The 55909-nt window shown below is 43.4% G+C and overlaps 1 protein-coding gene across 2 annotated transcripts; it reads right to left on the bottom strand.

The window, feature by feature from the left end:
* Window positions 1-11289: 11289 nt before the first annotated feature.
* DIS3L (DIS3 like exosome 3'-5' exoribonuclease) lies at window positions 11290-48905 on the bottom strand. Of its 2 annotated transcripts, XR_012251329.1 has the most exons (18): window positions 48644-48905; window positions 47603-47756; window positions 40773-40901; window positions 38969-39104; window positions 37676-37852; window positions 37523-37601; window positions 35759-35935; window positions 35440-35609; window positions 35150-35311; window positions 34797-35041; window positions 33556-33648; window positions 32008-32535; window positions 31588-31742; window positions 27420-27586; window positions 27143-27288; window positions 20486-20654; window positions 12976-13229; window positions 12540-12668 (listed from the first exon to the last, which is right to left on the bottom strand). XR_012251329.1 is itself a non-coding variant. In XM_073653446.1 (17 exons), exons 1-17 carry the CDS (start codon window positions 48768-48770, stop codon window positions 12363-12365), a joined length of 3120 nt encoding a protein of 1039 aa, XP_073509547.1. In that variant the 5' UTR covers window positions 48771-48905; the 3' UTR covers window positions 11290-12362. The 2 variants fall into 2 exon arrangements, 1 of the variants encoding a protein (XP_073509547.1); XM_073653446.1 differs by lacking the exon at window positions 12976-13229 and having other exon boundaries at window positions 11290-12668.
* Window positions 48906-55909: the final 7004 nt, after the last annotated feature.

Here is a 55909-nt window from a genome sequence, read left to right as displayed (position 1 = left end):
GACAATGATTGATTCTGGCTATTTATGCTGTAGATGGAAGGACCCAGGTGAGGGGATCAGTGTCTCAAGACCATACACCCAATTGGAACAAGCTCTTTAAACTGTAGCATTTTTAGCCATTTTCTCCTTGACTGATCTCCATTGAGAAAGAAGAGTTTACATGACTGAAAAGGAGAATGCTATTTGGATTTTGTGCATTGGTAGAATCAATACCATTCTTAAAAGGAGTCTGTTCTCACAAATTCACTGTTCAAACCAAGTACAAGTGCTCGGGGCATTCTTTGTGTGGCCAAAGAGCTCAGTGCCCTGAAGTGTTTGGCCATATTAAATAGCAGAACAGAAAGAAATGAACTGGAATATAAGTTTGTATGTATACCATGTCTAAGGGCATGTTCACACTGGCCATTAAACAGACAAAATCTAAGGTAGAAACAATAAACATATATCCTGTTATAAGTAAGTGAAAAGCAATAGTGCATATAAATAACATAGGGTACTTAGTAAACATTTTTCGATTTAAAAAAAAAGTGTAAAAAGGCACCCCAAAAGCGCCAAGGTGTACCCAGTCGGGACTGTCGTTACCTCTAGTATTAAAACCTTACCATATGTCAAAAATGACCTCAATGTGAATAAGGGCTGAGCAGGACTGGGGCTCAACTGTCGACACCCAGCAGTGAGAAACTACACTGCTCAAAAAAAATAAAGGGAACACTCAAATAACACATCCTAGATCTGAATGAATGAAATTCTCATTGAATACTTTGTTCTGTACAAAGTTGAATGTGCTGACAACAAAATCACACAAAAATCATCAATGGAAATCTAATTTATTAACCAATGGAGGCCTGGATTTGGAGTCACCCACAAAATTAAAGTGGAAAAACACACTACAGGCTGATCCAACTTTGATGGAATGTCCTTAAAACAAGTCAAAATGAGGCTCAGTATTGTGTGTGGCCTCCACGTGCCTGTATGACCTCCCTACAACGCCTGGGCATGCTCCTGATGAGGTTGCGGATAATCTCCTGTGGGATCTCCTCCCAGACCTGGACTAAAGCATCCGCCAACTCCTGGACAGTCTGTGGTGCAACGTGACGTTGGTGGATGGAGCGAGACATGATGTTCCAGATGTGCTCAATCGGATTCAGGTCTGGGTAACGGGCGGGCCAGTCCATAGCCTCAATGCCTTCATCTTGCAGGAACTGCTGACACACTCCAGCCACATGAGGTCTGGCATTGTCCTGCATTAGGAGAAACCCAGACCCAACCGCACCAGCATATGGTCTCACAAGGGGTCTGAGGATCTCATCTCGGTACCTAATGGCAGTCAGGCTACCTCTGGCGAGCACATGGAGGGCTGTGCGGCTCTCCAAAGATATGCCACCCCACACCATTACTGACCCACTGCCAAACCGTTCATGCTGAAGGATGTTGCAGGCAGCAGATCGCTCTCCATGGCGTCTCCAGACTCTGTCACATCTGTCACATGTGCTCAGTGTGAACCTGCTTTCATCTGTGAAGAGCACAGGGCGCCAGTGGCGACTTTGCCAATCCTGGTGTTCTGTGGCAAATGCCAAGTGTCCTGCACGGTGTTGGGCTGTGAGCACAACCCCCATCTGTGGACGTTAGGCCCTCATACCACCCTCATGGAGTCGGTTTCTAACCGTTTGTGCAGACACATGCACATTTATGGCCTGCTGGAGGTCATTTTGCAGGGCTCTGGCAGTGCTACTCCTGTTCCTCCTTGCACAAAGGCGGAGGTAGCGTTCCTGCTGCTGGGTTGTTGCCGTCCTACGGCCCCCTCCACATCTCCTGGTGTACTGGCCTGTCTCCTGGTAGTGCCTCCAGCCTCTGGACACTACGCTGACAGACACAGCAAACCTTCTTGCCACAGCTTGTATTGATGTGCCATCCTGGATGAGCTGCACTACCTGAGCAACTTCTGTGGGTTGTAGAGTCCGTCTCATGCAACCACAAGTGTGAAAGCACGACCAACATTCAAAAGTGACCAAAACATCAGCCAGAAAGCATTGGTACTGAGATGTGGTCTGTGGTCCCCACCTGCAGAACCACTACTTTATTGAGGGTGTTGATAATTGCCAATAATTTCCATCTATTGCCTATTCCATTGGCACAACAGCATGTGATATTGATTGTCAATTAGTGTTGCTTTCTAAGTGGACAGTTTGATTTCACAGAAGTTTCATCTACTTGGAGTTATATTCTGTTGTTTAAGTGTTCCCTTTATTTTTTTGAGCAGTGTATATAAATGTAATGCCCAGATCAAAGAAAGAGAGACCATGCTCTTGTGTGCACGGAGTGCAAAAACCGAAAGAAATGAACTGAAATATAAGTTGGTATACATGCAATGTGTAGGAGCATGTTCACACTGGCCATGAAACAGACAAAACCTAAGATGGAAACAAAATGAACACATGCTCTGCTGCAAGTAAAAAATGCAATAGTGCGTACAAATAACATGGGGTACTTAGGAAACACTGGTTTTTGTTAAAAAAAAAAAAGCATAAAAGCCATCCCACCAGCGCCAAGGTGTAACCAGTCAGGCCGGTCCTAGCCTACATCTTGGCGCTGATTACCTTTTTGTTGCAGACTGAGATTCAACATTTAGCTTATCAGCCTGACAGGTTTATTGGAGGGTAGGGTGCTGTGGAGCTGCTGGAATAAACTATACAAATTGTCTTCAGTCTATCCTGAGAAAAATGTATGCTACACTGTATATGCTGTCAGATGCATTCTAGATGAGTACAAACTGTATACAGCTCCTGCTTTAGTCTGCATTCGCTCCTCTATTTGTCCTGTCAGATTCAGTGGAATGCTTGTGCACGATACCTGACAGGATGCTGCCCTCGCCCAACGTTTGTGTCGAGCAGACATCTTTACGCAGCCTGTCCTACAACCTCATGGCTGAAAGTTTGCCATTCGTCTCTTCCCCAACGTGAGGGGACTGCTTTAGGACGTCCCATGTTCCCTGTGTTGTCCAATGAAGCGCCCACAAAAAGATTTTTTTTGTACTTTCCATATAATAGCATATAGCAATTTCTGGTTTCATGAACACTTGTGGTATAACATTTAACCTGGAATGATCATAAGTATGGTCAGTACACATGCAAAATAATTAATATCACAGAATGGCAGATATTCTAGCTTTTTTCCTCATAAAAAATAAAATAGTGTAAATATAGATTTCTCTGGATCGTTATCGGGGCAGGGGGGATGCTTGTATTAGTTTGTTTAAATGGAAAAAATTGAATCCTTGGAAGATAACTTTATTGTATTTTATGTATAACAATAATATATAATGATACCATGTAACATTCAATATCTTTGTTCTACTGATCTTTCTTTGTAAAAACGTGTAATTTTCTTAATAAAAATGATCTGATTTAAAAAAAAAAAAAAATAAAGGACTAAAGAAGGGAGAGATAGTGTGAAGGAGTAAAAGTAGAAAAAAGAGAGGGAAGGGAAGAGAAAATAAAAAAGGACTCCACACTTTCAGAAACTTGTCAGTGGAGTTGTTAAATTCAACGGTTATATCTTCCATTTTGTGAACACAGGTCATCTCCTGGTACCATTTTGCCAAATTTGGAGATTGTCTCAATCTCCAATACCTAGGGATAATTGTGAGCTGTTAAGCAGATCTCAATAAATCTTTCTTCTGAGATTTGACAGACCATAGAAGAATGGACAATAAGGCCACTTACAGGGAATTGGTTATCCTGTTGCCACTTATGGCTTGATAGAAAAAAAAGGGCGTTCCCAAATGACTTAAATTGTTGAAACCCCACCAAATGTGTAACATGGTACCTTTTTCTCCACCACAACGCCAGCCTTTGAGACAGAGGCGAAAATGGCATGAAGAGTTGTAGGGCAACAATACCATCGGGTATTTTTTATTTTTCGCTTGTGCTGCACAAGCTAGAGAATTTGTGCAAGAATAAAAATGCCTTTTTCTAATCCGCGTCCCAGATGTTGACGCCCAGTTCCTCCATCCACTTCTCCGTATATTTAGGGCTATAAATTTCACCACTTTGTCTCTCTCCTTCCTGCTCTCTTGAATCAGAGTGTACGAGCAGCAACTTTTAAGAGGAAGAGCTTTTGAAAATAAGTAAGAGTAGAAGAAGGATTTTTGGTACTCACCGTAAAATATCTTACTTGGAGCCTTAATTGGGGGACACCGGTGCCCTTGGGTGTATGCTGCTGTTGCTAGGAGGCAAACACTAGGCAAAAATAAAACATTAGCTCCTCCTCAGCAGGGCACACCCACCGACTGCAACAAAGTTCGTCCCTTAATAAAAAAAAAAAAGCAGGCGAAGCAACAACGAAAAACTATATTCAGGCCCAACTGATGCCCTCAGGCCCAACATAGGCACAAGAAACAAGGATGGGTGCTGCGTCCCCAATGAAGGCTCCAAGAAAGATTTTACGGTATCAAAAATCCTTCTTTATCTCTTCATTGAGGGACAGAGGTAACCATGGTACGTCCTAAAGCAGGTCCAATGGGAGGGAACAGAGTATCATGCTCAAATCAAGTCAGACCACACGCAACCGCCACCGCATCCTACCTAGGCCAGCATCAGCCGAAGCGTAGGTATGTACCCTATAGAATCTTGCGAAAGTATGAAGGGATGACCAAGTAACGGCCCTGCAAATCTGGGTTACAGAGGCCTAGTGGTGAACAGCACAAGAGGCCTCCACTGCATGGGTGGAGTGAGCCCTCACTCTCAGAGGGGATGGGCTATCCTTAACTCGATAAGTCTCCAGTATAGCCAAACAGATCCAACAGGCGATAGTAGACGTGGAGGTTATGATGTAGATAATAGACGTGGACGTTATGATGACCCTCTGGAATGACAAACAAGGGATCCGAACGCCTGAAGGATGCAGTCCTTGAGAGGTAGTGACGTGAGGCTCTGACTAGGTCCAGCTTATGGAGACACCTTTCCAGGGCATGGACAAGGGACAGGCAGAAGGAAGGACAATATCCTCGATGTGGAAAGGGGAGGCTACCTTAGGAAGGAATGAAGGAACTGGACGTAAGACCACCTTGTTCTGGTGTAAGACAAGGAAAGTAGAGCGGCAAGAGAGGTGCTAATTCTGAGACCCGTCTGATCGAAGTGATTGCAACCAAAAAGGCCACCTTCCAGGAGAGAAGGGAAGATGCAATGTCCTGAGTGGGTCCCCGAAGAATGCTCAAAACTAGGTTAAGGTCACACGGGTCAACAGGAGGACAATATGGAGGTGCTAGATGGGCAACACTGAATAAAGGTCTAGACCTGGGGATGAGAGGCCAAATTCTGCTGAACCAGAATTGAGAGGGCGGATACCTGACCTTTGAGAGTTCTAAGGGACAAACCGGACTCTAGCCCTAATTGCAAGAACGCCAGGATGGAAAGAAGAGAAAAAGACAGCTGTGTAGCTGTCTTCACACCAGTGAAAGAAGGCCTTTCAGGTCCAAAGAAAAATGTGTGAGGACGAAGGGTTCCTTGCCCTGATCATGGTCTGTATGACCTGGGATGAGAAGCCTGACTCCTTCAGGACTGTGGCCTCAACGATAGAAGAAGGACCCTGAGAGGAACTAGTAGAAGAGGGGACCCTGAGTAGGTCTGGGCCTTTCCAAGGTACATCCACATGTAGGTTGACAAACTCTGCGTGCCAGGCTCTTCGGGGCCAGTCTGGAGCCATTAGGATGACTGGAACTCCTTCTGCTTTGATCTTCTTGACGAGTCTGTTGATCAGAGGAAGAGCTAGAAAAGGTACAGAAGTTGAAACTGAGAACAAGGAATGACCAGGGCATCGTAACCAACTGCGAGGGGGTCGCGAGACCTGGCCACGAAACGAGAGACCTTGTGATTCATCCGAGACGACATCAGATTGACGTCGGGAGCGGCCCACCTTTGACAGATATTAGAACACACAAGGGTTGAGGGATCACTTGCCCGAGGAGAGACCCTGACGGCTTAGGAAGTTGGTGGCCCAGTTGTCCACGCCTGGAATGGGCACTGCTGATATTGCTGGCACGTGTTGCTTGGTCCAAGTTAGAATCCGTGAGACCTCTAACATAATGGACTGGCTGCGTGTCTCAATGGTGGCTTATGTATTTCGGATTGAATGCGAACCAGTCGGTCTGCTAGAAGGTCCTACCAGTGAAGAAGAGAGAGGTAGATTGCTCTGATTTCCAGAAAGTTGATGGGGAGAGAGGATTCCTGAGAGTTCCAGCGAATCTGGACTGTGACAATGGAAGACCGCCCCCAATCCAAGGAGATTGGCATCCATCGTGATAACTTGCCAGTGGAGAGGGAGGAATAATGATGTCGAATGGAGGGGTAAAAACTGCACAATGACAGAAGTTGCCTCAGTCAGAGAGCTAGAAGTATGGGGCAATCCAGAGACGAGATCCTTTTGTTGCAGGCTGACAGGAGGGCCAGTTGGAGGGGCCGATATGGAACTGTGTGAAGGGAACTGCTTAAATCGCGGCAATCATCTTCCCTAGAACTCTCATCTAGAGTCAGAGAGAGTGTGGAGATGGGTGACTTAGAGAATGAATCCCCAGGCAGAGTGCCGAGATCTTTTCCTCCGGAAGAACTCTTGCACGAGCGGTATTGAACAGTATGCCTAGGAAATAGGGCGCTGGACCGGGATGAGAGACTATTTCGCTGTGTTGACTACCCACCCCAGATGGGTAGTCCAGGGTGACCTGAAGACTTTTGGAACAGCCTCGGAAGGACAGGCCCTTGATCAGGTCATCGAGGTGGAGGATGATTACTATACCATTGGAACGAAGAATGAGCATGACAGCCGTCATAGCCTTTGTGAACACTCTGGGAGCAGAGGTCAGCCCAAAGGGTAGAGCTGTGAATAGATAGTGCACCCCCTGGACCGCGAAGCGGAGAAACCTCTGATGCCCAAGCAAATCGGGATGTGGAGATTGGACATTCAGAATGCCTTCGAGCAGAGAAACTCCTCGGGTTCCATAGAGGCAATTACCGAGCAAAGGGATTCCATCCGGAAAAGATGGAAGCGCACTCGCTGGGTTAGTAGCTTGAGATTCAGGAACGGGCAGAGTGAGCCGTCCTTCTTTGGGACCACAAGGAGGTTGGAATAGAACCCGAGAAGCGTTATTGTGAGGGAACGGGTACGTTGACGTCTGCCTGGAGGAGAGAGTCAATGGCTTGAAAGAAACCGGGGACTTGGCTGGGACCCTTGGAGGACGGACATGAAAAAATGTCTGAATGGGAGAGAAGAAAATGTAATCTTGTAGCCTGTGGTAACGATCTCCCTGACCCAGGCGTCGTCGACTATGGAGAGACACGTAACCCGGTAAAGAAGACGGCCATCCACCCCTGAGAGAATTCCCAGGTGGGGGTGACCCGTCATGCAGAAGAGAATCTATTGGATCAGGACCCTCAGGGTTTGGCACAGCGGCCCTTAGAGCGCCATGTTGGGGCAGATTTGAAGGATGGCTTTATTCTCGCTCACTGGGCCGGAGACCAGTCTCGCTTAAGAGGAGGAGAAATGACGAAAGGGGCAAAACTGATGAGAATGTCACCGGGTGAATGGACATTTAGGCTTAGGCTGGGGGAAGAGAGGTAATCTTACCGCCGGTGGCGTCCGAGATGAGCTGATCCAGTTTAGACCCAAATAGTCGTGATCCTTGGAAGGGGAGATTGGCAAGGGACTTTTTGGATGGTACGCATTCCAGGCCTTGAGCTAGAGGATTCTGGGTATGGCTACAATATTGATTGTAACACGAGCGCAACAGCTGGTGGCATCAAGAGACGTGGCGAGTAAATATTTACCTGCATGGGCAAGCTGGTCCACAAGATCAGCAAATTCGTCCGGTGAGGCAGCTGATAAGATGCCCTGCCAAAGGAGTTTTGCACAGGCGGAAACCAACTTGGCTATCCATGTGGAACCAAAGACAGGACAGAGAGGCACCGGCAGTCTCAAAGGCGGACTTGGTTAAGGCTTCAACATGTCTGTCAGTGGAGTCCTTGAGGGAGAAGCAATCAGGGAGTGACAGAACAATTTTAGTGGATAGGCACGAGACTGGCAGGTCCACATGACCAAAAGGATAACATATCCAACTGCTTTCTATCTGGGAAGTGTTTTTTCTGGGTGTTCCCACTGTTCGGTAAAGATTCCCTCAAATTCCTTGTGATTGGAAAACACCCGGGGAGGGTGTCTTGCCTTTTTGAAAGAGACAGAGTGATCCGGAGTAGGACACTCCTCCTTAATATTGAGGGTCTGATTGACGGCAGATATAAGGCTGTCGACAGCCTTGGTTAGGTAAGTTACTGAATGAGAGATAGCAACAGCCCACTCCGAGGGGAACGTGTGTGCTGTCATCACTGGGCGGTGGGGGGCTCCTGTGAGGCTTGCATGGTGGAAGAGCTGCAATCTGGGCAGAAAGCAGAGGCCTGACCTAGGGGCACTTCTTTTTATAGAGGGCACATGCGTAGTGAATAATAGTAGGGGAGGGACAGGAGCGAGAATCCCTAGGTCTGGGCATATGTAGAGACCTGGGGTCAAGGGGGTCTGCTGAGAAGGGTTAAAGCCTAGGAGGGAAGGAAAAAACACAGTCTGGACAGAGCCTACCCAGTCCTGGATGCAGAGAACCTCGTCTGAGCCGGTTTGTTAACCTGTGAGAAGAGATAGGTCCTAAAGAAAAAAAACAATGCTGTGGAGGTGATGTAACACCATTGGAGCTGGAGGCAGAGTGAACGAGAAGGAAGGTGTGAGCCCAGGCGAGGCAGCCTGAAAGCCCACACTGAGAGAGCAGAAACAAGCGCACTGATTGACTGGTACGTACGAGGTGAGAAGGGGTGTGTGAAAAAAGTGGAGGCCTAGAAATTTAGAGTCTATATTGGCGCGTCTGAAATCACGCTCTGGAAGGAGGAGAGGGGCTAGGTTTTCCTCTATCTATACTGATGCCCCCTGCCGCCTTAAAGAGGGACTGTGGAGAAAGAGAGGGACTGTACATGCTGGTCGAGGTCCCGACTCCTCCTTCTCCATATCTTGAGGATGACGTCAAAAGCCTCCAGGTGAGGAGGGGTCACCGAAAAAAGGCGGCGTACTCCTCGCATCGTCGTGGTCCCAGACGGTGCAGAACACTGTGTCGACTCAGAGGGGGGAGGGCCCTTGGGAAGTGACAACAGTCTTCCTCTGGGCCCGCTCCGAGGAGAGGACTGGGGTGGGGAGCAGGCAAAGACCGGCCGCCACGAACAACCCTGACACACGCTTGAAGTGTCAGGGTAAGGTCCTGCCCCGCAGACAAGAGAGGGTACGATGTGGATGGCACCACACTGTTCTCTCGGTCGCTTATTTTTTCGAAAACAGGGTGAGATGTTACACCCTGAAGAGAGAAACCTGAAAGAGAGAGGGAAAAAATTAATAAAACACAACAAGGTGACCGAAGGAGAAAAAGGTCTGCCTCCTACTGACACTAAGCTAAAACTGTAGAGCCTTGTGCCAGTCGGTGGGAGTACCCTGCTGAGGAGGAGCTAACATTTTTTTTTGCATAGTGTCAGCCTACACCCATGGTTACCTGTGTCCCCCTATGAAGCGATAAAGAAATAGAGTTTTGCTCTACCGGAGGAGAGGAAATATTTTAACTGAAAATATTCCAACCATGGGGAGGGACCTCTCCCATCTGAGGTCGTCAGAGAAGTAAGAAGGGGTAGTGCAGAGCCTTTAAGAAAGTGACAGAGGAAGGTGTCTTGAGAGAAAATGTTCTGTATCCAACCCTGGGGGAAATTATGGTTGTAGAAGAAAGGTGTGGAGTGGTCCACAGCCGAGAGAGAGTACCTGCTAGTCTCAAGATCGCAGGACCTCATTGCAGCTTTTAGAAGGTCAGCCTCAGGGCTAATATGGCCTGTTTTTTTGACTAATACAAGGGAGGTTGCGAAGTTGTATGTTAGAGCTTTCTTGTTCTAGGTTCACCCATTGTTTGGAAGACCTATGATGATGCCAATCTAGCCCTTTCTGAATTTTTATGTCTACGTAAGGTAATAAGTCCAATCTGAGGTCTATTTTCCCCCCAAACGAATTTCAGTAGGGCCAATCGGTCTGGAAAAAAAAAAAAGACATAGGGGGATAACACCCCCTTTTATTAGAATAAGCTCTGGAGGCAGATCTGTGTCCGGCCCATAGATCTTAACAACTCATTTACGCGGATTTCTCTGGAATAAGATATCGAATCGTAGATATCAATGTATCATTTTATTTAGCTTCCTAAGACCTCCATGCCCATGTAAATTGCTTAGGAGGGTTGATCCTACCGACAGATTCCCTTCAAGTAGCCATTTTGATTATTCTCCTGCAGAACCAAAAAGGATTAAGAGATCTGTCAAAGTAATTTTGAGGCTGAAGACCATCTCCCAAAAAATGGTCTCTTATTGGAACCAGACATCATCTTAGACATTTATGCTGGGACCCACATCAATCTCAAGAGTGGGGGTCCTATGACACCTTTCCTACGAGGAGATGATGTCAGTAGCTGTGTACTAACTTCTATGGGGGTTCCGACAACAGCTAAGCCCAAGTTATACAATAAATTATATGTATCACAAAATAGTACTATTAATAAGTACAACTCGTCCCATAAAAAAACTTCCCATATACAGCCATGTTGATCATTAAAAAGGCTGAAATATAAAAAAGATGAAATATAACAATGAAATAATTAGAACAAAAAACGCTTAGTGATTAAAACTCAAAATAGACTGATCATTAAAGAATCTAAAGGAATTTCTAGAATATATCACACAATGTATAACACTGCAATTGGACTCTTCAGTTATGTTTGATGCCACAGCCTATTCCAGTTCAGACTATCTTCATCATGAATGGAGTATGGAAGACTTTGACCACATATACTGTGCTCTGATACTGGGTAGACATTGGAAAGTGCTGATGCTTTGCTCCCCCACCTGGTCTTCAGACCAGATCGTTGACGAAATGGGTTTTCAATTAGTAGTTGAAGATAACCAATTATTTGGGTAAATACAAAGGCACTCCACAGCACCACTGTTAAATACACTGCTCAAAAAAATAAAGGGAACACTGAAATAACACATCCTAGATCTGAATGAATGAAATATTCTCATTGAATACTTTGTTCTGTACAAAGTTGAATGTGCTGACAACAAAATCACACAAAAATCATCAATGGAAATCAAATTTATTAACCAATGGAGGCCTGGATTTGGAGTCACCCCCAAAATTAAAGTGGAAAAACACACTACAGGCTGATCCAACTTTGATGTAATGTCCTTAAAACAAGTCAAAATGAGGCTCAGTATTGTGTGTGGCCTCCACATGCCTGTATGGCCTCCCTACAACGCCTGGGCATGCTCCTGATGAGGTTGCAGATGGTCTTCTGTGGGATCTCCTCCCAGACCTGGACTAAAGCATCCGCCAACTCCTGGACAGTCTGTGGTGCAACGTGACGTTGGTGGATGGAGCGAGACATGATGTCCCAGATGTGCTCAATCGGATTCAGGTCTGGGGAACGGGCGGGCCAGTCCATAGCTTCAATGCCTTCCATTTTTCTACAGAATGTATCGACAAATATAATACAACTAAAATTCTTGAAGAGCAGCAATGGTCCTCCACACCATTCAGGGCAACAATGAGAAGAGCGAGGCAAAGTAAACAGCTTGCTGAAAATCTGAAGCATGAACTCCTTGCTTAAAGAAAGTACTGTAAATAAATTACAACCTCCTCACCTCCGCCATTTTGCTTTTAAATTTATGTGGATGAAAGCAGGAGAAAAATGGCCAGTCTGACACTACTAAATGAGCACACGTTTCACAATTGTTCCCTAAGGTTTTACAGGGAAAGTAATTGTTTATTGTAGATTTTTTTTACATAGAAAAATACTCTGTACTTTTAAAAAACAATAAAAAAATGTACATAGCAAATGTGCTAAAATTCCCCTTACGTTTGCAAATTTTACAGCCAATAATTTAGAACATAAGCTGTCAGACATAAATTAAAATCCTGAGTGTGTATGATGTAGGCAGCTAGTATTTCTTTTTAAATATAAATGATATATATATAATCATTTATATGTAAAAAAAATATATATACATATTATATGATATATATATATATACACATGATATATTCTCTTTTTCATAAAAAAATAGACACTCCTAAAACATGAAAGCTGCCGCCACATTAAGACTTCCCTAGCAAAGATACTAAAAATATTTGACCACGTTCTGATTAAATATGCTTTATGTTAGTAATATGCTGTGCTGTATTTGTTCTCATACATTCTGGCAGTGACAGAACAGAGGGCTGTGATGTCCCTCTATTTAACGGGATGATGAAAAAGATTACTGTTCAGATACATCAAGAAGTGCCAGTTCATGAACTTCCTGCAGCAGTGAATACAGACTGACTCCCTGTGTTTGTTGGTACTCCTGGTGTTGCTTGCCAGTTTTTTTCCTGCCAGCCTTTTCTTCCTTTGCCAGCTGAGCCTCCATTGCTGTACGAGTAACCTCCTTGACCAGATCATTCCTGGGGTGGTTAGTGCTTGCTATGGAGGGTTGCTCTTCTGGAGTGACATGGGCTTTGTTGCTTACTATCTCCAAGCGAATGCCGTCTGTGTGAAAGCGGTAAGTCTGTATCCGAATTCTTACCTAGTATGGATGTAAAGAGAAATAGCAAGAATTAGTGAGATCGAAAACTGATCACATATGTACAGAAAATCCTGGAAAGTAGGACAAAATGAACAGGAGTAAGGCCTCATTCAGAAGTTCGTGATTTAGCTGCGAGTTCTATCCATGTTTTTCACGGATAGAAAAGAAACCCATTAAAGTGTATGGGCATGTTCACATACCTGTGTTTTTCAGACTGATTGTTTGGAATAATAAACAAAAAAGCAAAACAAAATAAACAAAAACATGCAGCTGTCCATTTTTTATTTGATTTGCAGATCAAACTTACCATTCAAATGAATGAATCCGTGAAAAAAAATGGATAGCACTCAGATGCCATCCATGTATTAGAGTGCTGCCTGTATTTTACTGTTGAACCCCTTTAAGCCGCAGTCAATTTCCGTTTTTGCGTTTGTTTTTTTCCTCACCTTCTTCCCAGAGCCATAACTTTTTTACTTTTCTGTCCATATAGACATATAAAGGCTTGTTTTTGCAGGACGAGTTGTACTTTTAAATGACACCATTCATTTTACACAGAGTATACTGGAAAACGGGAAAAAATTTCAAGCGGGAAGAAATTGTGAAAAAACACAATTATGACATTGTTTTTGGGAATTGTTTTTACAGTGTACATTTTGTGTTAAAAATTACCTTGCAATATGATTTTGCTCATCAGTATAATTACTGTGATACCAAGCATGTTCAGCTTTTTATTATTTTAGTGGTTGAAATCAGAAATTTGTAAAAATATCTATCTATCTATCTATCTATCTATCTATATATCTTTTTGGGGCGTAGGAGGGGGTGGGCTGTGTCGCCATTTTCTGAGACCCGTAACTATTACATTTTTCAGTCGATGGAGCTTTGTGATGCAGCGAGACAACATTTATACTGATACCATTTTGGGATAGACATGATTTTACAGGTTAACAATTCCGGGTAGCACTTTGCAACAACCTTGATTATTAGAGGCAGGTACTGGCGGTAACACACAAACATTACCTGCCGAGTATAGGGCAAGTTAACCCCATGAGCCTACACCATACATCAGCTTGCGCCGCACAAGTACGGTGGATGTCGTGAAGCGGTTAATACGTAGGAGCATGGAAAATGTATATTTTTTTTAAAAAAAAAGCACGAAAAACTGATATACGGTACAGACCAAAAGTTTGGACACACCTTCTCATTTAAAGATTTTTCTGTATTTTCATGACTATGAAAATTGTACATTCACACTGAAGGCATCAAAACTATGAATTAACACATGTGGAATTATATACTTAACAAAAAAGTGTGAAACAACTGAAAATATGTCTTATATTCTAGGTTCTTCAAAGTAGCCACCTTTTGCTTTGATGACTGCTTTGCACACTCTCTGCATTCTCTTGATGAGCTTCAAGAGGTAGTCACCGGAAATGGTCTTCCAACAATCTTGAAGGAGTTCCCAGAGATGCTTAGCACTTGTTGGCCCTTTTGCCTTCACTCTGCGGTCCAGCTCACCCCAAACCATCTCGATTAGGTTCAGGTCTGGTGACTGTGGAGGCCAGGTCATCTGGCATAGCACCCCATCACTCTCCCTCTTGGTCAAATAGCCCTTACACAGCCTGGAGGTGTGTTTGGGGTCATTGTCCTGTTGAAAAATAAATGATGGTCCAACTAAACGCAAACCGGATGGAATAGCATGCCGCTGCAAGATGCTGTGGTAGCCATGCTGGTTCAGTATGCCTTCAATTTTGAATAAATCCCCAACAGTGTCACCAGCAAAGCACCCCCACACCATCACATCTCCTCCTCTTCCATGCTTCACGGTGGGAACCAGGCATGCAGAGTCCATCCGTTCACCTTTTCTGCATCGCACAAAGACACGGTGGTTGGAACCAAAGATCTCAAATTTGGACTCATCAGACCAAAGCACAGATTTCCACTGGTCTAATGTCCATTCCTTGTGTTCTTTAGCCCAAACAAGTCTCTTCTGCTTGTTGCCTGTCCTTAGCAGTGGTTTCCTATCAGCTATTTTACCATGAAGGCCTGTTGCACAAAGTCTCCTCTTAACAGTTGTTGAAGAGATGTGTCTGCTGCTAGAACTCTGTGTGGCATTGACCTGGTCTCTAATCTGAGCTGCTGTTAACCTGCGATTTCTGAGGCTGGTGACTCGGATAAACTTATCCTCAGAAGCAGAGGTGACTCTTGGTCTTCCTTCCTGGGGCGGTCCTCATGTGAGCCAGTTTCTTTGTAGCGCTTGATGGTTTTTGCAACTGCACTTGGGGACACTTTCAAAGTTTGCCCAATTTTTCGGACTGACTGACCTTCATTTCTTAAAGTAATGATGGCCACTCGTTTTTCTTTACTTAGCTGCTTTTTTCTTGCCATAATACAAATTCTAACAATCTATTCAGTAGGACTATCAGCTGTGTATCCACCTGACTTCTGCACAACACAACTGATGGTCCCAACCCCATTTAGAAGGCAAGAAATCCAACTTATTAAACCTGACAGGGCACACCTGTGATGTGAAAACCATTTCCGGTGACTACCTCTTGAAGCTCATGAAGAGAATGCCAAGAGTGTGCAAAGCAGTCATCAAAGCAAAAGGTGGCTACTTTGAAGAACCTAGAATATAAGACATATTTTCAGTTGTTTCACACTTTTTTGTTAAGTATATAATTCCACATGTGTTAATTCATAGTTTTATTGCCTTCAGTATGAATGTACAATTTTCATAGTCATGAAAATACAGAAAAATCTTTAAATGAGGTGTGTCCAAACTTTTGGTCTGTACTGTATACTCATGGTAAAAACAGACACATGGACAAAAGGATAAATGGAAATGGGACATAGCACTCCGATGACAAATGGCCCTATTTTTCTCTGATGCAATAAATGACTGAGGCCTTAAAGAGGTTTTCCAGGTTAAAAAAAAGGTGACATCTGCTTAAAAAGTAAGTAACAGAATCTAGTAATAAACTTGATTTCTAAAAGCTTCCCCAATCTTCAGCTACAAGCTCCGGCAGGTTCTTTTCTGGTTTATGTCTGACACAGGACAGAGTTTCCCATGTTGGTACGTGACCAAAGCTGTGTGTGAAAGTGCTTGCTCTCTTTAATAACTAAGACAGGCCCCTTTTCCATCTATAAATCAGCTTTAACAGAAGGCTGCAGGGCTTAGATATTGCAATTAGCAGTCAGCCAGCCCCCTTCACTCACAGTTCAGGTCAGATGTTGACACAAAAAAAAGTTATAATCACAGAGGTTCCAGAAACCGAGAGCTAGGTCACCGTCTACAGGATCATCAGAAATGGGGTCCAGGTTATGACAATTTCTGCTGCCAGCCCAGATTGTGTTACAGTTAATTCTAGTCACTGACACTATTAAGTTTAATGATCTGCAATTAAGTTCACATTACAACCTTTAACCGGTTCCCGACCGCCCACTGTAGATAAACGTCGGCGCTTGCCGGGCTCTGTGCAGCGCCGACGTTTAAAAACGGTGGGTGGTCTCGCAGTGCTCAGGACCCCCAGGGTCCTGCAAGCACTGCGATTCCGGTGCAGAGCGTTAGCTCTGACAGGGTACATCATCGGGACCTGATTAGATCAGGTCCCAGTGATGTTAACCCTTTGCTGTCTTCTATATGCTGTGATCTATAGTGATCACGGCATATAGGAGACAGCAGGAACAGAGGGGGTCGTCATACTTACCTCCGAAGACCTCCGTTTCCTTCCAGGACCTGGGGTTGCTATGGCAGCTGGAGGTCACATGACCGCCTCCAGCTCTGCCATATATGGTGTCCTTCCTGTCTGACTTCAGCCTGTATGTAGCTGATGCCAGACAGGAAACTGACTGAAACAGTCAGGGAAGATCTCATATAATGTAATATATGTGTATTACATTACATGAGATCAGTGATCAGAAAAATAAAAATTAATGTCCCATACAGGGACTAAGTAAAAATGTAAAAAAAAGTAAAAAAAAAGTTTTTAAACTATTAAAAAAAAAAATCACAAAATAAATAAAAATAAATAAATAAAATATTAAACCAATAAATCCGTAAATTATTACAAAACCAAAAAAAGTACACATATTTGGTATCGCCGCGTCCGAAACAACCCGAGCTATAAAACTGTCACACTAATTAACTCCTTCTGTGCACACCGTAATAAAAATAAATAAAAAACGAAGAAAAAAAATATGCTTTTTCCATCATATCGCCAAACAAAAAGTGGAAAAAAATGCAATCAAAAAGCAGAATAGAAATAAAAATGGTACCACTGAAAACGTCATCTTGTTCTGCAAAAAAAAGCCGCCATACAGCTCCATCAGCCAAAAAATAAAAAAGTTATAGCGCTCAGAATAAAGCAATGCAAAAAAAATATTTTTTATTCTATAAAATTGTTTTATTGTGTAAAAGCGCCAAAACATGAAAAAAATACAGTAAGTGTAGTATCGCTGTAAACGTACTGACCCGAAGAATAACGCTGCCTGATCACTTTTACCACACGCAGAACGGCATAAAAAAAACCTCAAAAAACAATTCCTGAAGTGTTTGTTTTTGTTAATTTTACCTCCCAAAAAACGGAATAGAAAGCGATCAAAAAATGTCACGTGCCCAAAAATGGTTCCAATAAAAATTTCAACTCGTCCCGCAAAAAACAAGCCATCACATGACTCTATCGGCCGAAATATGGAAAAATTATAGCTCTCAAAATATGGTGATGCAAAAACTAGATTTTGCAAAAAAAGCGTATTTTAGTGTGTGACAGCTGTCAGTCATAAAAACCCGATATAAATCTGGTATCTCTGTAATCACACCGACCCGAAGAATAAAGTAATCTAATCAGTTATATCACACTAGGAACGGCGTAAAAAATAAATAAAACCAATTCTTCACCTGCTACTGATTTGTTTATTATGTCTCCCAAAGATCCCAGTAAGGCTCTGCTCACATTTATCCTGCGCTCTGCGCTGAGCACTTACACCAGAGTTTCCGTGTAAATCTCTGAAATACGTGATTCAGCCAGAACCCATGACGGTAGATTCCCTGTAATGAGGCAGATATAGGCCACTGTGGATGCCGTCTAGCCTGGGATCCCACGGTGTCATTTGTTTTAGGCGTGCATAAAAGTGCGGTTGGCCACAGTTTTGTGCACTTCTGAAAAAAAGGACACCGCTAAACAGAGGCCAGACGGAGTCCAGAGTAACTCTGCTGCCTCATTACAGTGAATGGATCCTGCAGGGGTTTCATCTGAATTACATCACTTGGAAAATTAGATGGAAACCCCGATGTAAGTCCTCAGCCTAGAGCGCCGGATAAATGTTACGTAAAATGTTCCCAATAAAAGCTTCAACTCAGTCCTCAAAAAAAGCTAGTCCCCACTCAGGTCTGTCATCTGTTAAAAATATAAGGGACTTCCAAGTTACTGGTAGCAGAAAGGCTCTGGAAAAGCAAAATGGTCCTTGCCCCCCAAAAGAAATTCAGAAAATTTTGTGCTCCCAAAGCCAAATGCCTATTCTACAATAATTTGTTCTCCAATTGTCAAATAGCGCTCCTTCCCCCTCAAATCTCACCGTATGGCTAAGTGGTACGATACAGCCACATATGGGGTATTGACACTTTTAGAAGAAATTGTGTGACACATTTCGGCACCATTTTTACCCATTGCCCTGTGTGAAAATGTAAAATCTGAGGGTAAAACATTTTTTTGTGGTAAAAATATAATTATGCTTTTTTCACTGCCCAATGGTATAAATTTAAAAATTAAAAAATGCTCACTACTTCCCTAGATGAATTCCTTGAGAGGTGTAGTTTACAAAATGGGGTCACTTGTGGGGGTTTCTGCTATTTTGGCATGTCAGCGACTCTTCAAATGTGACATGGCGTCTGTGCCTATCCCAGCCAACATAGCGCTTCTTTCTCTTCCGAACCCTGCCGTACACCAAAGCAGTGATTTTCACCCACATATGGGGTATCGGCGTGTTCAGGAGAAATTGCACAACAAATTTCATGGTGCAATTTTTCCTGTTACCCTTATGATAATACAAAATTAGGGAATGAAAAACATTTTTTGAGGGAAAAATGTGAAAATTTTATTTTTACGGCTCAATATTATAAACTTCTGTGAAGTAGCTGGGGGTGCAAGGTGCTCACCACACATCTAGATAAGTTCCCTAAGGGGTCTAGTTTCCAAAATGGTGGCACTTGTGGGGGGTTTCCACTGTTTAGGCACATTAGGGGCTCCCCAAATGTGACACGGCGTCCGCTAATTATTCAAACAAATTTTACATTCAAAAAGTCAAATGGCGCTCCTTCCCTTTCAAACCCTGCCATGCGCCCAAACAGTAATTTGCCTCCACATATGGGGCATCGGCGTGTTCAGGAGAAATTGTACAACAAATTTCATGGTGCAATTTTTCCTGTTACCCTTATGATAATACAAAATTAGGGAATGAAAAACATTTTTTGAGGGAAAAAATGTGAAAATTTTATTTTTACGGCTCAATATTATAAACTTCTGTGAAGCAGCTGGGGGTGCAAGGTGCTCACCACACATCTAGATAAGTTCCCTAAGGGGTCTAGTTTCCAAAATGGTGGCACTTGTGGGGGGTTTCCACTGTTTAGGCACATCAGGAGCTCTCCAAACGCAACATGGCGTCCGCTAATTATTCAGACAAATTTTACATTCAAAAAGTCTAATGGCGCTCCTTCCCTTCCGAACCCTGCCGTGCGCCCAAACAGTGGTTTTCCCTCACATATGGGGTATCAGCACGATCAAGAGAAATTGCACAAAAAAATTTGGGGTCCATTTTTTCATGTTACCCCTGTGAAAATAAAAAAATTGGGTCTAAAGTAACATTTTTGTGAAAAAAGTTAAATGTTAATTTTTTTCTTCCACATTCCAAAAATTCCTGTGAATCACCTGAAGGGTTAATAAAGTTCTTGAATGTGGTTTTGAGCACCTTGAGGGGTGCAGTTTTTAGAATGGTGTCACTTTTGGGTATTTTCTGTCATAAAGACCCCTCAAAGTGACTTCAAATGTGATGTGGTCCCTAAAAAAATGGTTTTGTAAATTTTGTTGGAAAAATGAGAAATCGCTGGTCAACTTTTAACCCTTATAGCTCCCTAACAAAAAAAAATTTGGGTTCCAAAATTGTGCTGATGTAAAGTAGACATGTGGGAAATGTTATTTATTAACTATTTTGTGTGACATATCTCTCTGATTTAAGGGCATGAAAATTCAAAGTTTGAAAATTGCAAAATTTTCAAAATTTTCGCCAAATTTCCGATTTTTTCACAAATAAACGCAAGTGATATCGAAGAAATTTTACCACTATCATGAAGTACAATATGTCACGAAAAAACAATGTCTGAATCAGGGGAATACGTTGAAGCGTTCCAGGGTAATTACTTCATAAACTGGCAGTGGTCAGAATTGAAAAAATTGGCCCGGTCACGAAGGCAAAAACAGGCTCTGGCGCGAAGTGGTTAATGTGGAACTATAGCAAAAGAACCAAGATTTGCAACCTACTCTGCCGTACCCAGGTCCAGGCTAAAACAAATCCCTTCATAGAAGCTGAACACATTAGTACTACTCCCATGCTGACACCATGTTATAACGTCACTTTCATCAATATATTCCAGCAAAACCTCTCTTAAGAAACATTTTACCCTTGCTTGTGGTTAAGATTAGAAATATTTTCCAAGCTCATTTTCCCCCCCTGACTTACTGTAGACCTAGCATTCCACAAAAATGGATGTAGAAGTAATGAGTGTGTTAAGACGTGGAAAGGAGACAAGAGCAGTTACTCACAGTCACGTGGTCAAATAAACAGAACGAGGTTTCCTTTGCTCCTTCTATTACTGTGATTCGGTCAGGGTGACGCTGCAAGGATCCAGTCGTCCATTTACAACAATCATCAGCAAAAGATAATACAAGGCCGTCCGTGTTTTTAAGATATGCAGGTCCTTTAATGCCATACCTGTGTCAATACACAAAATTACACACTTAATAAATTATTCCTATCCTACTAGAATCCAGGGTTCTAGGACTGATCGCCTTTTCTCAGGGTCAAGAAGGAACTTTTCCCCTGTGACACAAATTGGCTGAATGTGTCCTGGGGTTTTTGCCTTCTTCTGGATCAACAGATTTAGGCATAGGGATTTTAGTAATACCATTATTGGAATCACAAGAGTAATACAAAATATAAAACAAATTAAAAAAATTCAATTATAAACCTAGTCCCAGTCAGTTAGTTAGCGCAATGTTAGTGTAGGGAGTACAATTGGAGGACAAGGGTTGAACTTGATGAACTGAGGTCTTTATTCAACCTACGTTACCATGTAGAATGAGCAGCGAGAACAAAGGGATCATCTACTGCATTGGTTTTTCTTAACATACATTTGGAACAGCTAGGAGTGGAATACATAGCACATAATTTGGGGCTTATGTTCCTACACCTCAAAGCTATGTTACTTGATGGTTTCCTAAAAACCACCACCAAAATATCTGCCCTTTTGGCAAAAATTATGTTCTGTCATTTACCATGCGTTTTAGAAGAGTTTTTCCTAAATAATTTTTTTTGTGGCCTTTTAATTCGACATTGCTTAATTTGCAGCAGATTCCATCAGGGGATGCTCAAAACAAGGGACATGCACTTTCTTTTCTCATCCTTTTTTTATAAAACCTGAAGCAGAAGGAACCTTCAAAATAACATATGAACTGTAAAGTTGCTTTACAATAGAAATGAATAGGAAGAGTCTTTCAAGCATTTGTGAAAGAGTTTTAAGGCTTTTTTATTTTCTTTTGAAGCAGAATCACACCAAGACTGCTTAAAAATTTAGTCTACCCATATCTTTAAAAGAAAAGCTGCCCACTTTTGATCATGTAACAGGTTATTTTATTCAAGCTGCTCCCCTGTGTATTCTGATTTTTCTTTTTTAAGTCCACCATACAGTTCCAGAGATATTAGCATTTTTATTTTGTATTACTTTTTATGGTCTTTACCAACAGGGCGGTGCTCACAGGGTAATAATGCAGAGCAATCTAAAGACACGCCCCCAGAAAAATGATGTGAGCCACGCCCCCTTGATAAAGGCTATAAAAATTAGTGGTAAAATAAAAAGCTCCCATTCTTCTGGAACCGTATGGCGGATTTAAAAAAATTAAATACTCAGAAGAGCAATGGGAATAAAATAAGAGCAAAACTGGACACCTGACCTGGTGACAGGCCGTATTTAACAAAATCCAAAACTGACTAACCAAAATTTAATGAGATTGATCACTCGCTATGTGCAACAGCAGATCTAGGTCTGCAAAAAAGGTGATCTGCCTAGTCGGAAAATCTTTGACTGCAGTCATCTGAAGCCACTTGTGTTCGGCCGATCTTTAGGTACTTTGTGTAATCCCACTCCGTTTGTAAACTGCCCACACTTTTCTCTCATGTTGTTGGTGGGATCATTTCTCCTAACTAAAAGATGAAAAATTTGCCTTCCATTCAAACATATCATGTCTTATGTGTTCCATAAATATCCCTCCCAATAGGAGCCTGTTTCCACACTACTGGACAGCCTCGGACTACGTAGACAGACCCCACTGACCAGGAGAATAGGAACCAGTTGTTAAGGTGTTCAAACATTTCCAGGAGGAATGAAAATATGCCCAAGCGTTGATATATCATAGGCATACAAAGAGAGCTGGCTGACCCAAGTATTATGTTAAAAATCAGGAAACATTAAAAAAAAAAGTCTGACTACAGAATCTGATGAGAATCTATAAATCACAAGGGAGCTGCGGTGATCTGTTCTTTTTTTGGTAATAAGCTCCCCCCCATATATTCAGGTAATATAGCTGGGGTTGCAGAAATGATACAGTCATCAATTTGTTTTTTTGGTGGGGTACCCACATTTACATACAGTATTTACACACAGTCTCTCCCCAAACAGTGGCATATCCCATCTCTAAGGCAATAAGTCTCACAAAGCTCTCAAGATAGTGATACACCGGAGAGTCCAACTTGACTGAAACCAATTCTCTTAACTCCTTCACGACCTTGGGATTTTTTGCTTGTGCGTTTGCGTTTTTTTTGCTCCCCTTCTTCCCAGAGCCATAACTTTTATAATTTTCGGTCAATATGGCCGTGTGAGGGCTTGATTTTTGCGGGACGAGTTGTACTTTTGAACGACACCATTGGTTTTACCATATAGTGTACTGGAAAAAAATCAAAGTGCGGGAAATTGCAAAAAAAAATGCACTTCCACAATTGTTTGTTTTTTTTACCACTAAATGCTAAAACTGACCTGCCATTATGATTCTCATACCAAATATGTATAGGTTCTTCTTTATTTAAGTGGTGAAAAAAACAGGGCTGTGGAGTCGGTAAGCCAAACCTGCGAATCCGACTCCTCAATTTCCCTTACACCGACTCCCACATATATTGCTTATATTTAAGTGAAAAATGTATTGTAGTACAATGTGAACATCAAACATTTAATCATTTTTATGATACAATAATCAAGATATTTAGATAGAACATAATATATATTTATTGGAATACAACTTTAGAACACAAAAAACTGTAATAAATTGTAAATATGTAATACACTACGTAATATTGATATATATATATATATATATATAATGACCAAAAGTTTGGACACACCTTCTCATTTAAAGATTTTTCTGTATTTTCATGACTATGAAAATTGTACATTCACACTGAAGGCATCAAAACTATGAATTAACACATGTGGAATTATATACTTAACAAAAAAGTGTGAAACAACTGAAAATATGTCTTATTTTCTAGGTTCTTCAAAGTAGCCACCTTTTGCTTTGCACACTCTTGGCATTCTCTTGATGAGCTTCAAGAGGTAGTCTTTAAATGAGGTGTGTCCAAACGTTTGGTCTGTACTGTATGTATGTAATAAACTATGTAAGTGGCAAAAAACAGTGTTCAACAAAAACATACTAAATAACATTTGTGCAGTCTATGAATTTGTTCTGATAAATAGTATCGCCTCCTTCATAGATGACCTCAAATCTGACCTAATAATTTTAAGGCTAGAGAACAGCCTCTCTACACTAACTTGGGTTGGAGGCAAAGCCGTAACCACATGGGCAACATCTCTAACAATTTCCGGGTATAAAGGAATTGCCTCATGCACAGTCAGTTTTGATGAACGGTTGCATTTTTCTATTTCTTTGAGAGCAAGTGAAAGATTTTGCTGAAATATGGTCAGTCTGCTTACTATAGGAGACGGAGTGAAATCTTTTTCCTTGCGGCAACACTTTGCCTGCTCCATGTCATCCAAATACTTGTCAAAGTCAAACTCCTCATCTGATGAGGATGAAGATATGGCAGCAGTAGCACTGTCAGGACCCCAGTCCTCTTGCGCCTGGCAGTCCTCCTGTAGGCCACTCATCCTAACTGCTACCTCAGTCAGAGCTTCTTTTCCCTTAGCAAGCTGTTGATCATCAAGAAGTATACGATGACTTGGGTCCACAAACAGCTGCCAGAAAAAAATTATTTTCCAATAGCTGTGTCTCTCTCCGTTTCATTGAAGCAGAAATGCCATCTGCGATTAAACCTCCTCTTTGGGACAGGAAAAATAGCAAGCTCTTCCAATACCAGGAGTTAAATCCTCAGCTTGTAATTTTTTAGTCACGGTAAATGGGTGATTAAGCAATTCCTTCAATTCAGCCACCTGTGTCCATTGACCTTCATTTAGGGTTACCTGAGGGTTCGCCATATCTATAAGAAACGGTTTTAGTTCAAGCAATCGCTCAATCATTAAATAAGTGCTTCCCCACCGAGTGGCTTGATCGACAATTGCCCCTTTCCCAGCAAGTCTCTTCAAGATGGAATCAATTTTAGGGGTTCTGGCAGCAATAACCAATTTCCTCACTTTTCCAATCAGATTTCCAGCATGTCCCTCTTGCAGACTATCTCTTATTGCCAGCTGCAGCGTGTGCACAACACAGCACATGTGAAGAATAGGAAAGTGTTTTGAAGTAGCTTCAACAAGATAATCTATTTCTAAAGTATAATTTTGCAGTTCTTCTGTTGTAATATCAGTTTGTTCCTCAGTTACATGAACAGCACTGTGGCCTTCCATCTCAAACATACTGAATCCTAAATTTTCTTCTAGCTGTTGTTCATTACTCTCGTTCGTCAGTTTAATTGTACTTATCAAGATAGATAGATAGATAGATACAGGGACGGATGGATAAATATATGGATAGATAGATGATAGATAGCTGGAGGGATAGCTGAAAGGATGGATAGATAGATATAGGGATGGAGGGATAGATGGAGGGATGGATGGACGGATAGATAGAGTGTGATAGACAGATGACAGCTACAGACAGCAAATAGTACATTGCACATATAGTTCACACATTGTACAGAGAGCACATAATAATTACCTACAATATTAGGATTAGTTACCTTCCTGTGACAGAGTTGAGCAGTAGTACTTTCACTTTCTCCAGCTCGGGGCCCAGGAATCGGATCCTGTGCAGGGCAGGCACCCCTCCCCCTCCTCTCTCTGGTGAAGACTAGTGTTGAGTGAGTATGTTCTATTAACCCTTCGGCGAGTATGCTCGGGCCGAGCTCCGAGTATTTATAGCTGCTCGGTGATATGGTTGAATCACTCCCATGTGCATTATTTGCAACTGTTTGACAGTTTTATTACATGTGAGGAATGTCTATTTCTTACTCATTACTCACATGTAATAAAGCTGTCAAACAGTTGCAAATCATACACCCGGGAGCGATTCAACCATATCACCGAGCAGCTGTAAATTCTCGGACAGAACATACTCGCTCAACCCTGGTGAAGACGGCAGAAGATGGGACAGAGGAGGGGAGATTGCCCCCTGCAGTCTGGAGCCAGTGCAGGACAGGAGCACTGCAGCATACAAGTGAGTTTTGATAGGAGCGTGCCCCTGCTTCTAGGGGGGCCCCTCGCTGGCTACGGCCATGATTCACACACAGCGTTTTTGTGGATCCGTTTTTTGCAGTAAAATGCAGTGACTCTGGGCATCCCAGCAAAGTCAATGGGTTTCAAGATATGACATTCAGACACATTGTTTTGTGAGGATCCATTTTTGGGCTCAAAAACGGATCCTCACAAAGAATGAGCATGTCAGTTTGTGCGGCTTTTTTCTAATCTGCTTTTGTTATTGAAAACATCATCTATGAGCTCAAAAACCTTTCAGGTGATGCGGTTTTTTAAAAAGCTGATCTGCTTTTGCAGCTGAAAAACGTATCCTCAAAAAACGCAGCAAAAACGCTGTGTGTGAATATAACCTTAGATCAGGAATAGAACAGCCATTTATAGGACATTTCATAACTTTACCAAATTCCTATGAAAAAAATATTCAGCACATTCAGCATTGAACTACTGTACCCAATTTATTATATATTTTAGGAGTCGGAGTCGGTCGATTTTATACCGACTCCACCAAAATTAGCTCCGACTCCACAGTCCTGGAAAAAAATTCAAGGCTTTGTAGTAATAATAAAAAAATTAAAAAAATGGTGCCATTTTCCGAGAATTGTAGCATTTGCCCGGGATCTAGGGCTGGGTGAGAACTTATTTTTTGTACACCGAGCTGACTTTTTATTGATACCATTTTGGGATAGATACAATGTTTTGATCGCGTGTTATTGCATTTTATTGCAATGTTGTGGCGACCAAAAAAAAACGTATTTCTGGCCTTTTGATTTTTTTCTCTCGTTACACAGTTTACTGATTGGGCGATTCTGAAAGCAACAATACCAAATAAGTATTTTTTTATTGTTTTATTTTGAATGGGGCAAAAGGGGGTGGATTTGAACTTTTATATATTTTTTAAAAACTTTATTTTTTTACACTATTTACTGATTGCATGTGCTACACATAACAGAGCTTCAGCCCTGCTAGGTGTACCAGAAATGCTCATCTGCTATGAGCGCTGGCCACTGGACGGCACTCATAACAGATCGGCTATGACAACCACAGGGGTCTTCTGCAGACCCCAGGTTGTCATGCCAACCTATTAGCGCCCCATGATCATGTGACAGGGGTGCCAATTGGAGGGTTTTTGATGTGCTTCTAGAGCGGCCATGTTAAATGCTGCTGTCAGAGATTGACAGCGGCATTTAACGTGTTAACAGCAGTGGGTGGATCACAATTCCACCCGCGGCTCTTAGGGGCACATGTCAGCTGATCAGATCAGCAGTCATGTGCCAGAAAACATGCAGGCTCAGCGCCGGAGCCTGCATGGAGTGCAGGGACACGACCTATGACGCACCTAATAAGTCATAGGTCGTGAAGGGATTAAAGGGCCAGAGGTTTTATTACCAAATTACTGAGAATATTTTTTAATTATTAATATTTGAGAAGACTTATATTGTGGTCTCCTTTTATCTTATGATGTTTCCCCGTAGGTGATAGGTATTCTCTAAGCTGGAAAGACATTTACCTGGGTATAAACAGTAAGACTCCATTGGTGCGGATGGAGTATATTATGGCATCACAAATGCAGCGCTGGTCACGCTCTGGGTCTTTGTCTCTGAAGAACATGCACTGGAAGAGCTCTGTAGACTGTTTCTGGCAATGCTGGGCAGCCTGTAATGTAAAAAGACTGGCGAGTTCAGCTGCTGCTTTTTGATTAGGTAGATTAAAAATTGGATGAATTATTGTGAACAGCAGCTAAACTAGGTGCAGTGTGTAACTATATAATACATAGTGTTACTTACCCGATTGCGACTATTGATATGACGACACAGCTCTTCCAAGTCTTTATTCCCAAGAAGATGTTCTCTTGAACCATCGTTAATAGCAGCCAGGAGAAGTCTATGCACTATTATATCCGCATAGCGACGGATCGGGGAAGTGAAGTGCGTGTATTTGTCAAGGGCCAATCCTAAAAAAGTGACAAACATATGTTAAACAATCCCTTTAGGGATAAACCATTCTAACAAATTAGCCAAATGGGAAAACAAACCCAATGTTAAGGATTGTGGATAAAACTTGACTTTTATTTATTTTAATTAATATAGCCAAGTCTAAAATATTTAATGACACAAATGTGGTCTTATATTGGAATATTTCCATATTATAATGGTGCCCTATATTTTAGAGATCCTATCTGCCACTAATGCTAAAATAGCAGAGTTAAATTATTGAGGATGCAGTATCCTATCTATATCATGGCTGCAATCCAAGAACTGGTATAAAGCTATAAGGGTGAGTATATTTAACAAAGGATACAAGGCCACACAAGCTATTAAAAATAGCTCATAGCCTACCCAACATGTTTCGCCTAGATAGGCGTCATCAAGGGACTGACTCTATAATAAAAAAAATAGCCAAACTCAATACCAAATGAAGTGCAAACCTATCGAAGCATAAAAATGCTAAGTCGGGCCAAAGAAAACCCAGTCAGCCGAAGCAGTTTCGTGTGAACACAGCGTGGGATTTCACCTGCCCGACATAGCATTTTTATGTTTTAATAGGTTAGCAGTTCATGTGGTACTTCGTGCCGCAATTTTTTTCTGACTCGGATTACAATATAGATCTTACTATGAGCTGAGAACCGCTACCTGTGCTTCCTCTTTTCTCCTGCCTTGAATACTTAGATGGGAGTTTCCCTTGCCGTCCTACTAAGTAGCTGTTATGTGGAGCTTGCAGTGCCAGTGAGCATTACTTTCTTTTTTACAAAAAAAGTTTTTTTTATGGTGTTCATTATCCAGTAATAGTAACCTGGCAGTATGATTATCCAGGTCAGTACGATTACAGAGATACCTAACATGTATAGTTTTTTACATTTTAGTGGCAAACAATTATTTTGGCTTTGTTGCTATTTTCTGAGACAAGCTTTTTGGAGATGGAAATTTCATTCTCCAGCAGGACTTGGCACCTGTCCACACTGCCAGAAGTACCAATACCTGGTTTAAAAACAACAGTATCACTGTGCTTGATTGGCCAGCAAACTCACCTGACCTTAACCCCATAGAGAATCTATGGAGTATTGTCAAGAGGAAGATGAGAGACACCAGACCCAACAATGCAGACGAGGTGAAGGCTTCTATCAAAGCAACCTGGGCTTCCATAACACCTCAGCAGTGCCACAGGCTGATCGCCTCCATGCCACGCCGCATTGATGCAGTAACTGATGCAAAAGGACCCCTGACCAAGTATTGAGTGCATTTACTGAACATAAATTTCAGTAGGACAACATTTCAGATTTTAAAAACATTTTTCAAGCTGTTGTTATAAAGTATTCTAATTTACTGAGATAATGACTTTTGTGTTTTCATTGGCTGTAAGCCATAATCATCAACATTATCAGAAATAAACACTTGAAATAGATCACTCTGTGTGTAATGACTCTATATAATATATGAGTTTCACTTTTTGTATTGAAGAACTGAAACAAATTAACTTTTTGATGATATTCTAATTTAGTGAGATGCACCTGTATTTTTAATGTAACTTGAAACTTCGTTAGTTGGATCGCTTCTACTATATACTACAATATCACAGTATTGCAGTATAGTTTAGATCGCAATCTATTTAACCCCTTCATGACATGGCATTTTTCCTTCCTTTTTATTTCAAGAGCCAAAACCTTTTTATTTTTCTGTCCACATAGCTGTATAAGGGCTTGTTTTTTGTGGGAGGAGTTGTACCTTTAAAGGACACCATTCATTCTACCACACTGTACAGGAAAATGGCAATAAAAATTTCAAGTGCGTTGAAATGGCAAAACAAAGTTCAATTCCACAATTTTTTTATTTTTATTTACAATGCTTACTATATGGTAAAACGGACCGGGCAATATGGTTTCCCAGATCAGTACGAGTATGCAGATACCAAACATGTTTAGTTGCTTTTTTATTTAAGTAAAAAAAAAAACGGAAATGTGTTTTTCTTCTGTCACCATTTTTCTAGACCCATACCATTTTCATTATTGGGGATATGGGGCTGTGAGGGCTTATTTCTGAGCACTGAGCTCACATTTTTACTGATACCATTTCGGAGTAGACAATGTTTTGATCACCTCTTATTGCATTTTATTGCAATGTTGTGGCCAAAAAAACGTAATTCTGGCGATTTGATTTTTTCCTCATTATGCAGTTTACCAATTTAATTAATTTACTTTATATTTTTATAGACTGGACTGTTTAGAACACAGCAACACCAGATATGCATATTTTTTTTATTCTTAATGGGGGTGATTTGAACTCTTTTTTTTTTTTTTTTTTTTTTAACTCTTTACTATACTTAATAGTTCCCTTAGGGGACTTGAAGCTGCGACTGGCTGACAGCTTGAGCTTACATGGCTCCACTCCACCTGCAGCTGTTAGAAGGCACATGATGGCTGATTAAAACAGCCATCATCTGTCGAGGAAGATGCAGGCTCCGAGTGCGAGCCCACATCAAAGGCAGGGAAACGACATATGATGTGCATGTATGTCATATGTCGTGAAGGAGTGAAAGTTGGGACTGTGGCAGAGCTTCAGAAGAGTATTAAAAGTATTTATCGGGCCCCGGCTACCCCGATAACCCATCTCTACCTCGCAGCAAGCATGTGAAACAGGAGTCTCCCTATTTAAATGCCACTGTCAGAACTCACTCCATATATGCGCATCAAGACTGGGATGTACAGTTATATCATGGTGCAGAAAGGTATTAATGAGTCCAATAGGTGCTGAAACGACCACACCAGGCAAATCGGGCCATTTAAATGTCGTTGTCAGAAAATAAACAGCAGGAATCGGAGCTAAGTCGTCACCGCATATGTATACCACAGCCGGCACCAGCCCAATATGAAGCAGGCTTAGCTTCTGAGCCTGCTCTATGAACCCACATCCGCAATGTGATGTACATGTGCGTCACATGTCTGGAAGGGATTAAATGTTTCCAGCTATTTCAGTCAGATATTGAGATTTCCAGTTTATGTATTAATGAATAGTCAATAGTTTATTAATCAATACACATTTGCTACAATTTTACATCTATATTTCTTAATGTACAATAAATCTAAATATCAACCAATCGGAGTAAATTTGCGGTGCATGGTCATGGGGCTTAAGTCTTACAGCATTGTGAATTTTAAAGCGTGAGACAAAAGATTTTGCAATTTAGCATAAACAATCACTACTTTTCAAGGTCAATGGAAGTATCGGCACTGAGTTCTCATTTAGCTGGCAATCACATGAAGTGTCTGCCAGGCCCAGCAGGCCAAGCTCAGCTTTGCCAGTCAATTGGGTCTCTACAAAGGGCTATTTATTCCTGCAACTGGGCTTCTACGGATGCCTCAGTTACAGTGAGCATGGATCGGCAATAACTTTCCACAAAGGGAAAAACCCTTTAAGACTGCCAACATGTGGATTGGCAGAAAAAAAAATAAAAGAATATTGTCTGGTAATAAAAGTAATTTAGGTCCCAGTCAAGAGTTAATGAGAGGGGGAAAACTGTGAAAAGGCAGACTCCCTATTTTTTAGTATGCATATCTTTCGGCAAGGTCCTGAAATATACAGAGAAATCGTAATTCATCTCTTCCCGATGCCCTCCATGTTGGACTGGTAGGACACAAGAGAATTCCTATTTATCATCACTTATAAAAAGAGAATATATTTTTGCTTTATTATCCTTTTGCATTTCACATATAACCTACATAAGAGGTAACTTTGTGAATACATTGCATTACTTACCCTGCATTACTGAACAGGGTGTAATAAAAGACTACATTTCTCAGAAAGGAAGTCACTGGAGCAAGCTCTTTACAGATTGAACAAGCAGGGGATGATCAGCTCAGTAGCCCGCAGATGTGCCGCGCTCTTCTACAACTCATGAATTAGAAAAGATAAGTTGTGGTGTATAGCTTCTGACAAGTGGCACTCACACCACAACACTCACCGTAGTGATAGAAAAGATCCTCCGTGTACGAGCCTGTAGAGAAATACTGAGCATTGGACATGGCCTGTGTCGCCATCGCCCGCAATAACCGGTTCACCAAAGGGTCAGACGGGTCGTTCGCTTTATCCAAAGAATCAGCCAAAGCCTTGTTGGTGCTTAAAAAGTGAATAGAATAAGTGTAATTTCACACATTGGATGCATGGGTGACCACAACAGATAAAAGAAAAATATCTCACTTTCTATCTACAAGTCAATATTGCTGTGCAGGAGTATGGCCTGACTGTACCCCGCATGTATGCAGGCTCACATGTTGCCAAGCGGTCAGAATACTACGTGGAAAATCATGTCTAGCAGAGGTGGCCCGAGAGAAAAGTGCTGATAAAGGCCATTGGTAACATAATAGACAAGTATTGAACTCACCGCGTATCAATGGAAAACCCTTTGGCCTGAGCGCTCTCCTTCAGCTCCTTAAAAAACTCCTGTCGTGGAGGTGGGTGAAGTCGGAGTAATGCTTGCTGAGGGTAGCTCTCCCAAATCTTTTTGGCCACCCAGTGATTTGCTAGAATCATGCATTCTGCAATAGTCTCATGAACCTGCAAAGGTTGCTTGGGAACCAGGTCATCAATGCTGTGTTCCTCCCCCAATTGAACCCGTACTTCCACTCCTTCCAACTCCAGTGCTCCATGCATGTCTCTCCTTGACCTGACGGCTTGAGCGACCTCAGTCAGTTTACATATTGCCCATAACAGACGATCCAGTTGAACAGAGTCCTGTGAAAGTGACTTCAGCTCAGGCTCAGTGCCAAGTGGCTCGAGATTGCCGTCCAGCAGCTGCTGCACCACCTCATAACTAAGCTTGTAGGACGATCGGATGATGGTCCGTCCATACCACACTCTGCGGATCTCATATGTTACACTGTCCAACTCCCACATTACACTCACTGCGTACCTGGAGGGAAGCATAAGGTTATTTCACACACACAAATGTAGACTGATTGGAGAAAAATAAACATAAAGGAAATACATGAAATGCTCTTTTCTGGTCTAATAAACACAGACATCAATAGTTGGGCACATACAATACATTTGCTAGCTCAAACAGCGCAACCGTGGGTTTAAAATTTCCAGTGTTTTGGCCAAAAATCCGCCATGAAATCCACAAAGTTCAACTGCGTATTTTTATTGCACACCAGTTTCTCCACTGAAGTCAATGGAGAACATCTGTAGAATGTCTGTGACAAAAAGGACATGCCAAAGACGCTCTGCAAGTACTTATCCGCTGACGGTTTGTTTTTTTTTTTTCTTAGTAACATCTGAATAAGTTTAGTTAAGTTATAATAATATTTTATGGCAATTAAGACAGCTGCAGAAATACACAGTATGAAAGACATGGCGTTTTTTGTTATTTTATACAGGTCACAGTTAACATTTCTGCCTCTAGGTGGTGCTGTGGATATTGGCAGGAAATGCGTTTTGTCCTGCTATTATACCAAAATCAGTAAAATTACTGCTCCATTACCATAACCATAAATGTAAACTGGAAAAGACTATGCCCGGGTTTATAGCTTGCTACAGTCATTTAGATAATTTGGGTAAAATGACTGTAGACAAAAATTTGTGACTGTAATTACTCCATTCTACCAAAATAACTATTTCCAACCTATTTGAACAAATTAGAATATTTGTGCTCATATTTTATGCTTTGCAGATAATAAAAAAAAAATGCTACCTGTTGTAGTTGTTACTATTTCCTATATATCGTAGCTGGGATTTTTTTTTGCTGGAAAGCGGCTACTATTTCAGGAGGTTAGTACGAAAATGTTAGTGAACTTCAGAAAAAAAAAGTCTGAATAAACCAATGTAACAGCACAACAGACAAAGAGTAACTGGAGAATCCATCACTGTCTTCCACCACAGAACCAAGGTCTGAGCGTTGTAGGTACTCACGGGGATTAATATGATTACTTACCTGTCAACTCCCCCAAGCAAGGAGCACAGGTCTGCACTGAGAATAGGAGGCAGCATGTCAAAACGGCGGTCAGCAAGGTAGTAAGTGGTAGCCCTGTGGAAATATTAAAAATGTGTACAGAAAAAGATACAGATGTCGGGATGTTAGGAGGGATGGTGAATACGATTTGGTGCTAATAAGAAATATATAAATGCAGTAAGAGGAAAAAATTATAGCTGATATGAAAGTCAGGCGAGCCTCCAGCCCAAACGCAAAAATTGACAATACATGAATAGTCAACATGCCAGATACACTCATAATGAATGGCTACTGACCAAGTATTCTGGTAGCCCTTTTTCATTTTTATAAAGTGAACACTGCTGTGTTTGACTTCTCTATGGAGAGCGTTCTTAGAGGTCACAGACACATCTCCTCCACCATAGTTTTGGTGCTGTGTCCATCTAGTTTGCTTGTTCTGCTTTATAATTGGATTTGTGAGGTGCCGAGATCTGTGCATGCGCCGCCCACGGCGGCCATTTTCTTAAGAGTCCGCCGCATTGTATACCATGTAGCTGCAGGTGCTCCGGACTTTCACAAAATGTGTGCGGAGCCCCCGCGCCTCCAAACACCCCCTCCACCCAGCCTGAGGCCCACAGCATTGCCCCACTCCTGCCATGCCCAGCTTCCTGCAGCAGTCACCCTGGGACCCCGCTCCACCGCACCCCTGGTAAGCAATAAGACGTACTGACTATAAGACGCACCACAATTTTATTAAAAAGTTTTTCTTCCCATTTTTCTTCGAAAATTTGGGGTGAGTCTTATAATCCAGTGGGTCTTATGAGCCGCAAAATACGGTACTTACAATTGCTCATTTTGCCTATCTTTTCTCTGCTCTATTTAGAAACGGGAAGTCTCCTGTCCCTACATGAATCATCCTCCTCTTCACCTCCTGACCCAGCTGCTCACCCCCCCCCAGCCACAGACTTTTGTAACGACTCATGATTTGTGCAGAGAAAATTGACCTCCTGTTTCTACAGAGCTTAGAAGGATTCACCTAGTCAGTTTTTAATCATGTGATGTAATAGACCTACCAGAAAATAGAAGAATTATCTGGGTAGAAAGACAAAATGAGCAATTGTAAGTACATAGTGCTGTATAATATGATGATTGCAATATAGTAAGAAGATAAAACTGATGGGAATGCTTAAGACATTCGACAACAGAGCAGATGGTGTGACCGCGTGTGCTGGGATATCACTGACCTTGCTTTCGCCTCCATGTCTGTGTAAGAGTTTGGCTGTACAAAGTGTGTAACGTCTGCAATGTGAACACCAAGCTCTAGATGCCCACTTTGTAAAGCACGAATGGACAGGGCATCGTCCACATCCTCACAGCCTATAGGGTCTATACTGAATACCAAGTGAGTCTCTCGTAGGTCTCGTCGGTCACATTCTTCTGGAGCCACCCGCCATGGGTTTTCTGGACTATTAGATGGCATTTCTGCAAGCTAATAAGAGGCAAACATAATAGTCCTCAATAAGACAATGGGAATCACACATTTCCATATAGTATATAACTGAACAGTGCCATTTAGTTAATTGGGAGAAAAACTGACCTGGGCTTCTGAGAAAGGGTTCATACTAACACTGTTTTCCACTAAAATAGTTGCAATTTCTGCTTCCAAGTCACCAATACGTCCTAGAGTTCGCACAAAGTGTCCATTTGGATAGAGAGAGCTGGATTCCCAGGAATCTATCCTCACCACCACCCTAAAATCCTGATCACAAAGAATATACATAAGGAATACAAAATCATTACATATGGTCACAGTCATGACTGTACATAAAGCAGGGGAGTTCTGCTACAATCTGGGTCTGGAAACATATATATGTATATTTATTGTACCTGCAAAGCCTCTGCTTGCTGGGTGCTGATCCGGATTTTGGGGATTCTATAGTCCCATGGCGTTACAAGAACCTTCTGGGCGTTTTTTCCCTGAGTTTGTGTTTCTTCCTTAGATGGAAAAGTAGCCACAAAGTCCCTCCAATTCCTTTGGAGCACTCCTACAATACGACCTGAGGATACACAAGACAAATGGTAGCAAAGGTTCCTGTCCAGCCTGTGCTCTGAGCAAAGACCAATTACCTATGCTCCATGTACAAAATACACATGCTTAGCGCTATATTCCCCTAATGTTCTCTAATAATATAACAACCCCACTCACCAGTCATCATAACCTCGCTCTGTGTATCCACAGCTCTCTCATCAGCCTCGCGCTCACACAGCGCTCCAAATCTCCCCTTCCAGTCACATTTAGGAAGGATTTCCACAGCCACCACGTCCCCATGGATTGCTCTGTTCCTTGCCTTGTTACCATGGATCAGAACATCACTTTGTAGGTCTATAATATGAAAAGCCCAATTACACTTTGATGATGGAGCAAAACACAATGCAAGCTCAATAAACCTCACACATGATGTGATAACCTCGAATGTTGGAAATGAAGGCAGTAGGTAGGGAGAAGTATAAAAGTAAAAAAAAAAAAAGAAGAGTTACAGTGCTGATCCAATTTCGACCTTTAAAAATTATAAAAGTATTATTCAAGTTCTTAAATGGGTAAAATTGCAAAGGGATTGTAAAGTAATCAAGTTTGCATTTTATCTCTCATTAAAATCCCTCCCTATTCCGAGGAAGAGAAGGATTTTTAATTCTATAGTTTAGTGCTCAATGCATAGGCTACCAGCCACTTCTGCAGTATATTAGTGGTGGCTGGTTTCCTAGGCAAGGAGTGCAGCACTTACAAGTTCTTTGCTATAGTACCCCATGTTATTTTCATGTACTATTACTATTTACTACATGGTATATGCTGATTTTGTTTTTTCTTGGGTTTTGTCTGTGAAATTGCCACAGTGTGAACGTGCCCCTACACAATGCAGGTATGCCAACTTATGCTCTGGCTCATTTCTTTGGTTTTGCTGTAGTTTCTTGTACTTTGTACAAACAGGGGTGTGGCTCCCCTGTTGGAGATAGGCATTTCATTGATATAGCTTCCCATGGGGAGCTAACTGAACAGTCGGACCTAGGACCTGCTCTGCTCTTATCTATACTGAGATCAGCAGGCACAAGGTGATGTTTTAATACTAGAGATAGGACCAACTGATTAGGTACACCTTGTCGCAGTGGGAAGGCTTTTATGCTCTTGATCAAAATAGTGTCAACTAAGTATCCTACGTTATTTACATGTACTATTACTGTTTATGTACTTACTACAGAGTATATGCTCATTTTGTGTTTTTTTTTTTCCTTGGGTACTTTCTTTACTATAGCGCCTGCAAGTGCTTCTCTGAAACTGACTGGCTTGCTTCTGCCAGCTTTAGTTCCCCCTATGCTTTTCTGATGGTGCGGAGATAAAGCTACTTCTCCTTGCAGCTCTAAGGAGCTGGAGAATGCACAGTTCAGAACAGCAGTGCACCTATGCTATTGGCCCACACTGTCAATCATTCAGGAACGCATGACACATGGCAAAGCAGGAAGCCTGGATGCTGGGGAGGGGTTGTTCTCTTGAAAACCTAACTTGAGATAACCCCTTTAACATGGAAATATAGTTATGTGAGTGCCACAACTTCTTTCCTTGATCCGGCATACTAAAGGCTGCATTCACACAGCTGTCTTAAGTGTCATTATGCTGCCCAATTTATTGGAGAGTATACACAACATGTTCAATTGTGAACAGAGTTTCAGGATCTGAATAGCACAGACTCAATGGGCCGGAGTTTCACTAGTCTTATTCCTGGATTTGTCATTTTAATCAAAGTCTGAATAGATATATTTAACTCAATTTGTTCATGCTGTCCAAAAAAAAATAAAAAATCGGGAGGCACTTGTACATTGCACATGGAAGTGAGAATGCAGCCTTAGATGTACTTTTCCCATGTGTTACTGAACATCTGCTTGCAGAACAGTGCTGATCTATTTCTTTTTCAGTTACCTGAATCTTTTCCAGCCAAGCCTTGGAGTCGTACAAATGCTTCCATCTGGGAGCGGTGCTTGTTCACACTGAGCACACCCTGCAGAGCGAGATTCATGTTAGCTCACAACAATGCCTCAGCTCCATACTCTCTGACCAGCGGCTCTGACTCACCTGCTTATATCTTCCGGACTTGATGCCGGCTTCCAGAACTTCTAGTGGAAGATGTTCCTGGTACTCCTTACCATTACTCTCCCGACTATCAGCCTCACGTTCACAGAGGGCCTGCTGAACAGACTCGTAGAGTTCCTTAGCTGCCTTCAGATCTGGCCAGAAGGTTTCCAAATAATTCTGTTAAAAAAAAAATAAGCAAAACATTTGCTTGTAAGCAAGAAACTGAAGGCTTGGTCATGGTGCTGTACTTAGTTCACTCTTTTGCACTGTAATTGAAGGGGAGAGCTGAAAAATGACAACAGGCCACGATGCAAAAATCAGTAAAAGTGCACCTCCATAGCTCAGGATCTACTACTCTTGCTGCCCACAAGGTCCACTGCCATGTACGATTAAAGCTGTATATAGCATTTATGGATATTAATAACTCCTATATAACTGCTATGTACAGCGTTGTATTTAGTATGAGTGGTAAAATCTAGTGGTATGGCAGCAAAAGCCACCAGGGATTAGAGGAAGGTGTTATGGGCAAGCGGCCACTCTCCCAGTAAGAGCAGGGGTGCCAGCGTGCACTTCTGCGACTGATACTCTTCAAACCAGGCTACCTTACAAGTATGGAGGTAGGTACACAATACTGGAGTGGTGAAATTCACAAGTAATGCTGATCTGCATATAGGCTTATCATAAAAAAAAAAATGTACCTATTATTCTCATACTGCAATGCACACCTCACTTTATACATTTTTTGCCAGTCATCTCTGCGGCCCTCCCCTTCAATACTGTAGGTATGAACATATGAAAAAGACAGAACCAATGTATTGTTCTCTTTTCCTATCCCCTCTGCTCTGTAATGTAAAAAAAAAACATCCATGCAAACAAAATGTCATGATCAGTAGTTTTACTGATGTGACCTTTATTTAATACAACAGACATATTAGTAACATGGCTGTATTCTGGCACACTATCTAGAAAGGTCAGGATACTGGGACTGCTTATGTGTAAATGCACATCAAGCCTACGTACTTTTTATGGGACCCTACTGTATCTAGGAGCGGATGCCTCCAATTTCATACGGAGGATTTTTCTTTTTAGAATAGGATTAGTCAATGGATCTCATTCCTACGGGTCTAGATTATGATGTGCGGGTTGATTGCACAGAGTACAAGGAACATAAACTAGAAGAACATTAATAAATATCTAGATCAAGTGTGTAAGAAATGCTGAATATGCGTCATGTGCCTGCGGTGATGTAAATTGTGGAGATTTTTCTCTTTCGCCTGAGCTGCACACACTGACCTTAAATGATAACACATAAACACCCTCGGTTTCATTGCTGTATCTCCGGATGATCTCTTCCCTCTCTGTCACCATGATGACAGGAACCATAGCATGACAGTGCTGATAGTACCAGACACAAGAGTTGTAGATACATCTGCAGAAGGTAGAAAGAAAAATCCTAATTTAGTAATAATTTGATATCATAAAAGGGACATTCAACAGTTAAAGGAATATTAATATCGCAATGATATGCAGTAGCTTTCTGATCAGTAGGGGTTTGACCACTGGGGCTTATGTCCAAACTCCCAACCCCCCTCCTCCCACAAAATGGGATTCGGGTGTAAGCGTCAACGGGGCCATAGACTATAACGGTGCCGACAGAGTAAAAATGCGCTCAGCCATGCATAATTTTCGAGTATATATGCCTATGTGAGGTGGACACTCAGATGTAGTAGACTGTGTCTGAGTGTCCGCCTCCAGTAGGTGCATAAGTCCAAATCCCGTTTCATGGGGTGTTTGGACATAAGCCCCAATGGGACCATCGAACGGGTGGCAAAAAGCAGTGTGAAAGCACCCGTTGGCCGGTTTCACATATCCGACATTCACAGGTCGGAGTAGAGAGCACAATGTCTGGACCAGCCACGGGTATACTGAACCAAACCTCATAAGCATATACCAGGTTGTTGAGTTCGGGAGGTCAGGTGACCCATGACTAGTCTGGATATTAACCCCTTAAAAAAAACTGATTTTTTTGAGCTTTCAATTTTTCGTCCCCTTCTTTCACATGACTTTTTCTGATTATTTTTTTTCCTGGCGAAATAGCTATATGAGATATTGCTTTTTGGTTGATTTTTGATCGCCAAAGTGTACTTTTGAAGGACATCATCCATTTTATCATGCTATGTCTTGGAAAACAGGTAACAAATTCCATGTGTGGTGAAATTGTGAAAAAAGCCCCTGCAATTGTTTCTTTCTTTTTTTTTGGGTGGGGTGGGGGGAGGGATTGTCTTTATGGCCTTCATTGTGCAGTAAAAATTACTTGGCAATATGATTCTCCAGGTGAGTAGGATTACAGCAATAGCAAACTTGCATATTTCTTTTTATTTAAGTAATGAAAAAAAAAAAAAAAATCAGAAAATCGTTAAAAAAAAAAAAAGTTTGCTTCTGTTGCTATTTTCCAAGACCTGTTTCTATTTTTCAGTTGATGGAACTTTGTGATGACTTGTTTTTTAACATGATTAAAATGTTTCTGTTTTTTTGTTTTTAAGTCTTTTTGGGGAACTTGAACCTGCGATCACCCGATCTCTTAAACTATATACTGCAATAAATCTGTATTGTATATAGTAAAAATCAGGATAATCTATGAAAGCCACACACAGGCTGGTCTTCATAGGAGCACCGTCATGTCAAGGGGTCTTCAGCAGCCGGCTGTAGTGGCAATCAACCCATTGACAGCCCATAAAAATCGTGTTGTGGTAGGGTGGCAATGGGTGTGTGGAACACCCCCGGGCCACGAGCTGTGAATGCTGCTCTTGGAAAATGACAGCAGCATTTAATAGGCTAACAGCAGCAGGCAGTGTCCACTCCACCAGCGGTTATTAGAGGTAGATGATGGCTGAACAACATCTCCTGAGCTCGCTCTATACACCAGCACCCGACAATCACCTTTTGTGTATGGCACTTTTCATTAAAGGGTTAAAGTTCATACTCAAACCATTAATGTCAGACATGTAAAACCATCCTTAATGTTAAGTGTGGGGTTTTCCTTTAAGAAACAGGTGACCCAACAGGATAAGTCAAGCTGACATTGAAGGCACAGTACCTTGTCTGCCAATCTTCCACAGACTCTCCAATCTCCCGAGGCAGATAGGCGTAATGCTGGAACTCGTTTGGGAAAAAGACACAGTCATGTCGGGTGTCAGAAAGCAAGGAGCGCAGCTTTTTATACTGCCTGGAGATACAAAACGTTGCATTTACTGATTTGATATAGGATGAAGATACAGGTTGCCTGTATCTTTACAATTTATCATGATGCATCTGATCTTCTAATCTAATACTTTAAGCATCCAACACCTCATGTAATCTCTAAGAAAGCTGAAAACATGGTGGTCAGTGAGGTATCACCTTCCGATATTATACTCTGTGTAAAAAGCATTTTACTTGGTTTGAAATGAATTTAAAAATGTGCTAAAAATATTACAAAATCAAGTAAAAGGAAGCCCGGCTCAATAACAGTTAGGTAGTTAAGTTCGCCGGAGCACGTCTCTCACACTGGATGCCGTCCATTAAGCGTCATAAAATGGGAAAGCTGTGAGGTTCACCGATAGCCATATCTAACGGAAATCGTTACACAAATCAAATTTGTTACCGAGATAAAGTGCATATTTATCATTTCTATGGCCACTCTGGATAAAAACCTGTCAGAGGAATATATAATGGATGTTAATTGTGTTTGTACGTTTCTGGCCCAGCATGGGAAATGTTTAAGTGGGTGCAATACTGGAGAAACGAATTTGGCTTTCAATAGAAGAGTGAACCTGAACGGTGACATAGCAAACACAACATTGTACGTCAAAATAATCCAATGTGAGGATAAAAAAAAAAGTATCTTAGTGAGGAACGGGAAAAGAGGACACCAAGATGTCCTTTATGCTTCCACTTAGATGCAACTTAATCTAATGCCATGTTCACATAAGGGCACATAATTATACAGAATTACAACGCTTAGATTTTATCTTCAAGTACTAAAGGCCTCAGACACCTGAAGTGAAAGTAATCTAAAACCATCTAACATATATGGTGAATCCCAACTCTCCAGATATACATGGGGGGAAAGAAGGATTGGACACCCGGATCGCTTCGTTCTCTAGCTCGATAAGCTGCAGCGCTTGCTCTGCTCTCGCTTTAGAGAAGAGGGAGTCGGAGGAGCTAGCGGTCAGCTGGATAAGCAAGGTCTTACGGACACTTTATGAGAAAAGTGGTTTGTGACTGAATTGTACAGAAGAGCAATTCTTGCTCACAAAAATTTTCCTCTTAATAAGCATATTGGTTGCAAATAAAGGCCATACATATAGGATTAAAACTTTAATGAACCTACAGACTATTTTATAAGAGCATGTTCTAACGAGCAAATAAAGTGTCCGTGTGCTGTCCACAGGCAAAATGAGTAGCATACAGACAGCACACTGACCAATGCAAGTCAATGTGAAAGTCCACTGGAATGTTTTTACACAAAAAACAATGTTCCATGTCTGTGTGTGTATGCAATATATATATATATATATATATATATATATATATATATATATATATATATATATATATATATATATATATATATATATATATATATATATATATATAAAAGCACTGCTTTACTGTGTTTCTTAGATTTTTAGATCCAACTCACCCATGCACAAAACACAATCACATACAGTTTCCCGACCGTATGTCATGCTTTTCTCGTGAATCCATCTTGATTGTTAAAGATAGGAAGCTATATTTCATCTTTTATAATATTTTAATAATGTTGATGTATAAAACAGATGCAATACAGAAATCACATGCAAGTAAAAAAAAAACTGATATATGGATGAAAAAATCTAGTGGGTTTTTTTTGTTGTTTTTTTTTTTTTTTTTATGAAAAATGGACAATTTTGCATGCGTTTATGTGAACCCAGCCTATCAGTGTGCCGCCTCTGACCTGATGGCAGATGTCAGAAAGATTGTGCTTGTTGGATAACAAAACACCGGAGCCCTTGCTATTAAAGGAGATGTCGACTACTAGGACAACTTCTTCTTATTCCCCATGTTTGGCACAGATACTTACCTCCCGTTCCAATGGAGTCAGCACTCGCATTGTTATGACATGTGAGCCCAGTGCTTAATCAGCACTGGCATCACTGTTTCCTCCTTAGGACGTATAAGTAATGTTGACTTCTTTAAATTTACTACATGACCCCCCCCCCCGCCCCATCCTTCCTTTCAGTCTGGGTTCGGATGAAATTATTAATTTTTCATCCAGAAAAAGATAACTATTTTTCACTTGTAATGTTCTCCAAATTCCATCTGTTTGTCCATTCTTTCCATCCATTAACATCCAGTTTTACATAACCAGTAAAAAAATTATACAAGGCCAAATCCAATTTCTTATGTTAATATCTCCAAAAGATCAATTAAAATAGATGCAATAAGGATCGCCTCCTTTTGGCATCCATATATATTTTTTTATGTACTCAATCAGTTTAATGGGGTCAGTCCGATTCAAAAATCGGATCAGAATAGTGCATGCAGCAATATATATATATATATATTTTTTAACACTTGGCCCATTGATCTATGTGTAAAAATATTACTATGCACTAGCCTGTTATTATGAACTAACCCTTTCACTTGCCTTGGTCCAGTTGCAGTCCTTTTGGCATATGGACCAAAAATTTGTACGAGTGAATGAGTGCAAACACATGGATTTTGAAGACAGTGATTGGTCATAGATATCAAGTTACAGGGTCTTTTACCACATCAGTACATGGACATTGGTGACATTACAAGCCATAGAAATCAAAACAATAACCTAATCCTTGTGTTCTCCGTCTTCCAAAAAGAAACATAATTTAAAAAAAAAACAAAAAAAAACAAACGGATCCACCCACATTTGCATTCTATTAGTTTCCGGAATAAATGACTTGAGTTTTCAGGTAAACGTTTCTTAGTTGATTGACTTTTAAGTACCTGCCATTAATCAACATGAAAAGCAATTGATTTTTCAAAAGAAAATTCTGCTTGTCCCTCAGACCACACTAAGAAATGAATACGCCCCGAGGCAGGATGTAGCATCCATTTCTTGGTCATTTAAATGGTCAACTTCATTTCTGTCATTTTAATATCTCCAGTCTCTTATCTACACTTAAGCCATGTTAAATGCCTCCATCGCTTATCTCCTTCCATCCTTTGAGGAAGCTCCTATTTAATTCTACAGTCACATTTGATTCCCAGTATTGATTTCTTCGGTTCTCATTGACTGAAGGGATAAGCAGATAGACTGAGCCTTTTTATATACAATTAAAGGCGAACTAAATACAAAAAAATAAAAATATCCTCATTTAAGCTCCTTCTCTGAGTCTATTTTATCTCATTACAATTAAAACTGAAAAATCTCCCTTATGTGTCCCAGGAACTCGGCCAAGAACCCTGGAATGTTTCCCACTGTTCTGTGTCCGGCTGCAGCAGGAGCCTCCCCCCCTCTGCCTTTTCTGCAGTTTCAAGAAAAAAATCAAGGAGTGTGTTACTCCCAAAATACATATTATAAAGTGCTATAGGGGATTTAGCCCCTATAAAAATCATACTAGCACTGTACCTGCTTGAGAAAATAACTTCATTCCTATGAAAATGTAGGTGTTTTGGTGCCCCACTGACATGGCCAAAAGCTCGGTACACCACTATGCACCCTCATTTCGCAATTTCCCCTGATTCTGAACAATGTGCCGTGTGTGTGCATGCGTATTAATAATAGCTATGCTGGCCGCGAGCGCGCTCAGTTCATTGCAGATGGGCCCATAGTGGCCAGGCGCGTTCCCTTTCCTGGCTCCTCTCTGTGCTGGTAAACCCAAAAACTCTAGTAAAGCTCTATAAAATATATATGTATATATTATATATTTTATGTGTATAAGTCCAAGTACTGTCTGCTTTTCACTGAGCAGTTGACAGAAAAACATCTTTTTTTTTTTTTTTCCATGAGAAAATCGTATGACGTGATTTGTAAAAATGAACTCATTAACCAAAGATGCATAAGCACACTGAGAAAAGGTCAGGTTTTCACATATAAGAAGCTCACTCACATTGATTTTGGATCACTTGTAATACTTATTTCTAGGGCTCAGTAAGGGTTTATGTAGATGATATTCAATGCAGGAATACATACAGGAAAGTAGGAGACCTCTGAGCAATCCATACCCGCATGTCCAAGGTGAACACAACGATCTGGCTCATGGATTCAGGCACCCAAAATGTGAATAATAGGCAATTATTTGTAAACTTCATTAATGTGCAAAAAGTGGCCATTTATTTATTGATCGGCGCTTTATTTCAGTCAGTCTGACTTTCCTTCCACATCAGATATAGACTGCATTAGGGTTATTAAATAGAAATTAGCCTGGGAAACTAATCACTGGATGCATTTAATTCAACAGTAACAAAACAATCCAAACTGAAGCCTGGAAAGGTTACGTGCGCCTGCAAAATCCTCTGACGTCATTGAACAATTCTGTGTTGTGAGCCCCCCACAATCACTGGAACAAAGGGGCTCTGTCACTCTATTGCGCCTGTCTGCAGATTATCTCCAGAGAAAACAATAGGACTGAGTGTTAAAAATCAACATGTCTGATCCTCCTTTTTCCCCCACACCATCTGTTGGGGAGAGTCAGGAGGACCCCAGGTACATAACATGGTCGGTCAGCCCCTCCATATATTGACGGTGGAGTTGGAATAAAATGGACCAACTCCAAAAATTTATAATACATTGGGTACAGTAGTACAATGCAGGAAGAATTCTTTCGTAAGAATTTGGGAAACATGAAATGTCCTATAAATGTCTGTTCTGTTCCTGATGTAAGGATCTCAGCATTTAGTTGAGATGAATCTGTGCTGCACTTTATGTACACGCTCAGTAGTGAGGCTGCGCTGTGGAGTCGGAGTCAGGGAAACTGAGGAGTCGGAGGTTTGGCTTACCAAGTCCACAGCCCCCCCTCACACTCTACAACCTCCCCGCCCCCGGGCTCCTCACACTCTACAACCTCCCCGCCCCCGGGCTCCTCACACTCCACAACCTCCCCCCCCCCCGGCTCCTCACACTCCACAACCTCCCCCCCCCCCCCGGCTCCTCACACTCCACAACCCCCCCCCCCCCCGGCTCCTCGCACTCCACAACTCCCTCGACCTCCTGACACTCTACAACCTCCCCGCAAGGCTCCTCACACTCTACAACCTCCCCTTCCCCCCCTCCCCCAGGCTCCTCACACGCTACAACCTCCCCGCAAGGCTCCTCACACTCTACAACCTCCCCTTCCCCCCCTCCCCCAGGCTCCTCACACGCTACAACTCCCTCGCCCTCCTGACACTCTACAACCTCCCCACAAGGCTTCTCACATGCTACAACCTCCCCTCCCCCAGGCTCCTCACACTCTACAACCCGCCCGCAAGGCTCCTCACACTCTACAACCCGCCCGCAAGGCTCCTCACACTCTACAACCCGCCCGCAAGGCTCCTCACACTCTACAACCCGCCCGCAAGGCTCCTCACACTCTACAACCCGCCCGCAAGGCTCCTCACACTCTACAACCCGCCCGCAAGGCTCCTCACACTCTACAACCCGCCCGCAAGGCTCCTCACACTCTATAACCCCCTTGCCCCCCCCAAGGCTCCTGACACTCTATAACCCCCTTGCCCCCCCCAAGGCTCCTGACACTCTATAACCCCCTTGCCCCCCCCAAGGCTCCTGACACTCTATAACCCCCTTGCCCCCCCCAAGGCTCCTGACACTCTATAACCCCCTTGCCCCCCCCCCAAGGCTCCTGACACTCTATAACCCCCTTGCCCCCCCCAAGGCTCCTGACACTCTATAACCCCCTTGCCCCCCCCAAGGCTCCTGACACTCTATAACCCCCTTGCCCCCCCCCCAAGGCTCCTGACACTCTATAACCCCCTTGCCCCCCCCCAAGGCTCCTGACACTCTATAACCCCCTTGCCCCCCCCCAAGGCTCCTGACACTCTATAACCCCCTTGCCCCCCCCAAGGCTCCTGACACTCTATAACCCCCTTGCCCCCCCCCCCAAGGCTCCTGACACTCTATAACCCCCTTGCCCCCCCCCCCAAGGCTCCTGACACTCTATAACCCCCTTGCCCCCCCCAAGGCTCCTGACACTCTATAACCCCCTCCCCCAGGCTCCTGACACTCTATAACCCCCTCCCCGCCCCCCCCCCCAGGCTCCTGACACTCTATAACCCCCTCGCCCCCCCCCCCCGGGCTCCTGACACTCTATAACCCCCTTGCCCCCCCCCCCAGGCTCCTGACACTCTATAACCCCCTTGCCCCCCCCCCAGGCTCCTGGCACTCTATAACCCCCTTGCCCCCCCCAGGCTTCTGACACTCTATAACCCCCTTGCCCCCCCCAGGCTCCTGGCACTCTATAACCCCCTTGCCCCCCCCCAGGCTCCTGACACTCTATAACCCCCTGCCCCCCCCCCCCGGGCTCACGGCACTCTATAACCGAATTGCCCCCCCCCCCCCAGACTCCTGACACTCTATAACCCCCTCCCCGGGCTTCTGACACTCTATAACCCCCTTGCCCCTCCGGGCTCCTAGTCATAATATAGCAGCAGATACATATTCTCTCTTTTCTACAAGGAAAATTAGGAATCGATGTATGTGTTAACAGAAGCTTTAGGGAAAAGACAGTGTTACTCTCCTAGAGTCCTACAGTCGGATCTAGATATCGCACCAGCAGTGCATACATGGATGGTCCAAGGCTTCTCACATGACCATTCACAAACATTTTAGATTGAAACGTCGTCACTTGCTCTACATTTATATTTGCTGCTAAGAGAAACGGTCCTTTCTTGTTCACAAACCTAAAGAAACTGGGATTTAGCACTTACCTGCGTCCTCGCTGATGCTGTACAGCCTGGCACGCCGTCTGCATAAAGACGATGCCCCGTAACTCTGTAAACTCCAGCACTTCCTGATAGTCTTGGAGAACTTGACAGTCGGGGACCACATAATGAGTAAGATCTTCAGACAACAGCTTCCCATCTTAGAGAATATAAGATGCAAAGAAGAAAAAAGCCAGAGATAAATAACAGACTATAATATGTGTAATGGCTGAATACAATCACGGGTATAAATCCGCAGGGTGTACAAGCTTAGGTTTCCCCAATGTGCCTGTATATATACACGACAGGGCAGGGAGCACAGAGAATGGAGACCTGGGTCTACAGATAACAGAAATATATTTAGGACCTGATCACATCTGTGCTATAGGTGTAAAACATTGGCCACCATGGGCCATAAAGGTTGCCAGTATTTTGATGGTAACAGTACAGTTTATGACCAGCTTCAGCCCGATGTGCAGACTGGGAGAAAGCACTGAAGGGGCTTGTGCCCAGGACCATGCCCTACGTGCAATGAGCGGGGTCCATATCAGCGCCCTGCAGCCATCGCCATGTATCACTTCTCGCTGTGCACAGTACTGGGTCTGACAAGGTGGTGGATTATGATTACTGGTGAGTTGAATCTATTGGTCTGGTACATCCATGGGAAATGCCATAAATGTCCCCCAGGTGCAGGAGCATAAGACATCGCCCTATAGACATCAATGGCGAGAGCCCCATCTCAGACAGGTGCGGACACCAGAAGTGGGACCCCCGCCGCACCCTGAGGATGGACCATACACCCCCCAAGATGCCACCCCGCATTCCAAGTATATAGAGAAGTGGACAGGAAGGAAGCACGGTCCAGGGAAGGTGGGGAGACAACACGGCCACCCATCACCCGGGAGCAGGTAAGGGCAGGGGCACTACTACTCCCAGAAGAGCGGAGCACAGAGTCTCCACAGGATGAGGCCTCATAGTGAAGGCTGCTCCTGAGATGGAGGGGGCACAGATATACACAGCCCCGGTCGGTGCACGGGCAGCTCTCACCCCTGGCACAGGTCTGGCACCGCGGACTCCCGCAGCAGACGTCCTCCCTCAGGTAATGCTCCCGCACCGCCCGCAGCGTCCTGCCCCGCTGTGTCTTCAGGTGGAGGATCCGCTCGGTCTTCAGCATAGTTACGGCCTAGTGCAGCCCGAGCCGGGGCCTTTCCTGCCTCTCCAAGCCCGGGAAAGTGTGGCCTCCCTCCAGCAACTGCGTGGGGAGACACGCCCACCAGACACGCCCACATACTACATGTTGTGAAACCTTAGACGCCCCAGTGCTGTGTATGTCACGTGCAAGTCGTGTAACCATGGCAACAACAAGCATTACATCTTACACGTCCCATAAACAGAGAGGTCTCTCACTCTGTCTCTCTCTTTGGCCTCGCGCTGTCTCTTCTCTCTTTGAACTGGTGCTGCCTCTCCTCTCTCTCTGGTCTCTTTCTTCTCACTCTGTGTCTCTCTCCTCTTTCTTTCGCTCTTTCTCTTCACTCAGTCTCTCTCTCTCTTTGGTCTCGCGCTGTCTCCTCTCTCTCTTTGGTCTCGTGCTGTCTCCTCTCTCTCTTTGGTCTCGCGTTGTCTCTCTTCTCTCTGTTTGGTCTCGCGCTGTCTCCTCTCTCTCTTTGGTCTCGCGTTGTCTCTCTTCTCTCTCTTTGGTCTCGTGCTGTCTCCTCTCTCTCTTTGGTCTCGTGCTGTCTCCTCTCTCTCTTTGGTCTCGCTCTGTCTCTTCTATCTCTCTTTGGTCTCGCGGTGTCTCTTCTCTCTGTCTCTGGTCTCGCGCTGTCTCTTCTCTCTGTCTCTTGTCTCGCGGTGTCTCTTCTCTCTGTCTCTTGTCTCGCGCTCTCTCTTCTCTCTGTCTCTTGTCTCGCGCTCTCTCTTCTCTCTGTCTCTGGTCTCGCGCTGTCTCTTCTCTCTGTCTCTTGTCTCGCGCTCTCTCTTCTCTCTGTCTCTGGTCTCGCGCTTTCTTCTCTCTGTCTCTGGTCTCGCGCTGTCTCCTCTCTGTCTCTGGTCTCGCGCTCTCTCTTCTCTCTGTCTCTGGTCTCGCGCTTTCTTCTCTCTGTCTCTGGTCTCGCGCTGTCTCCTCTCTGTCTCTTGTCTCGCGCTCTCTCTTCTCTCTGTCTCTGGTCTCGCGCTTTCTTCTCTCTGTCTCTGGTCTCGCGCTGTCTCCTCTCTGTCTCTGGTCTCGCACTTTCTTCTCTCGGTCTTTGGTCTCGCGCTCTATCTTCTCTCTGTTTCTGGTCTTGCGCTGTCTCTTCTCTCTGTCTCTGGTCTCGCGCTGTCTCTTCTCTCTGTCTCTGGTCTCGCGCTGTCTCTTCTCTCTGTCTCTGGTCTCGCGCTGTCTCTTCTCTCTGTCTCTTGTCTCGCGCTCTCTCTTCTCTCTGTCTCTGGTCTCGCGCTCTCTCTTCTCTCTGTCTCTGGTCTCGCGCTGTCTCCTCTCTGTCTCTGGTCTCGCGCTCTCTCTTCTCTCGGTCTTTGGTCTCGTGCTCTATCTTCTCTCTGTTTCTGGTCTCGCGCTGTCTCTTCTCTCTGTCTCTGGTCTCTTGCTGTCTCCTCTCTCTCTTTGGTCTCGCGCTGTCCCCTCTCTCTCTCTTTGGTCTCGCGCTGTCTCTTGGGTCTCTCTCTGTCTCTCTTCTCACTCTGTCCTCTCTCTCTGGTCTTTCTCCCTCTTGCCTCCCTCTGTCTTTCTCTCATCTATCTAATGTACAGTACAATGTTACTTTAAAGTTTGTGAACCCTTCAGAATTTTCTGTCTCCATAAATTTGACCTATTTTTTTAAATTTACTTGATTTGTCACTTTTTTTTGTCCTTTGGTATTTGCTTATGTTTTTTGTGCCAAGTTACTAAAAATAGCGCACATGGTTCATACATTTGGAACAGAAAAAAAGTTACAAAATCTTTTAAAATGTTGCACCTTTAGTCTTCAGGTGCATCAAAATAAAAAAATCCTCCAGGAACCATCTTTCAGGCAGGGACTGGAGTGAGATGCGCCCAAAAATTGCAATATTTGAAAACCTTGCACTTTAGGAATCTAAAAATTCTGGTGAGTGAAGCTGTTGAGGACATATGAAATAAGACTTATACAACTTAAAACACTGTCCCAAAACGTATCAACAATAAAGCACAAATATGAAGGCCAAAAATAAAGAGCAAATTACTCCAGAGAACTAGAGAAACTATGCTGAGTCCGGGCCAAAGTTTTGGACTGGCCAAATCAAAGTCCTGACCTTAAAGGGGTGGTCCGGAACCTAAAATGTATTTTCTAAATATCTATCCTTACACCCTAATTACTTTTGTTATTTGCCTAATTATACAACACTCTACACTTCTCCCTTTCTATCTAATCCCTAAACGTGTTTTTTTTTAACTTCCTATGACATTTTGTTTGAGAGGAGTCTCAAATGTGACGTCACAGGAGGCTGGGGCTGAACTCTTTGCAGCATCCATCACCCCTCATGGAGCAGGATGGCACAGGGGATAACGCTGCAGTTACTCACTAGTTTCTTGCACCGACGCCCCCTCTGAAGACATTGATCCTGGGTGATCAACGCTGTAGGAGAGGTGAGTGCAGCGCCAGCGCTCTGCTTCAATCTCTGCCTCTGCTGTAGCTTCTAACTGAAAGAAGTCGTCAGGGACGGAGATAGAGGCTGTGAGTGACACCAGTGAAAAACACTTTTATGAATTAGGTAGATAGGGAGAAGTGTAGGGTGTTGTGTAATAAAGCAAATGACAAAACTGATAATCCAAGCAAAAGGCTTGAGGCAGAATGGTGGCTCAGTGGTTAGTACTTTAACCTTGCAGTGCTGAGGTCCTGGGTTCAAATCCCACCAAGGACAACATCTGCAAGGAGTTTGTATGTTCTCCTCGTGTTTGTGTGGGTTTCCTCCCACACTCTAAAGATATACTGATAGGGAATTTAGATTGTGAGCCTAGCTGATAATGTCTGTAAAGCGCTGTGGAATTAATGGAGCTATATAAGTGAGTAAAATAAATGAAAAAAGGCTGGCACTCACATCTTCATAAAAAACTGTTTATTCAATTCAAGTTTAAAAGCAATGATGGTAGATACAACAGCACAGAAAAACCTAAATGGCAAGGGGGTACATATACAAGCCTCCAGGCAACGTGTTTCTGACCTACATGGTTCTTTGCCATTTAGGTATTTCTGTGCCGTTGTATCTACCATCGCTGCTTTTAAATTTGAATTGAATAAACAGTTTTTTTATGAAGACTCGAGTGCTGGCTTTTTGCTTGGATTATCATATCTGATGGAGGACACTTGAGCACAGGACAAGTGAGCTGATTGGTCTTTTCCCTGTAAATTACAAAAGTGGTTAGGGAGTAAGGATAGATATTTAGAAAATACATTTTAGGTGCCAGAACACCCCTTTAATCCTATAGTTTAGGTCATGTGCCTACACTGTAAACCCTCTACTGTGTCTAAAGCCGGGATCCCACGGCCGTCGATTTTCTCATGCAAGAGAATCGGGGAAGATTATGCAAATGACACTCGGTTCCAACTCTGTCAGAGTTTGATCCGAGTGTCAGTGCTCTGTGCTTCGCTTCTCGCACAAGATAATGACAGCACAGGTGAAGAGGAGATCGAGAAAGTAATTTCTCCATCTCCTCCATTTCCAGCGTCCGCGGGAATCGCACTGTACTCAGATGACATACGAGTGCAGTCCGATGTTTCACACGCACCCATAGACTTGTTTGGGTGTGCGATCCTATTCTCGGATGCACTCGCAGCATGCTGTGATTGTTTTCTCATGCCAAATCTGCACTGCCGCATACAATAACACTGGTCAGAGTGTGATAAAACATCGCATAGCACTGGGCTGTGTTATACGCCAGTGTGAGCGAGCCCTAAGCTGGACATACAGATAAGATAGCTGTTCAACGAATTCTTGTTCGGCTGACCATTATCTTTCCTGTATCTCCCACCCTTCCTTCCTCCATAGGCTTTGTGCAGACGTTCAGCATTTGCAGCAGAAAAATCTGCTGTAAATACTGATGTGTTGGCAGGAAAAACTGCTGCACAAAATTCATTTTTGATACTTTTTTCTCCACTCACTAGTATCGGTGAAATATGCAGAAAAATCGCTGAAAGAATTGACCTGCTACAGATTTAAATAATCTGCAAGGAAAAATAAGCAACGTGTGTGACTCGCCCCCTGGGCCGTGGGGCACTCGGATCCGGGCAATTAGGGAAACGGTGGGAGTAGTAGTGGCAACCCGGTTCCGTGGCTCAGGGTGGTCAGGCCAGTGGTAGTCCGTTATGTGCTATTGATAATGTCCGACTATGCCACCCGTGGATTTGCGGTCATTAGGTACCGCCGCTGCAAGGCAGACCGCTGGGGCTGATGAGGTGTGCAGCTGAGATGGTGTGACTCCCCACGGGAAGAGTGCAGCCCCAGGGCAGTGTAGTGGATGGTGGGAGTGATGGTGGTGAGAGTCCCAGTACCGGTAGTGCTGGAGGCGCGAAGGAGCACACAGACAATAGGTTGCAGTCCAGGGTCTTTACTGAAACAGGTAAACTGACCCATAAACAGTCCCAGCTAGGAGGGGACCTGGATGTCTGAGAGCAACGGGGAAATTGGCCCTGGTCAGGGTGAGGGTGTAAGCCTACCGTGCTTTCTGCGCTCCTTCTGGCTATCTCCTCGTTATAGGGTAACAGCCCACGTTTCTGAGCTTTCCGTGTATTCTCGCCTGTATGGCCTGCGACGTGGGTTCCTTTCTGCTCCCAGCCTTGTACGGCTTTACTGGTCCCTTCGGTTGTGGCAGGGCCTCCAGGCTTCTTAGGCCAAGGAATATACAGTCCCTTGCGGACTGGTTCTCTGCTGGAGGATGTAGAATCCTCCCAGCCTCAGACACCAAAGTCTGGTAAAGTCAGTCTCTTATCTGCCAAGACAGGCTTGCTCCGCCTCTTGTCTCTGGCTTGTGGCTCTCCTCCTGCCACACTTCCTCTTAGGTGCAGTGCAACTGTCTGTCCCTGCTCTGCTCTGACAAGTCTCAGTGCTGAGACAGGCCATCAAGTTCTCTCTAACCCTGCCCCCAGTACCAGCTTTTATAGGGGCAGCCAGCTCCCCCTACTGGCCTGAGACAGGAGGCATTGCATGCTAATGTTCCCCTGACTAGAGAACCTCCCCTTTGCTCTCAGACACAGCTTTAATTACATTTTGTGGCATCCAGGCCAGGGTGACACATTCCCCCCTAGTGAAATTTAGTACTCCGGGACTAAACAATAAACAAAGACAATATGCATAACAATAAAACATTAATAGACAGACGACGCACAAATTGAGTTCTTAAGGTCACAGTGTGGCCTGTGACCGGGTGTCCATATCACCAATACAACGCGGAGCCTTAACCAGGTGGGGGTCTGTCTTACCCCAAGTCCTTTACAGTCTTAGTTCCTTCCTTGGTTAGGCTCCGAACGCAGTCCATACAAGGTCCCGGTTATAAAATGTCCATAACCTTTGAGTCCTTACAGTAGCTGCAAGAAACTGAAACACAGAATTACCAAACAAGCAAGTAACTTGGCAAACAATTCAACATTTGGCAACAGGGTTATTTACAATCTTAGCGTGCTCTATATTCTCCAGCGAGCGGGTATCTGCCCCTTTGTGCTCCTGGTTGACCTACGTAGCCCACTGTCTGGTGGTGGACCAACCTGGCTTTCCCCACTAGCGTTAGGGGTACAGCTACCAGCTGGGTGTACAGGTAGGGCAGGCAGCTGTCTGCGGGTCCTTTGGCTTACCGCAGGCATGGCAGGCTCATTGTCAGCAGCGGGTTGACTCTCCTGGGCTGCTGGTACAGGCTCTTCTGCCTCTGGAACCGCTTGCTCCTCTTCACCTTCCGGCTCTGGTGTTGGTTGTTGCTGTGCCGATTGCAGGAAATGCAGGACGGGTACCATTATGGCATCATTTATGCGAGTCCAGGACTGAGGGAACTCTCCGAGAACGGTGCTGATCATTTCTTCCTTGTCCTCTGCGGGTTCAAGGTCACTCTGATCCCCTTCTGCACTACGGAGTTGCTCGGGACACCTTTTGAGGTGGTCTCTGGAGACGACACTAGTGGTTTCTCCTCCGTCCTTGGTGATTACGCACACCTTTGGGTTGTCGTGGTCAGACTGCAGTACGGTGTAGGGTTCCCTTTCCCACTGGTCGTCCAACTTATGTAGCCTTCTCTTCCGCTTCAGGACCTGCTCACCAGGTTCTAGGGGACCAGCAGGGGCATGTTGGTTGAAGAGTCTTTCTTGCTTCTCTCTCACCTGGGCCAGGCTCTTCTCCACACTCTCCTGTACCTTCTTGTACTGCAGTTGCCTTTCCGTATCCCAGTCCGCATCCGGGGAGGTGTCCTCAGGTATTAGGACTCCCATCTCCAGGTCTACGGGCAGCTTACCTGGTCTAGCTCGCATCAGGTAAGCCGGGGTGCAGTTTGTAGCATTCACCGGGAATGTAGTATAGGTCTATCAGGTCCGGCAGTTTTTCTGGCCACAGGCTGCGTTCCTCCAGGGGCAACGTCTTTAGGAGATCAATGACTATATTGTTCATCTTCTCACACATCCCGTTGGTTTGGGGGGGGTAAGGCGTTGTACGAATCTTCTTACAGCCATAGAGGTTGCAGAACTCCTGGAAGATTTCAGCCTCGAACGCTGGACCCTGGTCTGTCAGGACCTGTTCCGGATACCCGTGTGGACGGCAGAAATATTGCTGGAAGGCTCTGGCCGCTGTTTGGGCTGTCAAGTCCTTTACCGGGACCACCACTAGAAAACGGGAATAGTGGTCCACGATTGTCAGGGCATAGATGTATCCAGACCGGCTTGGAGCCAATTTGACGTGGTCCAGAGCTACCAGCTCAAGAGGCTGCGTGGTGACGATGGGCCTCAAGGGTGTCTTCTGGCTGGTGCGGTCCTTCCTCCTCAGGTGACAAGGGCCACAGTCTCTGCACCACTTTTCTACAGCTCCTCTCATGCCAACCCAAAAGAATCTTCCTCTTAGCAGGAACTCCAGTTTCTTCCAACCGAAGTGCCCCGCTCTGTCATGGTAAGCCCCCAGGACCATAGCTGCATCTCGCCTTGGGACCACGACTTGCCAGGTCAGCTCGTGCGTCCGGTGGTTGACAATCCTTCTGCACAACTTGCCTTCGTAGAGGAACAGCTTGCTCTTCTCTTTCCATAGCTGCTTGGCTTCCTCTGGGGCATCTGGATCTAAGCGGGCGTCTTCCCGGGTGAGCAGATCTTTCACCAGGCGGATTGCAGGGTCACTATC

This window comes from Phyllobates terribilis, unplaced genomic scaffold, assembly GCF_046119375.1.
Source record: "Phyllobates terribilis strain yellow unplaced genomic scaffold, ASM4611937v1 Scaffold_11__3_contigs__length_659146591, whole genome shotgun sequence".
Taxonomy (NCBI): domain Eukaryota; kingdom Metazoa; phylum Chordata; class Amphibia; order Anura; family Dendrobatidae; genus Phyllobates; species Phyllobates terribilis.
This window is presented reverse-complemented; position numbering and strand designations above follow the sequence as displayed.

What these genes read in the sequence shown, in the direction of transcription:
- DIS3L (XM_073653446.1), bottom strand. Translation starts at nt 48,770, where the DNA reads ATGCTGAAGACCGAGCGGATCCTCCACCTGAAGACACAGCGGGGCAGG. An exon ending in ACCCTTTCTCAGAAGCCCAG is followed by an intron (nt 35,042 to 35,149) that starts GTCAGTTTTTCT and finishes GCCTCTTATTAG; the next exon opens with CTTGCAGAAATGCCATCTAA. An exon ending in GACATGGAGGCGAAAGCAAG is followed by an intron (nt 33,649 to 34,796) that starts GTCAGTGATATC and finishes ATATTTCCACAG; the next exon opens with GGCTACCACTTACTACCTTG.